The sequence below is a fragment of the Ambystoma mexicanum genome, chromosome 1q, assembly GCF_040938575.1.
Source record: "Ambystoma mexicanum isolate Mex_15411 chromosome 1q, UKY_AmexF1_1, whole genome shotgun sequence".
Taxonomy (NCBI): domain Eukaryota; kingdom Metazoa; phylum Chordata; class Amphibia; order Caudata; family Ambystomatidae; genus Ambystoma; species Ambystoma mexicanum.
Genome location: NC_090922.1, coordinates 1,425,641,663 through 1,425,713,751, shown reverse-complemented (window position 1 = coordinate 1,425,713,751; position 72,089 = coordinate 1,425,641,663).

The window sequence follows — 72,089 nt, the reverse complement described above, 5'->3', positions numbered from 1 at the left end:
CCTGACCCTGGGGATCAGTGCATGCCTTGCTTGGGCTCTCCTCCTCCCTCAACCTGAACTCCCTGTGCCCTGTCCTGGTTGTACTGCATCTCTACTTTCAGGAGCTGCATGAGCAGCTGCATATCCCAGCTCACAGTGGCTAGCGGAAGCATGGTGTTGGAAACAGTATTTGGGGTAGGGGTGTGCCTTATGTAGCCCTCTGGAGTGGATTGGGATCAGCTGTGGCTTCATTTCTGCCACGTGTGTTCATTTACCTCCACCTGGAGGCTGGGGCTAATTGCGCTGTTTTTTCAGTGGTATTAGCCCCGTTTTTTCAGCGCTAATACCGCTGTACATAGACTTGTGATGCAGCAGTGATTGCGCTTCATGTTATCAGCACAGATTCTGCTGGCTGTAATAGCTATGGCTGATTTTACAGTCGGCTGAATTTGCGCTGGCTCGTGATGCGGCAGAGAGGTATTGGCAGCGCTAATTCTGTTACCGCCACTTTTAGGGCTTATCGCCCAACTCGTGATGAGGCCCTAAGCCTTTAACTAGATTTGCCTGTATAGAATTGTGGATAGTCCCCATAAACACTGATATGATATGATATTTTATTTATATTGCGCTTGTACACAGGTGTTTCAGAGCGCGACCAGGCAAAGGGAGGGGAACAGGGGAGAAAACAAAAACAACGATGTTACTAGGCCCAGTGACATTGAGGACGCGCAAGTGCATGGGGAAGGAAAAAGGGGGAAAGTGCATGAGAGGGGTAGAAATTGAAAAATGCAGAGCATAGGAGAGAACAAGATAAATAATAAGTAAATAAATAAGGTGATCAAAAAACAGTGGTAGGGCAGCCTGTGAGTGGCAAAGTGAAGGTTTCTCAGATAGGGTGTATCTGATAAGTGCAGAAGAAGAGTGGGGGGGCTGTATGGGTACAGATACAGGCCCCAGTGCAAGGGCTGGCCAGGAGGCAGTGCAGGAGGATGGTAGGGTGAGCAAGTATCTGGGCCCGAAGGACAGAGAGTGGCCAGTTACAACAGTGCAGAGAGAGAAAGCAGATCAGCAGGGGAGAAGAGGGGCAAAGGCAGAGGTGAAGAGGAATCTCTTGAAGAGCTTCCGGAACCGTAGATGTTTCTCCTCAAGTTTCAAGGTGGCAGGGAGGCAGTTCCAAAGGGAGGCCTCAGCCAGCCGAGGACAGAGATCTACTCCCAGCTTGTTTCTTTGAAAAACGACTGACCCTGAGGGAGTTAGAGGTAGAGGAGCGAAGGGCTCGAGAGGGGAGGTATTTACGGTGGGATAGTTAAAGGTATTTTGGACTGGTTTTCAAATGTCTCTCCTGCCTTTCTCCTCTTCTTTCCTGTTGGTTCTTACTGGTTGCTGGTCTCTCATCCTCCCCTGTGATCTCCAACCTCTGAACCTTGTGTCACTCTGCCTCTGTAGAAGCCTCTGCATCTCAGGTGCAGGGAATGAGGGCCCTGGGGGGCATGTGTGCTAGGTCCCATAGTCCTGGACATGGACCCAGACAGCATGGTGGGACAGCAGGGTGGATAACTACTCTAGTTCTTCCTACTAAGGTTCCCTGACATCTTGCTCACTTTGCTCCAACTCCTCTGAACCTACACCAGGTTCTCCCAACCAGAACTGACTTAGCTCTTCTTATAACTGTATCCAGGCTCTCCACTCCTGCATTTTGTGTCTTAAGTTTCCAGCCCTAAATTCCCCTGCTGTTCTACTCATCCTGTTCTCCTCATCATCCTCTGCTCTCAACAATTCCATTCCCTTTATCAACTCCAGTACCAACTCCTCGTCCCTTTCCACCAGTTACTTCTCACTTCGTAATCACATCTCATCGATTTATACTCCTTTATATTTTTGACTCTCTTATTTGCGTTCTTCGCCCCCTTGGCACTTTCCCTTTCCCGGGCCCATATTCCTAAATGGCTACTATCTTTCCCAGCTTCTTCATCTCTTCAGGCACATTCCTCTTTGCAATCATTGTTCTCCAGGTCTTTGCTGTCTCTCCCGCCTTCTTTGCCCCTCTGAACACAACCTCTCCACTCAAAGCACGACTGCATCTCCTTCATCCATGCCCTCATCAGTATTTTCCTGCTCAACACTGTCACTCACATATTGTTCCTCACATCTATCTTTTGCACCTCTTCACCCCTGCGGGCACCACTCCTATCCTAAAAGACCTTCTCTAATTCAAAACAATTTCTTGTCACCATTACCTCACTCCTTACTCACAGCCCCAGTTCTTCTGGCTCTTCAATTTGGTCTCCTCCATCTCTCCTCTATTATTCAATATCTACTTACGTCCATTAATGGACACACTGCGGAAACATATGGTTTTCTTCCAGTCATATGCAGACGACCCACAGGTGTTCATTAGGTTGGATAAGGTGGAGGACTCATCTACGAGGGTAAGTCTTTGTCTAAACGAAATCAGTAGCTGGATGTCTGCCAATTCTCTCCAACCTAATTCAAATAATATGGAGGTTGCCCTATTTGGACTAAAACATCTCCTTAAAAGAGATAGAAGCGCTCCGCCACCAGTTTGGTTGGGTACTGCATTAAAGCATGCATCTAGGTTAAGAAACCTTGACTGTATATGGCAGAACAATCTCAGCTGTGAAGACCAAATTGGCGCTGAAGTGCAGACTGTGTTCTATTCTTTTCGCCTGCTAAAGGCATGCTCTACTTTTCGTGCCTCCAACCGGCCATGCAGCAGTGGTGGAAGCACTGATAAACACACAACTGGACTACTGTAACAACCATTTAGCTGGGGTTCCGGCTAAACAAGTTCAGCCACTCCAAAAAGCACTGAATGCTGGCGTTAGATTAGTGTTTGGAGTAAGGAAGTCTACACCCATTTCAGGTTACGCCGCACTCTACATTGGCTGTCAGTGGAGGAAAGGATCACATTTAGGATCCTTTGTTTGGTATACAAGTGCCTTAAAAAGCTGGCACCTGTGTATCTGATAGAAAAATTGAACTTGTATCAGTCAACACAGCACTCTGATCACAGGATAAACTCCTGTTGGCTGTTCCCGCATCTTCTTGTGTATATAGGGGTGACCGCAGATTCTCTGTGTTCGGACTCAACTATGAAATAGTTTTCTATGGGAGATCAGGAAGTTGGAGTCCTTCCCTCAGTTTCGGAAAGTGGTTAAAATGTATCTGTTTAGATCTCAGACTCATCCCTTGGCTTTTTTATAGGGCTTTAGTCTTGCCTCCTGGCCTCTCTCTGGTGAAGAGAGACTCAGGTGTGGTAGATCCTATGGGGAGTTTTGCAGTCCTGCTGTGGGACTTGGCTGGACTCAAGTCCAATAGAGGCCCGGGGGAATCCTTCTGCTTTGCATACCCTGGCCCTGCATTTCTAGCCTTTCTATGTGTTAATGGAACTCAAGGGTGGATCCTTCGTATAGGAAATGTGGCAGTCATAGTCCTCTGAGCCTTGGTTGGTATGATATAAAATGATATGATATGATATCATATCATATGGCATTTATAACGCGCCTATACACAAGTGTTTCAAGGTGCGACGAGGCAAGGGGGGAACAAAGGGAGGACGGACAACAATCCTACTAGGTCAGGTATCATTCAGATCACGCAAATGCGTGGGAAAGGGGCAGGGACAGTTCAGTACATGGCAAAAGATGATAACACTAAGTAAGTAGCGGCCAGCATGTGGCAAGTGCATGGGTAAGTACAGACATCAGGTGTCAAGGGCTGGGTGGGGGACTGTAGGGATACAGAAACAGTCCCCAAGTGCGGGGGTTGCCAGGTGGGCAGTGCAGGTGTGAGAGTCTGGCGGGGGAGGGACCTGGTCCCGAGATCAGTGGGTGTCCAGGTAGCCAGTGGTCTCTGGTGTCTTCTGGATCACACCTTCAATAAACCCACCCGCCATCTAAGAGGTTCTAAATCACGTTTCCTTCTTAAATTACATGTATATGGGCTGGCTGGTGGCTCTCCCATGTGAGGATGGTTTCCAGTTCTAAGGTGTGCCCTAGACCTTCCTAGTCCCTCCAATTAGGCCATCAACTCTCTGGCTGTCAACTTTAGGCTTTAGGCCTTAGCCCCAGGATGGACTCAACCCCCTAGCTTTCCTCAATGGTATGATTGAAGAGACCTTTTGTGAGGAATGGCTGACTGCCTCTGGAATTCCATTGCCTTTCTCAGGTCCCCCCTTTTTTTCTGGGTAGATTTAGGCGTGGTTTCCACACTGGTGGTAATGGCTCAGCCTGACCGTAGCACCTCGATTTCATAAAGGAGCAGGAGTAGCTATGGGAGCTAGAGTAAAAACCCTATACTTTGGTCTTCGGGATAGCCTAATTTCCTGGATCCCATAAGCTCTCTGCTTCTCAGTTAAGTGTGTGTACCTCTAAAAGGAACCCGGCTAGACTCTGTTGGCACCATGTGACTGTCTCCTCTCCTGAGATGGGCATCAAGTGAAGGTGACCTGTAGGTCAGCCCCATACTGCCTCAGACCCATTATTCACTACCTAGGGGAGGCATCCGATCAACATAGGCTCTCCAATGAAAGTCCCCAATGCGAGGCAGTGGACAATGCACACTTATCGAACCCTTTCACGATTGGATCTAGCAAGAACTGCCTACAAGTTCCAGCATGCATCATTTCTCTTTTATTCCCCTTCTCAATTGGCTCTAGGAACTTTGTTTCCAAGTAGTAGCTGTAGATGAATACACAGTTTCCGGAAGCTTACTTAATAGGGACCACAGCAGCACGCCATCTAGTTCTGGTCCTCAATAGAATGTTCATGGAATATGGGATCTCCAAAGTGGCCAAGTCAGACAACGGACCACCATTTACCAGCCAAGATTTCAGAACATTTGCGGAATACATGGTGTTCAAGCAAAGTTACCCCCCCCTCCTGTATCCACAGGCCAACGAAACTGTAGAGAGATTCATGGGCAGCATGAAGAGAGCGCTCCAAGTTGCACATGATATGATATGATATGATAGGATATGGCATTTGTAACGCGCCTATACACAAGTGGTTCAAGGCGCGACGAGGCAGGGAGGGGGGAACAAGGGGAAGACAGACAACGATCCTACAAAGCCAGGTGTCATTAAGACCACGCAAGTGCAGGGGTAGGGGGAAGGGAAAAAGTGCAAGGGGAAGGGGGAGGGGGGAGGAGTGCAGTACAAATAAGTAGAATAGAAATAAAATAATAAATAAATAGAGCCAGCTGGTGGCAAGTGCAAGGTAAGTGCAGACAAGTGCTGGGGGGGGGGCTGTAGGGATACAGAGACAGTCCCGCAGTGCAGGGGGTTGCCAGGGAGGCAGTGCGAGTGAAGAGTGACTGGGCCCAGGACCGAGGTCGGTGAGAGTGGCCCAGTTGCAGAATCAGTGCAGTTTAGGTGAAGAATTTAGCAGGGGAGAGGGAGAGAGAAAGCAGAAGTGAAGAGGAAGGTTTTGAGGTGCTTCCGGAACCGGAGATGGTTCTCCTCAAGCTTCAGGGAGGCAGGAAGGCTGTTCCAGAGGGAGGCCCCTGCCGCGGAGAGAGATCTACCCCCAGCTCGTTGCTTCGAGAAGCGGCTGACCCTGAGGCAGTTGGAGACGGATGAGCATAGGGCTCGGGAAGGAAGATATTAAGGAAGAGAGAGTTGAAGGTATTTAGGCCCCAGGCCCCAGAAGGCCTTGTGGACAATGCAGAGGGTTTTGAACTTAATCCTCGCAGCCACTGGGAGCCAGCGTAGAGATTTCAGTCCTGGAGAGATACGGTCCCTGGGCTTGAGGCCAAGGACAAGTCTCGCAGTTCTGTTCTGGATGAGTTGCAGAGGGCGGAGAGTGGAGGCAGGCAGATTAAGATAGAGGCTGTTACAGTAGTCCAGCTTCGAGAGAACCAGGGCTCGGGAGACAGTGAGCTTCTGGGGGAAGGAGAGGAAGGGAAGAATACCTCTGAGGAGGTGCAGCTGGTAATGTGACTTCTTAGAGACGTCAGATATATGAGGAGAGAAGGAGAGTGTGGAGTCAAAGATGACCCCGAGGTTTTTTGCCTTGCAGGTAGGAGCAGGAAGAGGGCCAAGAGAGGCCGGCCATAGAGCTGCAGGGAAGGAGGGAGTGGGTGTGCTGATGAGTAGGATCTCAGTCTTACTAGCATTAAGGCAGAGGTCATTGGCAGCACACCATTCCTGGATAGCAGACAGACAGTCAGAGATGAGGGAGGGAGAGGAGGAGGCCGAGGGTAGCCTGAAAATGAGCTGGGTATCGTCCGCATAGCACTGAAAGTTGGGGCAGAGGGCGGCGATGCGGTGGGCCAGGAGTGCCAGATACTGGTTGAACAGCCAGGGAGAGAGATTAGATCCCTGGGGAACGCCACAGGTGGAGAAAAAGATGTCAGAGAGGAAGGACCCAAGTTGGACCTGGGAGGGTCGATTGGAAAGGAAAGAGGTCAGCCACGCCAGAGCCTGACCAGTGATACCCAGGTTATCACAGAGACGGTTGAGCAGGATGGCATGGTTGACAGTGTCAAAGGCAGAAGAGAGATTGAGCAGACATCTGAAAGGGAAGACTTTTGAACAGTTACTGGACCAGTTACCGAGAGATAACAGGAACACACCCCATAGCACGACCGGGAAGACCCTGTCTGAGGTCATGTTTGGGCAAAAGGTAAGGACAAGAATAGAGCCTCATCTTCCCAAACCAGAGAACTACCATGATGATGCACGGATGAAGGATCAAGATGAGAAGGCTAAGGAGAAGATGAAGATATATGCTGACACGAAACAAGAAGCCCGGAAATGAAGGCTATCTGTCAAAGATGTGGTGATTGTGCAACAACCCAGGACCCATAAACACTCTCCTGTATTTCGATTTGAGCTCATGTGGATTGTTCAGAAGAAGGGCTCAATGATAACAGCTGAAGATGGACACCGTCCGGTCACGTGGAACTCCTTGCACTTTAAGAGAATGGAAGGGAGGTTGATGAGAGGATCCGGAGACAGCGGCATGGATCCAAAGAGTCAGACATGTCATATCTCAGAGATAGAGAGGAGTCACTGAGTGATATGTGAGAAATAGATGAAGAAGGTACACCGACAAGAGCTGGAGATGAGCAAACTGGGAGGCCACGGCGAGTAAGAACTCGCCCTTGCGGACTAATTGAATCAATGGGCGAAGAAGGGATCTGCTGTTTAAAAAGATGGGAGGTTGTGATGTCGGGGGCACAGGGACATCGTCGCACACAAAGGGCGGGTACAAGCAGGAAAGGGAAGTGATGGGCGGAAAGGAAGGCAGTAGTTAGATTGTACTAGAGGAGAGATAAAGGACATCTCTCTTGATGGTTGTACGCGTCCTTACTGAGGGAGGGAGCCGTGTGGGCGATTGACGTCGGAGACCGTCTGAATCTTCTTCTTCTTCTTCTTAATTACTGAATGCGTGGGCGGACCCACGCAGGCGCTTCCCCATCCAATAGGATGATGTGCACCAACCCACCAATCAGCACACAGCCCACATAAACTCACAGCTCCTCCCACCGCCCCGTCTGTCTCACAAAATCCAACAACACACTGCTCCTCCTCCTGCCTCTCACCCCGTCACCTCCCAGCAAAGCCTTCCCACTCATCTCAGCCACACCCAGTGCAGACAACCGAACCCTCATCAATTCTCTCTCCACAACATGTCTCTCACACCTAAGCAAAAAATGTCCCACAGTCTCAGGCACCCCACACACTGCACAGTCCCTCGACTCACGCTTCCCCACTCGATACAGACAGTCATTCAGCCCCACATGCCCTATCCTCAACCGATTCAGCATCACCTCCTCCCCCCTCCTCCATTCCAGACTTCCCGAGTCCACCTTCACCGACACTTTCCCACGGACACCAAACATCCACCTGCCCTTCACCCCACTCACCCACTTCTCCTGCCACTCATCCATGACCCGTCTCACCACCACAGCCTTCACCTCATCCACACTCAAAGGCAACCTCACATCAACCGTTCCCCTCCTCATACCTTCACCCGCCGCCAGATCCACCAACTCATTACCCAAAATGTCACTGTGACTGAGGATCCACGCCAACTCCAAATCCATTCCCCCACGCACACACCGATCAATCTTCCTCCTGATGTCCAAAATCACATCCTTCCTATCACCATCCCCTGCCACAATCGCCTGCAACCCACTTAATGAATCCGAGAACACCACCACCTTCTCATACCCCAACTCGCACACCCTATCAATCGCCAATGCAATCACCACCAACTCGGCCGTACAAATAGACACATCATTCGTCAGACGCCCCACTTTATACTCCCCAGTGCTTTCCAAATAATACGCCATACCCACTCTCCCAGACACAGGATCTTTCGAACCATCCGTGAACACCTTACATCCTTCCTTCCCTGCCACATACGCCTGACCCAAAGCCTTGATCTCACCCCGCAAACCCCGCTTCTTCGACACCACACTCGCCAACTCTAAACACACCTTTGGAGACCCCATCATCCACATCAGCTATCTCACCAAATCCGTACCCGTCACAGCCAACAACTCGCCTACACCCCACTTCACCCCCTTCTCCCACATATGAATCCTCGGGGCCTCCGACATAACACCTCATCATCAAGGGGGCGTGGCCTAACAACGGGGGTCTTCATGGCCTGTTAGGCCACGCCCCCTTGACGAGCCCCGGCTCAATGGGCTACTGGCACCCCTGCCAGGCAGCCTTTTGTAGAGATTAGCACCCTCTCCCCTATTGGGGAGAGGGTGCTGATCTCTGCATTTATTTTGTATAGGCTTGCCTGGCAGGGGACAGCGCCTCGCCTATTCAGCCTTAATGGTGATGCTGCCCCTCGCCAGCTGGGGAGTGGCAGCGTCACCATTAAGGCTGAAAGGGTGAGTCCACTGGAAGCAGAGGCCTTTTTCCTAAAGACTGAAACTCCAGCGAATCCGCGGGAGCTTCAGTATTTAGAAAGTAAGGCCTCTGCTTCCAGCGGCCTCACGTTTTCTCCATAATGGTGGCGCCAGCCCACGTGCATCACTTGATTAAAGGGATGCCTCGCAGGTGCGGCGCCACCATTATGGCTAAAAGGCATGTTTTTCTGAAGAAAAAAATGCCTTTTCGTGTAGTGGCCGGGGCTGCCAGGGGAGATTAGTGGGCCCGGCAGGGCCCCGCCTGAAAACGAAATTTCAGAGCCTGCAGGCCCCAGCCCACTTAAAGCCCTGCACCTGCCCTTTCATCTCAGACAGCTGGTTTGTTTGGATGTTCTTAAATAGGTTTTTCAAATGTCGAAAGGGCAAAATTGTTAATGTATAAATATAAACAATGTATTTGCATTGTTCTATTTTGATTATTTGACTGTACAGCACTGCAATCGCCAATTTGCTCTCAATACAAAATGATAATGAATGCATTTCTCACTTATCGATGATATGTTAGAACAAGCAGTGACAAAGCCAATTCTCTTGATTTCGGTCGGAGGGACCTGGGTGGAGAGGCAGCAGAAGACAGTTGTGAGACAGAGGCTGGAGGACTCAGCAGCTGGGGGGAATGGCAGAAGGAGGCGGCAGCACAACGGGGGGAATACTAATGCACTTCCCAGGTGGCCTTGTGACAGCTGCTACAGCACTACCCCGGATGAAACTCAGGACTTCCAAGATAGCAACAGAAATCACTGCACTGCAAGGACTGTGAGAGGTTTGGAGTCTGTTGTCTGTGTCCATGCTGCTTTGCAATCATGGGAAGGAAGGAATTCCGGTCCTTTGCCCTAATGTTTGGATAGTGACAAGGTGAGGAAAGCAACGAAAACAAAGCGTTTTCAGACTTTGACCAGACAAAGCCAAGTTCCACCGTTCCTGTTGAATACATTAACATCAATCAGTGCCAATGGAACCAAAAACTCCATACTGCGATGACCCATTGTGTCATGCCAAGCTGTAGCAAATTCTTTTTCACTTGGACTGCACCTCATCAGCACTAGCATATGCTGTATGAGACAGGTCACGTTTCACCTTTTTAGCGCCTGTTCCCATTCAGAAAATCATTAACACTATTAATATAGGAATTCTCCTTCCCAATAGAAGACTTGGGCCTCATCATGGGTTTGGTGGTATCTCGGTAGTAAATCTGCGGAGAGACCACCAAACGGAATTACCATTACCACCACTTGGTCCTGTGGGTTTACCACAGGATTACAAGGGGTAATAGGCAGTGTAGATCCCCATTTTCTGGTGTCCACGGGACTCCATTGGGTATTTTTGGCAGAATTACCATCGGCAGAATTAACTACTGATAGTTGAGAATCTACCTCCAGCATCAAGCTGGAGGTAGACTGTCCACTTTTCCTCCAAAGATTGGTGGAATTACCACTCGGTAATTCCGCCAGTGCTAATTCCACCAAACGTGAGTGAAATGGAGGTCACAGAATTACCTCCACTTTCGTCCTGCACCGCCAAATTCGGAATGAGGCCAAAATTAACCTTTATTTCTACCAGGAGTCTGATTCCGGATTTTGGCATAGCAAAAATGGTTATATCTGGAAAGTGGACACTGTCTAAAGTAATGGGAAGCCTATAATAGCTATGTTGTGAACACTGACCAGATGCACCAGGTAGGCTGCAAACAACTGCCATAGTGAACAGTTTGTGCACACTCTTCTAAAACACATCCAAGCTACACACATTGCTCCCTCAATAAACCACTAAGGTCCTGAAGGCCTAACCAAACATCCCGTAGACCAGTGTAAACAAGACCTCCTATCAGACTTGATGCATAACAGTCCCATCAAGGCCAGTCGACACCCACCAGCTCCAGGACACCACATAGCACAACACAGTGTACAATATAAAGCAAAACTAACAAACATGTATGTTTCTGTTGAAGATTTGGAAGTCTGTGTTTTATCTGTCCCTGTGTTGTAGAATCTAAGACAGTACTAGCTGAATAACCTTTAGTGGACAAACCCACATTCATTGATTACCCTCCCCCATAGGAGCTAAGTCATCGAAATGGTAGAACGATAATTGTGATGTATCTAGTTCGCACCTTCACATGGAGGGCCTCCAATCCAACTGGGTGTGGCCAGTTGTGTGAAAGGCACACTGAACACATTGCTCAAAAGCAATGCCTTTCTCCTTTAATTGGCCTACACAAGAAGACAGCAGGAGACAGCGCCAGGCTCACCAACTTTCACCAGCTCTGCAATCAAGAACGGAAAGGTATCCTTGCAGGCAAAAATGTAGTCAGTGAAAAAAGCTCTGCCTTGAAAAAGTAGTAAACAGATCCAGCTGAAAGGTAGCCAAAATATTGGGGTTTAGTTAGTCATTAGGTACATTAAGTGTCTGGTTAAGTGTTAGGTTAGGCATTATGGTAAGGCTAGGGCTAATAGAGTAATGGTTTGGGTGTTAAAGAAAGGGATAGGGAAGTTGGGGGAGGGGGGCTGCTGATGTAGAATAAGGGTTAGGATAAACCTAGTGGTTCGAGCAAAGTAAGCATTGTACATAATTGGCGATTTATAAGACCCGGGATTCAAACCTGTGTTGCCCCGCATCGTCTTGCTTCCAAGACGAGCGCGTTGCCACTGAGCTATACTACCCGATGCATTAGGGTACGTGTTAGAGTTGTGTTTAGGGTAAGGGTAAGGTTAGGATCAGAGCAAGGGTTTGGGTTAGGGCAGGGGCTATATCATTTGTGGCAGCTGGTGATGGGGTAGGTTCACTGTTAATTATTCATTGATTTTGTATTGAGTAACATGCAAATGAAATGCTCTGGTGCACTGGAGAGGGGGCTTTGCAGGTTGGAAAATGTTTGTAAATCAGGGATAAGTGTTCTGTAAGAGTTCAGGGTAGTTAAAGTTAGGGGAAGTTTTAGGAATGGAGTTAGAGTGATTGTGGAGGTTTTATTAAAAGTATGGGTCATTGTTAGGGTTACAGTCTTGTCCCTTTGTGTATTTAAAAATATTTTGTGGGTGACCTTTTTATGGCAACATTTCCACACTCTGCATTTCTTGTATTAATTGACTAGATATTTGAAAACGACTTTTTGCTGGCTACGTTTTTACATGACTACATTTTCCAGGGGACATTTTCACGTAGACCCCAACGGAATAGTGTAAACACCCACGAATGGGAAACGGTTCTGTCACTGCCCGTAGAAAGAAGGTATTGCTCACCCTGAAGACTCATTGATCACACGTTGGTGAAATATGTGAATATTGAGTGAAAGCCAATGGTTTGGGGTTTTGTATCGTGACATTTTCGACGTTGCATTGTGTTGCCATCATATGACTCGATACATGCACCATCTACAGGGTATTGACATCACATGACCAGCCACACTCTTCTGTCCACTCCGTAGGTCCTGTTTTTCTCTCCGCCAGAGCTCACTGGCTATGTCCCGGCGCACAGGCTCCGGTCTGCTTGTCAAAACCTCTTAGTTGCTCTGCGCTTCTGCAGGTCAAGGTCTGGAGGATGGTCTTTTTCCGTTCTCGCACCAATCTTATGGAACTCTATCCCGCAGGGTTTGCGAGATATCCCTGATCACTTGCACTTTTTTAAAGGTTTTTAAAAAAAATCTGTCCTAAGGGTGCTGATCCTGTTGGTGTCCTGGTCTACTACTAGCACCACGTGACTTCGGGCCTTGGTTTTTTGCGCTCTACAAATATGAATACATACATACATACATAAATACATACATACATGCAGCATTTGCAAAATACAGGAGTCCTACACAAATGTACTCTCATGCTAACATAATTTCGCTAGTGGCATGCAGCCAACATGATATATGATGAGGTCATCAGGTCCTGTGCTGCGGGAAAGAATAGGTTTGCCAGGTGCAACCATTGTGCAACCGCCAATAAGAAATCCAAGCTGTAAAATGTTTTACAAACACAAGCCAAGTTGAATGTTGCAAGTCACACTCTGGGTTCCGATTGTCATTGCTTGAGCCCGATGTACCAAAATGCAGACCTAATTTATTTTTTTGTTAATTCCTTTTTATGAAGTATTTACAATGAATGAATTCAGAATTTAAAATTCAGGAATTAACAACAATAATATGACGTATTTATTATCATTGTCCACATGTATTGCAGGAAGTGTGTAGGCAATTACGGAGAGGGACTACGAGGGTTGCATTAATCCACTTTTCTACTGCACGACGAAAAGTATTCAGTCCCATTTACAGGCATGGGAGGGCGGTTTCATTTCCTTGCCATGTGGGACTTGGATCATTCCTGGCGGGGACAGAATGTTCTAGCTCATGGATTCCTCTTTGAATCGTTGCTATTTGAACTGTGCTTCAACCAGTTGTAGGGAGAATATCAGGAGAGGGTGACTCTGACGCTCTCGCTCTGCAGTTGTAATGCGTTTTGAAGACACCCTTGGTGGGCCTTTTTATCTGTAACCCCCCCAGGCTGTGCCTTGAGTTTAGGACAGTCGGACTTCCTCTGGGGCCTAACAATAAAGTAAGACACTCTCGCGCATCTTCCCGCATGCGCAAACCAGCTGATCCAGCGATCAGAGACAGCCGGGATGGGAGTCCCCTAAAGGGACTGCCATTTGGGGTTCTCCCAAGCAAGAGGATAGTTGTGGTACTGTGGAACCATAGAGAGACCCCTGAGCACATACGCTTGCCGGCTCAAAGATCAAAGGAGAAACAAAGCCAAAATTCAAACAATGAAATGCACTTGTTTTTTTTTTCCTGCCGATTCTTTATTGCAATTCACTTTTCGTGTGTTTTTGCATCTACAACTCTTCCTTTATTGCTTGGAGCCAATGCTTCTTTTCTCCCTTCTGTTGAAGGACATGGAACTGAAGGAATGTGGGACTTGTATTTTGGGGGAATGGTGGGGAGTGTGTTGGGCTCACAGTGACTGTTGACGCTTTGCTCCCTCGGTGCGTGAGCAGGTTACGTAAAGAATATCCTAACCAATCAATTGACCCGAATGGCTTATTTCACTTCCATTAATGGCTGCTCATTCATATTAACTCCCATTTATTCATTGTTCATTTATAACGCGCCTAACACCAGCGAGCGGTGGATAACCTGCGTTCCGCTGCATTGTCTTGCTTTCAAGACAAATGCGTTGCCCCTGAGCTATCCTTCCTCCCTTGCCTTTGGAAAGGGAGTAAATGATCCTTGACTCAAAGGGTTTCTCCTAACCTTGGTACCCAATAATCAAGCTGGCTGGAGGCCTTTCATTCTTTTCCTTTTAAATCTTCTGCTCCAGAGTCTCAGGCAGTATAACCCTAGCAGACCGTTCAGCCTCCACTTGTGCTACTATCAGGTCTAGTGCCCAGACATGATCCCACGACGAATCCCAGGGAAAGACATGTGTTGCTCACAGAACCCCATAGGCCGCTATTACCAGCTTAGACATGGTGTTGTCACGGTGCCTATGAAATCCCATCACTGTTGGGCATTGCAAACCCGTCACTGTTGGGCCTTGCAATCCCATCACTGTTGGGCATTGCAATCCCATCACTGTTGGGCATTGCAAACCCGTCACTGTTGGGCATTGCAATCCCATCACTGTTGGGCATTGCAATCCCATCGCTGTTGGGCATTGCTTAGGTACTTAGTTCATTTGCCACTTATTATTCTGGTGTTCCCACGATAGGAACCCTTGAGAGCATATTGGGCTGCGGAGCAGAGGCGTTGTTACGGGAGGGCAAAAGGGTCTCGTGCCATGGACCCCCCCTCCTTGGGGTTTGGGCCCCACGTGACTGCCTGATACAAAGAAGACAGGGTCCATTGTTCACAAAATGTAAGTAACAAACGTCATGAAATTGTATGGTGTGCTGCTGAGGCTCTCAACTGTTGTTGGCAAACACATTGTTTGTTGACCAATAATGCTTTGTGTGTTCATTGTGGTATAAATAGTTTGTGTGGTCACCGAGGCGTTCTCACCTTTCTGCGGTTAATGCATTGATAATGTGCAATAACCAAAGTTGAAATACATATTGATGAATTTGAGTGTCGCAACGGCTCAGAAGGTAGCCCAGTGTGTTAGGCACACGTTACTGAGGTGTGTGCTCAGATGCCAGATCACAGTATCAAATTCCAGCAACGCCAACTCATACTTTCCTATGTCTGAAGTTGATAAACCTGCATTGTTTATATTCACTCTGGTGATAGTAACACCTATTGTGCTACAAAAAAAACATGACTAGGTTCTAAAAGTCGGTTCCTCCATAAGGGGGCAGCGACTCCAAATGATGAGCATAAAGTGTTAGTTGGGATAGGTGATTAGCTAGCCACATTGCCACAAGTGTCCAGGCTTGTATCCTGGCTTTGCCAGCAGACAATATTGTAATCCTAGGCAAATTATCTTATATAAATATATAGTACTATGCATATTTTCATGAAAAGGTGTTCTTTCTCACATGCTGGTGGCATTGTTTGCCATTGCACAATCTTTATTTTTATGTAGGTCATTTGATTGGAAGGGGTTCTAGACCAAAGAGAGCAGATCAAATGTCACAGGCCTCTGGCGGCCATGTTTTACGGTCTGCTTATTCGACACACATAACATTTTGCTTTTTTGTACAATTTCAAAGGTTTTTCTGCACATCATAAATAACAATCCACAAGCCTGTGAATTGGGTGTATTTGAAGCTTAAAAATAAAAATCCTGGTGAAATCTTTTATGCTCATATCCATAAGTATTCTGGCACTTGTATACTTCCCTTGATGATGGAGACAAATAAGCTAGAATCATTCCCATTATACTGGGGAGTCACCCGGCTGCACCCATAGAGTCGAGGTTTGCTCCGAAGTACTTTAAGATGAGATACCTGCTCCTTTGAGATGTATGGAGGTGCAGATTTATTACTCCAACACCAATCAATAACGACAACTCAATGGTTTGACAAAGGGAGTCCGTTTAATGACAAGTACAAAAAATGGGGAGTCATGGAAATCAGCAGTGATGCGATCGTCCGTCTCCCTTCAACTCCAACGAACTTCATAAAATCAACATCATTTATACTAAAAACTCATCACAGCTGACGTATAACACTCCGAAGTTAATAAGCATTTCTATTGGTTCAGAAAATGTATCTTTAATATAGATGCTATATCTGTATATGGTAATGGAGTAAGGTGATTGGGAAAAACACTGTCAGGTGGGCATCTAAGCCCTTCCTTCAAAATGACTACTGTGGACATCACTAATAGTACGACATCCCATTGGTTCTACTAACTATAGGACCCTAGATTATTTGGTCCACTGTGATTGGGTTGGCACCAACCCCATGCATATTCTTCCTCTTTGCTTAGCAGCACTCAGAAGGGTCAGCCAGGTGCAGGGTGCTCCCCCCATCCACCCAGCCTTCCTCCAATTAAGGTTATAATCAATCATCGCTTTTACAACAATGTGTCAATTATGTTACTGTGGTTGGCCTCGAAACTACATCTTCTGACGGAGAAAGTTCCGCTATCTTCTCCTGGGCGGATGCCACATGTAGGTGTGAACTCGTGCTTCTCCTCGCTCGGATGGTCACGTGATGCAGACACTGTAAATTTACCTAGTTTCTCTCGATTTGTGCATTTAATTCTTATTCGGCTTCCCACCTGCCTACGCTTCCTTATCTTGAACTTTCAGAGGCAGGATATTCTTTTCTTAAGTTTCAATTAGATGTAGCTACTGTTTGCTTCTTCTATTGGTATGACCTTGGCTCCTTTGGCATGAGTTGCTTCTGCTGAGTTTCGATTCAGCCATTTTTCATCGTTTTGCTAGAATATGAAGTATGTCGTGCTTGGCCTATAGTAACCTTAGTTGATTCTGATTTTAATGCAAAGTGGACTCGCACTTATAACACTGTGCTTTGTTTTGAGGTACATTATGTAAACATGGCACTTGCCACTTTATTCTTCTACTAAGCATAGCAAGCCATACTGTTTTCTTAGCTTTCTTGCGTTTCAAGCATATGTACAGGCGTTAACTAGTTGGATATCTTTATTCTTGCTTACAGCTTAAGCTCCTTCATGTTTAAACATCGTTCTCTTTTAGGTTCACGATATCTTTATTTGTGGCATTTTGTCTCTTTGCATCATTCTCTGGTCGTCATTTCTTCTATCTTCAAGTCAGTCCGGGCCTTCGTGACGTCACCATTCGTCTTCCATTAAGGCCTTTTTGGTTTTCTTCCGGGACTGTACTTAAGCAATCTTCATTTCGTCTTATTTGCTGGTAGGGTTTTCTTAATGGATACCTTACTGCACATGGTGTTCTTGAAATAGCTACGTCAATAGGTGCTGTTCTTCTAGTGGTTACTGGGCAGAGCCCTACTGCGGCTCTTTACTGGTTTATTTGCTCATCGTATGTCACATATCTCGGTGCATATGTACCTGGTACTTCAAAATGGATGACTGGAGTGCGGGCTTTCTTTGGGACCTCCTCTACACCATCATAACATGCTCATATAACATTTTATTCTTTCAAACATGGTCATGCTGGGTGATGTCATTAGCATACTTTATAAATCAGTTCAACAAAATGTGATTATTTTAAATAATAAAAGTCAAACATTCACAGATAACTGCACCTTGATTATGATAAGAACTAAAAAACAAAGAGGTAAAGTGTGAAATTGCATATTGGCTCAAATCTCAGCTTCACTTCTTAACCAATGTGTGTGTGTGATCCTGGGCAACGCGTTTAATCTCATATGGTCTAACCTGTCAATATTGCCCTTCCTCAAACATTTTACAAATGTCAGGCCTTGAGAGTGAATTCGTTCTCAAGGTATGCTCTTCAAAATAGCCTCATGGTTTAGCTGGCTATATTGTTGCTTCATATAGGATAGTGACTATTTATAGATTGTACACCACCACCACCTTTTGTTTCTTTGCTCGCTAATGGCAACACCACTTGAACCCCTTGCCCTTTTCTTCATCTCTGTCTAATTCCAGAAATGTGCATTATCTTGGTAGCTTCCAATCTGCATCCACTATCTATGCTATGGTGTGTGTATCTTTCTTGTTGCTTCAAATTGGTCTCCTGCTTGAGCACTTTCACATTCCACGAGGCTGCTAATCTAAGTACCCTATCTATTCTGAGATGTGTGAATCTTTTTCATATGGCTACAGATCCTGTATTTATCTACAGTCTGTATGCGTTGCTTGTGGCTGATATTGCAAACAGGTGACTTGTCCCTAGGCAAGAGCCCAAGTACCCTGGTCCTGGATGGCTAATGTTGCCCTTGAAATTCCACTGTCTTTTTATTCGGATTCGTACAAGGATGAAGAAGGTAAGGAACTGGGAGCGAGTACCTATGCTTATTTTAATCACTGAGGGGCAGTATACCAACTTTTTAGTTGCAATTGTGACGTGGGGACTGCGACAAATCGGATTCTGCCTCTTAGGAGTACAAGGTTGAGCAGGGACAAAATAGCTTGCTCAGCCCTCACATTTCTACAAAACTAAAACACAACGCAATCATAAAGGTACCACAGGGGCACTTAAGAGATATACAAACTTTGCCTTTTGTGGTAACGTGGGCCGATGGAAGACTATACTCTAAGAGGGGTGTGAAGGCGAACCACTAGTGATGCAAACAACACAGTATCACAGTCCAAAATAAACAGAATGTCGAATCAAGGTTCTGCAAAAATATCAACTTTTTAATAAAAACACACCATCTGCAAGTAGAACAAAAAGAGATTACTGTGGCAATATGCCCCAAGGCGGTGGGCTGACCCTGTAAGTATCATTCCGCTGCCCAAGTTAAGAGCCTTGAGGCATATTACCACTAGCACCCATGTAGTTTTCTACATGGGTGCTAATTAATGTTTTTTTAAAAACAGTGTATCGAAGACATGCCCCATCTATTCAGAACCGGAATGCATCATCAACTGTATTAGGGGGTGCGGACAGGGGGAGCACTAGGGTTCTTCATGGACATGTTGTGTATTCTTATGTTGAGAGGGCACGTTCTTCATTATGTTTTTTATGATTTCTGAGACAATCTATGTTCTTATAAAATTCTAACCAGGCTGCACAGTGATACTGAAAGCCACAGTCCTTTTTCATTGTTGATGACTGTAATGTACTGTAGGAATCTACTCAGGTACTAAGGTGAGTGGGAAGGGAGAGCGAGGAAGGGAAGGGGGCTTTGGCTGCTCAGGCAGCTCAGAATGTGAACATACAGTATAGCCCGTGCTCTGAGGCTCCTGATTGGCTGGCACCCCCCCTGAAGGGTGATAATGTACAAAAACCCATCCCAGAGGAAAGACAGAGAAGAAGCAACATACTAGAGAAAGTAGCACTTTGAGCTTAGTTATAGGGGTGGTAGGTAACATACTACCAAAATGGATATCTTGGTGAAGACAGTGATTATCGTGACCTAACTAGTCTATAGGGCTCAAGTGGACTGGGGGACAGGTCAGTGTCTTTGTACCTGGATTCTGTTCTTGGTGGGTCGATGCATAAGACCTGGGTTGAACGTTGATGCAAGCTGATCAGGCTCAGTTGGGCATATAGTGAAGCGATTGCAGGAGCTCAGTGCCATCAAAAAGCAGAGGTTCAAGTGCTGCAGGACCGGGCAGTCCCAAGAACGCTTCAACAATGGCCCAGCCAAGTCGGGCTTTAGCTGCTGGCAGAGGCTGGTGAGTGACGCTCCAACGGGTTAAGTAGGCAGTCATGAAGTGGTGATCAAGAGGGTATCAAGGTGCAAGCAATGAGGCGGCGGTTCTTGGGCTAGGTGGGCCGAGCCATGTGGTAACCTCTGGGTAGAATCAGTGAGTGACTCTCCAGAGATTCAGTTTGGTTTCCGGTGTTGAGCACACGCTTTTGGCCTGGCATTTGACAGGCTCTGCTAGGACATTATTTTGTGTGAGCTGATGGAAATGCAGTGCAATCTTTCAGCTGGTTGGAAGAAAGCAGATACCAGCACCTGTGCATTCCTGCTCGGTCAGGATACGGGGAACACAGAGCGACCGGTTCTGTGCAGGTGCACAGGGATCTTCGGTTGGTCTGGCCCTCCAGGTCGCTGTGATGTCTCCTTAAAAGGGCTCAAGGACAGGATACTCCACTTCAGGGTCTTCTCTTTGGCACAGAAGATCCATTGGAGATTGGTTGATCGGGTCCTGGTCCACGGCAGTGGTCATTCCTGATAGTCCTTGGGAGTGCTGAGGGGACAGATCTTCCTTCTGTCTTGGAAGGCTCCTTCTTCAACTCGGTGGAATGCTTTGAATAATCCAACTGTCCCAAATCAAGTCCAGTTGAGTCCACAGAACGTCTCTACAGCATTAAAGTATCCTCGAGGAACTGAAGGTATTCTGTGGAAGGGGCGCAAGACTCCCTCTTTTAAGGGCATCGGTCCTGAGGTAATTGGTGTAAGGCTAGCCTGCTGTATGTGATTAATCCCTGCTCCTGGCAGGAGTGGACTTTCCCTCTTGATCTTGCACCCAAAGTGCTTTGCTCCAGGGGAAGTGGAGGAGACAGGAAAGGGAAAAAGAGACAGTAGGAAACAACATGGTGGAAGGCTTCTTCCTTTGTCCAGAGCACTCCTGTTTCTACTACTCCCGCCTCCATAACCTCCTACTGACAACCAAAGACCTGTAGACTTGCAGCACCCTGGTGTGAGGATAATCCTCCTGAGTGGGTGTGCGCCTTTGATACATGCCTGCTGTGTGGCTGTCTCTGGGAGAGGTGGTTACTGGCCCTCACAAAGAGAATCAAAGAGAGGCTTGGTCCTCTGAGTTTCTGTTCTGCTGGGTGGCAGTATCAGCCCGTCTGACCCTAATCACATATCCTTCCACAGCAGAGCTGACTCACAGGAGCTGACACATGTGCAACATGAATAGGTTTGTGGCGGCCACGATCATAAGTATCACCATGCACTATGCCTAAACTCAGGCATACCTTATTCTTAGAGATTGCCCTGCCACCAGCATGTGGTACTCATGATCATCGTAGTTTGGTAATCGGGGGCATATATTAAACGTCACCCCTGTGCTGCAGTGACTTTGCTGTTAGTGCAGTGGTCGAGTGGGCATCTTCTGACCTTTTAACTTGCTCTGTGCCATGAGCAGAGCGGGTGCTGCGCATCAAGCTACTTATGCAGCAGGGCATAAGTTCACTATACTTTTGGCATGGAGTTGCGAAAAAGGGGATCTGCTTTTTAGCTTAGCCTTTGGTGAAGGAATCAGCTGCATCATTTTTGGTACTAAAAAACAAGAAAGTCAGGGCTATGTACCTCACAGGGACACAACCAAATATCCTAGATTCCATAATGTCTTTGATTCTGTGGAAGGGGTCCCCAAAGGTGTCTGTGCCGCAGGCCCCAAAATTGCTTACAGTGGTCCTGCTACTGAGTTTCTGTGTGAGGTTAGTCAGAGCAGAGGGACATAAAAAATAGCCCTGGTATTGCCCATTGCTTCCCATAGCCCTCTTATTTAAGCAATAAACCCCTCTGTGCAAGGTCATTACTGGGTCAACTAATGCCCGAGGATAGAGTTACAGGCCCATGCGAAGCAAGAGCCTTAACTTTAGCCACGGGCCATTACCAGACCTGGTAATCTTTCCGCCTGGAGGGGATTATTGCTACTAGGAATGCTAATAGTTCTTTTTTAAGTTGAGAAACAGTGTGATTGCCATTTCTCAACTTAAAAGGGAAGCACTGGGAAGACAGAGTTTCCTGGCTCTGTTGAGAGACGAGGAAACTGTAAGTAAATGGGGTGGAAGGTGGGTGATGGTAGGGTCGAGGGAAGTGAAAAGTGCAGGTGGGGGCAAACAGCGCTTGGGGCAGTTACCTGCTGTCCCAGAAGGCAAGATGGCAGCCTCCCGCCTCTGAGGAGGCTTGGAACGCTGGCTTTACCATGAGTTGCTGTTTTCTGATGGCAAAAGTCGGCAATTTGTGTCAATACCTGGCAATGGTGTAAGTACCTTACTATATGACAAAACATTTAATATGCTGTGAGTATGTGAACCCTGGCAAAACCTACAAAATTATGTTAACTTGGACACACAATTGTAACATCTCAATGCGTATAAAAGCAACAAAGAAAGCATTTTCACTACACATAAGTCAATGCTTATTTTAGTCCATTGCGCATGCAATTCCTTCCACAGGAAATAAAACACACACACCATTAAACTAAACGTACGCTCTAAACCATTACCCTCCCAATTTCCAACCTCTGGCCCCTTTGCTTAAAACCTAAAGGTTTGGCGGCACCAATATAATGGGTAATAATATTGCTTTTTCTTCCTACTTACGCAAACAGCATATTTTGGCATTGTGATCCCATGTTATCAGAGCATGTGCTCGGCAGTCCTGTATTTCAATTTAAGAGCAGTGCATTCTGGGAGTTGTAGTGTTTGTTGGTTTCACCTGGATTAACATATACAAAAATGCTTATGTTAAAAGACCAGTGATTTCAAGATATCATGGAATCCCTTATTTGATAGCCCTAAAACGTCCCACAACCAAAAACATGCACTGGCAATGCCAACAGTCTGGGCTTTTGTTTCGGAGTAGGAAAGGCACATGCCAGGCACTGCCATAGTGGTGTTAACTGGCCATTACTGGAAGCAGGTGCTAAAGGGTGCGAGTACCTGGCCATCTTATATCAGTGCTGGTAAATGCCTAAAACGTATACACAAGCCAAAATGTTTGGCTTTGCCAGTGCTTGTTTTTAACAGGACTTCAGTGAAGGAGATGCATGGTGCTTATAAATTTAGTGGCTGAAGGCAGACCTGGTTAAGCCATTTTTATCAGGCCTGCAGCACCTGTACAATTCCAGTTAAGGCATTAACTCTCAGAAGACTGCTTTGAAAGAACACGAGCAGGCACTTTGACTGCAAAGTTTGATAGTAAAACATGATTAAAGCGAACTCAAAGACTTCACATGAGGAGGTGTTTTGGACGGATAGGGGCAGAAAATGGGTGGGAATGGTCATAAGTTTAGCATGGCCAGCGGTAGTTAATGGGTGGGAAAATAATCAAAACAAAACCTACAAAGATTTGTGTCCCTTCTCATATGCCATTTCTCTCTATCTTTAATCTAATACAATAGTTTCTGCTTATAGGTAGCGCGTTAGTGCCACCTAATAGCCCAAACTAAAAATCAGCCTAGAGACAGGCTACACGAGCAGAAACGAATGCCACTTCCTCCCTTCCACTTATATAATTCCTTCCTTTGGGCATTTGCGTCTGCCTTCTACCCCTGCCCCAAAAACCTCAAGGTTGTGGGGAAGTTTAAGGATATTTAATTTCACAAAGAAATGCTAATACGGGAGGTGCAAGCCTTCTTAAAAAATCATCTGAGTATTAAGCCTTTGGTTGCATTATAAGGACAGGGTGTAGATTTTAATGTAAATAGCACAGCGAGTAGAGGGCTTACGTTCACATATGTGCAGATCCTGCTGACACAGGTTCAAATCCTGGCAGCGCTAAACTCAGTCTTTCATCCTTCCGAGGTCGATAAATGAGCACCACACCCCATGGGTAATAATAGTCAGCGCACAGATACCTGAGGGTTCGTAGCGCTATATCAATGCGAAATTATTATTATTATTATTTATTGGCCATTTGTATGGTGCCTATACACAAGTGTTTCCAGGTGCCACAAGACAAAAAAGGAGGAGAGGGTTTGGGGGACATAGGATAAAAACTAGCCAGTAACGGTATTACTAGGCTAGTGACATTCTTACCACACAAGTGCAGAGACAGAAAGTGCAGGGTGGGGTGGAAATAGGGTGCAGGGCTGGGGAGGGGGCAACGAGTTGGCATGATGGGGTAAAGTGTAGGAGTGGGGGTCCCAAGGGGGATGAACATATTGGCATGGCAGGCTATTGACCCCTATCTCTGTCAGTGTATTGCTGCTCTGTCTTAATAATGTTTAAGTGCAAAGCCTCGCTGCTCTCCGAGGTGGGAGCTTTACAGGCCGCCCATGTTGCCTCTCTGCTCCCATCTGTAACCCGGGCCACTGCCCAGTTCCCCGATCTTAGAAACGGCCCTGATCATAGAACACTTAAAAAGCGGCAAAGGAAATGTATGGTGTGTGCCCCCACCCAGTGAGTTTGAGGTAAGGTTGAGCGTTTCCACCAATGTAGGCCAATATTTCCGCTCTGGCGGCTGCCGTTCCACGTGGCCGCCGCTGCCTGCCCAGATGGGCCCATGGAACTGGCATGCCGGGATGAGTCAGCGTCTGGAGACTCCATGGTGCCTGAGTGCGTCACAGCCAGGGCTGCACAGCGCGGGGGACGGGCCTTTCTGCCAGCCTCATGTTCCCTTATTTATTCATGGACACGGGAGCTTTGATGCGGTTATATAACCCGGCCTGCGGACAGCACAGCAAGGGATTAGGCCTGCTCAACAATGGCGCAATTCACTTGTCCCCTAGCACAGGCCTTGTGTCTGGGGCTGTGATGTAACCGGCGACAGCAGGGCCTTGTGCGGGCTCGAGGTGCCGTCTGCTTCATGACTGACACGGAGGCTAATTGAGGCCTTTTCAACGGCCCTTTGTCGTCTTTTTTTTTGGGTCACTGTCCTTTAACTAGGAGAAAACGCGCATTTGTTTTCAAAACATCAGCTTATGGCGCTCGTCTCACAAAGAGGTGCTCGCAGGGGTGTTGCTAGGTCTGGAAAAGATCTGGGGCTATGCTAATTTTGGGACTCTCAAGACTGGGGGTTAGCTAGCCTTTTTGGTTGTAGCCCCTCAGCTTCTATCCGGGGCTACAACCAAAAGACCCGGGGCTATAGTCCTCTGTGCCCATCCCCCACCCCCAGCAATGCCTGTGTGCTAAGGGATACGTTGCAAATTATTTTCGTGACTTTACTAATGCGGGGTAAAGAAGAGTGGGCAATAGGTGCAATTTGTGGCTCGTTAGTGCTAGCAAACACTTTTTACAGCAGGGGTGGCGAGATGCAATATAGGGGGACGCGATTGCTACTTTGTTGCTACATCTATGTGCAGGGATGCAACAGACACACCTGCAGCCGCTGCAGGTGGGGGTGGCGGGATAGGTGACTAACAAGATGCAGACAGATTACATGTATGTGTAGGTTGCTGGGTGGCAGAAGCCGCAGTCTCTGACTTCCCTATAATGAAATAGGGCCAGGCCCGATTGCAGGCAGAGCTTTCCTAGTGTGTGCTAGTTTTGTTTGGTCCAAATAGGCAATTCTCTTGGCCAAAGTGGGACAGTTTTGATGAGTTGCTTCACTTTGCAACTAGTAGATTTGACCAGTGTTACTGAACAAATATTATTTCAAATCAAAATTTGCAACGCATTTCCCCCCCAAAAGCTCACTCATATTCAAGTAGTCTGTTAGACAAGGAATGAATTGCAATTTCGACTGTGGGCTACTTTTCTATCGGTGCCCGAGCCAATTTTATGCCCCAGGCCGACCCTGGCAGCAAGTGTCTTAACAGCCACTCCTCACATTTGTCCGGGAACCCTATTTGTGCAGCATTACTGCTCCTATGCTGCTTCTTTGAACCCCAGTCATTTAACCAGCCCTGCTCCCGATACACTGGCAGTATGTTCTTGGATTTTGCTAGTTAACTTCGTATGTTAGGTGTTCCAGTAATCACTGCCAACAAGCAGGAAAAACTATTGGCATACGAAGAGAAAATAGTAGAGAAGTGAGGTGTAAGGTGGCACACAATCAATGGATGTTGTTTGTCTTTTTACCCACTCAATCACAAAGTCAAGTCACACGTGTCCTGCCCTCTCCCCAACTCAATGTTATGTTCTGTTATTGGGTGTTGTGGAGTGTTAGTAAAGTGTTTGCAGTTTCTGGTGTTTTTTTGTTTTTTTCAGAAGTGGTATGTGTCTGGTTTCTTCAGTGTTGGGGGTGGGTTTGCTGAGTATAGGAGAGTTTCTTAGTATGGTTAGTCGGCAGTTGTCTGAGTATTTTTCTGCAGGTTGGGTTGGTCCATTGGGTTAATATTATTCTATGGTGTTTGGGGTCGGATGCTTTATTTCTTTCAGTGGTCCTGTTTTGGGGTTTCTATTGTGTTATGTTGGCGGTTTCCTTTGCTGGTGTGTCCTCTTTAGCTTTGTGAGTTAAAAAAACAAGTTTTTAAACGTTTCCTGAATCATAGGTGGTCTTAGCGAATTGCAAACTCTCACCGCTATTCAGGACAATGCTATTCCCCGAAATTGTGCTTTGCGTATTGTTTCGGTTCAAGGCGAATGTCGTTGCAGGATCTTAGTGTCGTGTTGGTTTGTAGATGGAGATTTTTCCATATATGAAGTCTGTTCCTTGGCCGTGGATTGCTCTGTGTGTTATGCAGAGTTTTTTGAAGAAAATTAGTTTTTAGAGTTTATCCAATGTAGTATTCTCAGTGCTGGTGTGATGTGCTCTCTCTTAGTGAGACTGAGGAGCAATCTTGCTGCTGCGTTCTGTATTTGTGTTGGTTTTTTCAGAAGATATTCTGGCATTCCAAGATAGATGCTGTTGGCATAGTCTATTCTTGAAATGACGAGAGAGATGACGCTGAGTGTTCTGTGTGGGAAGGTGAAGATGGGGAGTATCCACTTGAATGTGTGTAACTGGAAGAAGTATTTCTTAATGTTAACTTGCGGTTATAATGTTAGTTTGTTGGCCAGTAATAGTCAGAGGTTTTTCACCACTTCGGATGTTTCTGGTGGGTTTCCCAGTTCGGAGGCCATGGAATCAGGTGATGGTTCCATGGGTCGTTGAAGCGCAATCATGATTGTCCAGATTAAGTTTTTGGCTGTTGGTGCTGATCCAATGGTTTATTTCTGTGACGAAGTTGGTAAGGGTTCTTCCCTTGCATTGATTTTGAGATGGTTTGAGTGTCATCTGCATAGTTGTAACAAGTGAGGCCATGGTTTTTGATGCGGTTAATCAGGGGGGTCATGTAGATGTTGGAATGCAGTGGTGAAAGTGATGAGCCTTGTGGGACTCTACATTATGTTTTACAAGGTGCTGATTTGAATGGTGCTAGCCAACTTGTTTCTGTTGATTCGGTCATGAAGGTTTTTAGTCAGCGGAGGGCTGTCCTGCTAATTCCAATACCTTCTAGTCTTTTCACGAGCATTTCATTGTGGACTGTGATGAAGGCTGCTGATAGGTAGAGTAGTATTAGCGGTGAGTTGATGTTGGAGTCTGCATTGGTTTTTAGAAAGTCCCATTGATGGTAATGTTGTTTCCATTTCTCTGATTGGTCTGAAAACCTCCTTGTGCCTGGTCTAGTATTCAATTGTTTTCTACATGTTTCAGGATTTTTTCGTAGACCTTGTTTTCTAGTAGCTTTTCCGGGTACGGGATGTTTGAGATTGGTTGGTAATTGGTTAGGTCTTCCGTGTTTCGCGATGGGTCTTTAAGGATCGGCTTGATGTCGTCCAATTTGAAGGCTCCTGGCATGGTTCCTGTTGCTAGTGAATGGTTGAAGAGCTTGAGAAAATATTCTATGTGTTCTGGGTGAGGATAGTCTTATGTATGCCTGCTTATGTTATGTTATACAAATTTATAACGCGCACGTTCACCGGAAGGCATCATGGCACTCACCCAACAGATATAGACCCAGGACAAGCAGCATACATTTAAAATAAAAGAGTCTTCAGAGCACGACGAAAAGACAAATGATTGACAATTTCCCACAGGGGCAGAAGAAGAGACTTCCATGCCTTTGCTGCTGCCACAGAGAAAGCAAGTCCACCGATATGACAGTACTTCATACAAGGGACTTGAATAATCAAGCAATATTGAGAATGAAGGACTCTGGAACGGACGTAGAGGCAGAACTTGGTCTGAATATATTCAGCCACTAGTTTATAGAAGGCTTTGTGGACAACGTACAAGGACTTAAATAGCACAGGGAGCCAGTGAAGCTGACATAGAATGTGAATGTCATGCGTGTGCCAAAAGGAGGGTGCAACACAACTCTATTTGCTGCATTCTGCAGCAACTGGAGATGGCCGATGAGATATGCAGGCTGGGCTAGATAGAGTGCGTTACAATAATCAATACCACTCATCACCAGTGAAGCTACCACAGGGGCATGACAATTGGGAGGAATATAAGGTAAGACCTTACGCAGGGTTCTTGGCTTGAAATGACCAGTTTGACAGATAGAGGTCACCTGATCACACATCAAGAGTGAAGCTGATATTTTTATTTCACTAATGTAACAGGAACGGGAAAGGGACCAAGAATAGAAGGCTAGAAATCAGGAGTCCAAAAGAATAAGGGGTGAGAGGAGCCAACAAAAAGTGCCTCTGTCTTTTCAACGTTCAGCTTTAGCCAGTTCTCGGCCATCCATCCACCCTCAGCCTTAAGGCAACCCCTAAACCAAACAGCTGTGTACGGCCGAGAAAGATCCAGGCGAAGAATGATCTGTTTATCGTCGGAGTAGCTTATGAAGCCATGGCAGTGGATAAGGCAGAAAGTGTCTGTATATAAGGTGGGAGATAAAGCAGAGCCTTGAGGGACTCCGCAAGTCACAGGCACTGGTGTACAGCGAAAAGGAGAAAGATAAACAGACTGCAAATGATCGGACAGAAAGGAAGAAAACCAGGTAATAACCTGGCCAGACAGACCTGCTGAGGACAGACTCAGTGGAGAAACTTTGCTGAAAATTTTGGGGGGGACATGACCTCAGAAGAAAAGGTGACCCATTCAAATGAATGGGGACAAAATAGTATGCCATGAAAGTTGGGGGGGACAAACGCCCCAGTCCCCCCTAAAATTACACCCATAGACAGATTGGTGACCAGGGTGGGTGATCTACGGTGGTGCATGTGCCCGATAAGGCTAATAAAATCAGCACCCACACACCACCCTGGTGTACCAGATGAGAAAGGCTGTCAACCACTGAGACAAGAACCGATTCTGTCCCCATGCTAGGTCAAAAACCAGACTGGTATTTTGATGATTCAAGAAAAGCACCAAGCAGGGGAGAAATTAGAGATTCAAGAAATTTCATAAGCAATAAGAGAAGTGAAATAGGACGGAAAATAGATAGAATAGAGCAATCCAATGAGGGTTTTTTAAAAGAGGAATTAGAAGTGCATGTTACAGATTAATAGGAATTTGTCCTGAGGAAAGAGAGCTATTGGTTGCCGCCGTAAACCATGGTATAATCTCAGCCGAAATATCTTTAAGCAAAGAAAGGGGAATAGGATCGAGAGGTGAAGCAGATTTAAGTTTGTTAAATGCAGTCAGTACATCGTGATCAGTAAAAATAGGAAAAGTAGACCAATCGGCATTGAACCTCATGTCGAAAGAAGAATAGATAGGTATAACTGGAAGATGACATGCGCTAGTGATTTTATGGTGAATAATGTCAATTTTATCAACAACTAAAAACAGACAGAGATTCACAGAAAGTCTGACACGGTACAATCCCAGAAATGACCTTGGCTAGCAAGGGCAGGGACTGTACAAGATCAAATAGTGTTTTAGGCTGATTGAGGGCACCCTCAACTTTAGCACTAAGAAGGGTTGTTTAGCAAGAGGAATAGAATTCTGGTAGTTTACTGTGGCTTGGAAAAGAAGGATTTTATCCACTGCACAGTATCCCGCTCTACACTTCCTTTCCGCCGGCCTGCATAAAAGCTTACAAGATTTCAGCTCATTGGAATACCATGGTTGTGATGAGCGGTCTTTCTTTTTACAAAGCTTAAGAGGAGCAGCGAAATTAGCCACATGTACTAAATGCTTGAGTCAAGGAACAGGAATCAGCTGGCGCACAGTGTGTCACAATACAGGTCCCCAGATCCTGCAGAGAGACACATTGCCAGCTGCATTTCCATACATCCTCTCTCTGACGAGGAAAAACAGTGGCTTGAAGAAGGATCGAAAAAGGTACAACATAGTGTACAACATAGTGGTCGGGCCAGATAAAAGGAAATGTGGGAAAAACTGACATTGAGGCTTCAGGGGCAAATATAAAATCAAGAATATGTGTAGTCAGTAACCTGCTGCGGGAGACCTAGATCTATCATGGTTACCTGAAAAAGAGGAACCAACTGCTCACTGATCTTGTTAACCGGGAGATGGAAGTCACCGACAATTTCCGAGTTAGAATATTTTAGCTGCAATTCAGACACAAATGCTGGAAATTCAGTACAGAAGGTACAATCATAACCAGGAGGGCAATAGATCACTACAACAAACAAATTATAGCAGAAACAGAGATACAAACGAATACACTTTCCACCTTGAGTTTGTAATCAATCACTATACAAGTCGTTTTTAGAATGGATCAAAAAAATCACAGCGGTCCCCCACACCCCCCGGATGTGTAGACAAACTATCACAGAGACACGTTTCCGTAAAGCACAGCAAATCAGGTTGGAGATCATCTAACAAATGATAGCAATCCTGGGCATCTGCAACCAGCGAGCAAGCATTCAGTAAAAGGTAGTCAAGAGAATCATTGAGCTTTTTTTTACTCCATGATATGTTTGAAGCAGATGTGCTAAACCCCACTGGCTAGATAGTATTAGTGGGTGCTAGGCACAGCAGGTCATTACAAGAAATATGTCTCACCTGCATAAGTGAAGGGGTGATTTCTATTTGCTTGCCCCATGGCCCGGTCTGCACATAGACAAGCACAGATGGGCTGGTTGGGCTCTTGCCCGCTGCGCCCGGTGCTGTGCCTACGGCCATGGCCTGCATTGTGTATATACATGATTTCGAACTAGCCAGACCCCTCCCACTCGGGAAAGTAGAAAGCAACAACAGACCGCAAGTGTGTCTGAAAAGGAAGCGAGACACCGTCCTGCCAAAGACAGCGTATACAAGGAACGAATAAAACACATTAAGTGTATTAAAACAATGGCAGTATCAAAGTCTGCAATATGGCATACAATCACCCACCTTGCACGCAAGACATGCTAAAAGGAAACCAAATACAATAGAATACAGGAAACAGAGCAGCAGAGCCGGCCGTACCTTTTAGGTGTATCTGGGTGAGGCAGAAGAGTCTGCTTAAAAACAGCAGATGCCAGGCCCCTCCCACTCTGGGCAGTAGAAAGCAACAAGAGACTGCAAACGTGTCTGAAATGGAAGCCAGGCACCTTCCACCCGAAGACGGGATTTACAAGTAACAAATAAAGCACATTAAGTGTATTAAAACAATGGCAGTATCAATGTCTGCAATACGACGTACAGTCACCCGCGTTGCATGTGCTAAAAGAAATAAAATACAATAGAATACAGGGAACAGAACAGTTGAGGCAGGGGTCTTCTCGAAAGCTGGCTCTGTTGCTTTTGCTCACCAGGCTGTTCAATATTTCTGTTGAGATTGGTGGGAGGTGTTCCGGCGTTGGCTGGTTAAGAGGGTTGTTGGAGATTTTCAGCAAGCTCTTAATGATTTGCTGGATGTTTGTGAATTTGTTTTCGAAGTGGTCTGCAAGGTAATTGCATAGTGTTTGTGATGGGGTTGGTGTGTTTTCACATGTTGTATTTCTTAGCTCGTTTATGATGTTGAACATCTCTTTCTGGGTGTTGCTTGCGTTTGTGATCCGTTCGTTGTAGAATATCTTTTTTGCTATGAGTATTTCAGCTTTGTATAGTTGTATCTGTCTTTGGAATGCAGTTTTTTTTCAATTGGTCATAGTTTTTCCTCCATTCTTGTTACAGTTTCCTAATAGTTGTTTTTCAGTGCTCGGAGGTGGGTTGTTAAACTACCTTTCCATTGTTTTCGTTGGAGAATGGGTGAGTGGTTTTTCTGGTGCAATGTCATCCAATGTTTTCGATGATCCATTTTTGAAATATGTCAGTTCTTCTAAGCAGGCTGAGTATAGAATGTTATTGACGGTTTTGTTCATTCCAGTCTCGTGTTTAGGTCCACGCTGTTAATAGATTGTCAGTTTCCTTTCAGAATTGGAGGTTTTTTAGGAGGTTAGCAAGTATCCGTGATGACGAGTGGATCACAAAGGGTATAATATGGTGGTCGCTCCAGAGTATTTGCACTGGTGGTGCAGTTGTGACTAGATTTTTGTTGCAGAAAATTGCATCTTGGGTGTGGCATTCTGTGTGTGTCTTTCCTTTCACCATTGTTGCTAGTTGATTTGTTAAAGCTTTGGTTGAGTCAATGTTTTCTTCTTCCAACCAGATGTTTATGTTTCACAGTATGATCAGGTGATCTTGTTTAATGGTGATGATGTTGGTAATGAAGTCCACAAATGTGTCCGTGACAGTAGGGTTGTATGTTGGTGGCCTGTAGACAAGTAGGAATGATAGGTTGGTTTGGCTATTCAAGGCTCGTGCAGAAGGAGGGATTCTCAGTTTGGGATTTTAAGTGGTGGTGCTGCTGTTATTTTTAGCTGGTCCTTGTATGCCACAGCGAGACCTCCTCCTCTTTTTCCTTCTTGAATGGCTTGTTTAAGTTTGAAGCTGTTGGGTAGGGAATCGTGTGCTGTTACTTTGGAGTTTGGAGTTAGCCAGGTTTTAGTGAGGAATAGCATGTCTGTACCTCCATCGTTTAGAAGTTCGTATTTTCTGTTATGTGTTTTGACATTGATCTGGCATTGACTAGGATGCAGTGTATCTTTTTGTTTTCTTCTGTTTGTTTGATCTTTGGCTGTGGAAATGGGTGTGCATTGATATTGATCCATCTGGTGCATTCAGTTCTGTTGTTTCAGTTTCTTTGTTGAGTAGTTTAATAAGGTTGTATCTTGGATTGATGTTTTCTTCAGGGCCCTCTGTCTGCTCACATTGATGATTCATTGTGTCATGCCACTTTTCTAGTGACAAATGGCCTGTTGAGGTTGCTTCTTTCGGTTTGGTTTCTGTGGGATTCCCGTCCATTGACTTTTCCGGTTATCCTCCTTAATTGCTAAGTACAGTGATGTTGGTATTGTTCCGGGAAAGGAGCTCATTTGCGGTAGACAGTTAGGTGTGTTATCTCTCAGTATAGGCTGGATCCCCGGTGTGGTGTTTTGGAATTATTCCAATTGGTGTATTATGTTTTGGTTATTCCCTGTGCATCAGTATTTCCTGGTGGTGGCATTTTGTGGTTGTGGTCTCTCCCAGGGTTCGGGATCCATCCCAGGGAATAGGAGCTATGTCAGGGGTAAGGGCAATACCAGGGGTCAGAGGCTATTCCAGGGGTCAGAGGCTATCCCAGGAGTCAGAGGTTATCCTAGTGGTCGGAGGCTATCCCAGGGATTAGGAGCTATCCCAAGGGTTGGGAACTGTCCCAGGGGCATCAGTTGTCCAAGGGGCATGAGCTGTCCGAGGGGCGTGAGCTGTCCCAGGATCTGAGCTTTCCTAGGGTCTGACCTGTCCTACAGTCTGAGCTGTCCCAGAGTCTGAGCTGTCCTGTGGCCTTAGCTGTTTCAGGGCAGAGTCATCTCAGGAGTAAGGCTGTTCCTGGGGCATAGCTATTCAGGGTAGAACTACCCCTGCCTGGATTATTTGCCAGAGCTGGATTTCTGAGTGAAACGTTCTTAGTGTTTTTTGGTTCCTGGTCGTGATTTCACGTAGTGGTGGTTCATTGTTTGATTTTAGTCTCCCGATAGTTTGTGCTTCCCTTAATGGGGTCCGGTATGGTTATCTTCTTCACAGTGGCAAGGGCCTCTCCGAAGGGGTTGTATTTCAGTCTCAGAGTCATGTGCACGCGCTACAGAAATCACTCTTCTCCATCTAACTCTCTTAGTTCTGCACGCCATAATAAATCATCTTCTATTCTCCTTCTTCTTGATCTATCAGCGGCCTTTGATACATTTGATTATCCCACCCTACTCTGCTCTTTCCTCAGTCGGGTTCTCTACTTCTAGCACCTCTTGGTTCCACGCCTATGTGTCTAACCGCTCTTCCTCTGTATCATGGCAGACAGCACCTCTCTTCCCCAACCTTTCCAACATGGTATTCCCAAAGCTTCAGTATTGGGTCCATTACTTTTTTCTATACTATACCTCCAATTTCTATCATTGAATCATTCAATCTCTCCTCTAATTTCTACGCAGACGATTCACAAATGATTCTCTCTTTCTCTGACTCCCTCCATACTTCTATATCACCATGCCTTTCTGCTTCCAGAGCTGGATGCATTCCCACGTCCTGCACTTTCACCCTTCAAAAACTGAGATTCTCTACTTCCCACCTGCTTCCCCATACCGCCTTTCTCACCTACTGGTCTCCTCCTCCCCCCATTGCTCCACTTGCCTTCTTTTGCGGGAAAGCTTGGCTTCATCTTTGACCCTTCACTATCCTTTACCTCACATATTTCTAGAACTGCTTGCACCGGTCACTTTCTAATTTTGAATATTCGTAAAGTACGCCCTTACCTATACTTTCATGCTGCAAAACTGCTGATCACCTCTGCTATTTCCTCTCGATTTCACACATTTTCTGCACTTCTCATTGGACGTCCATCTTCCACTCATAATCATACCCACATGCGTTCATCTTTCCTCTCTGCTTCCTCGCTCTCCTATTAAGCCGCTTCTTCTGTCCGTTTCACTCCTTCCTTAAGACTCCCATCTTCTTTTTCATTTTCTCTGTATTGTCTTCTACCGTTACCGTGGCCTTCCTCCCCCTTATTTTGCTTCCCTCAATTCGCTCTATTCCTCTTCATGTTTTCTTCATCTTCATCTCCTTACGACCCCCAAACCTCCTTGTGCTTTTTCACGTTTGGCTGATGTATGAACCATTTTGTTCATTATGAATCTATCAAATACAAAATGCAAATACAATGTGCGAATCCTCGCAAAGAAGGCTCAGCCCTTCGTCCTGCCACGGACCATAAAAAGAAAATATATAAAATGGGTATTTGAGACATCTAGCATCAAGGCACTTGGGAATGTGCGAATTCCAACATGAAGCGCTTTATACAAATGCCATGACATTATTATTGTCACAGGTGGGCACAGAGCCGCATAGACTTCTTAAGATTCCACGTTATTCCTTCATTGAAAAAATGCATGTAGAGCGTTTTCATAATATCCGCCTTATTTAGGGAACTCTGGGTCAGCCCCCTTTAGACAAGAACAGAGTTAAGGGTCATGCAAGATCTAAACACTTTTGTATGGTGCTAAACATTCGTACGAACAAGGGATGTCTGAGCATGTGGGGAAATAATTAAATAATCAGTGTTCCCATTTCACTAAAATCAGAGTTTACGTGGAAGTGACGTCATCCGGCCTTTGATCGCCAATGATTACATGTCTGCATGCCTGTATGGGATTTATAAAGAGCTAGCCTAGCTAGAAAGCGATGGAGCGCTCTACATAGAGGGTGTACACAGGAAGTTCCAAGTAAGACATGTATTGTCCCTAGGTTTTTTGAGTCTGGTCTGGGGCAAGGGTGGCCCTTCCTTAACCCAGATCAGGTATGAAGCACACTATAACCACGGCCACCACCTCCCAGACCAGCAGGAAAGTAAGGGACGCCACACAACCTGCAATTAAAGGATGATTAGAACATGGGATTGGCTGCTCCATGGGTTCTTCCCTTATTCTTCCCAATGTAACACAAGCACTAAGGTATAAACATTACCAGCTAAAACCGTAATGTCTTTCCTATCCTCTGTTTCCCTGGCATGCTTTCCTTCTGAGGGTTGATGCCCATCATACCACCCTCTTTAAGAGGGGTCAACCATAGACCCCGAGGGTGGTACTGGTGGATCAAACCCTCACTCTCTGCCTAGCACCACCCTCTCTGGAGGAGGGACAGGAGAGGTCCCCAGTGGGTGGTTCCTTCCTCTAAGCAGCTTTTAGCACGTCTCCACTTCCCAATACCCCTTCTTGTCCAACCCATATACTTTGCCAAATCCACAATCGCATCTACCCACTTTCATAACTAAAATAGACATAATCCTAAAATACCCGCATGCATAACCATACATTTACCTATATTATAACAATACCCAACACATATGCACATTATCTACCTGGGTGTGACTGCTTCAGTCAGTCACACCCTGGGGTCCATATCAGTACCTTTTGTTCCTTGCATTGATGGATGGCAGAATGGATGGGATCAGCCCCTATCTGATGGCTCCCAATACTAGTCCACCTCAGGCACTGTTCTTTTCATGCTGGGTGTTGTGATGCAGTGCTTGCAGCTCATGTAGCGGCTACCCATGCCCTAAACAGGCCTCCACATCATCTCTGCATTCCCTGTACCAGATACTTGACCTTTAAGTGTCCCCATGCTCTGAGGGACCACCATCATCACAACTATGCTCAATGGATTTTAATCTCCTCAGGTGGTCACGTTGGTCCACCTCTATCAACACCATGCCCTGGGGGGCTGCTGCACTCACCGGTGCACCAAGTGGCACAATATTTCTTCCAGCAGTGTAACTGTTGCTATGGGGACACTGCCACCATTCACTGATGCTCCGGCGCGCCTCCTTCATGGCCTGGTCTCTTTCTTCTCTACTCTTATGTTTGAGGAGGGCACCTGCCTTCTTAGAGCTCTTGCCGGCGTGTCAGAGCTCCATTTTTCAGCCAGGCTACAAGCACGTGGCTGCCTTCACCTTTGCTTCACCATACCACCCAATGTGGCAGTGCAGGCTTCAGGCAGCCCATCCGTCTCTTCACAAGTACCAACATGGAGGCCTGATATTCTGGGCCTTCCCAGTATGGCCCCAGGGTGGACCATGTGATAAACCTGGAGGTGTCTCCCTAGCTGGTCCCCGGGGATCTGTCATCCAGGTGGCCAAGACAGGGCCATCGCTATTGGATCCAGTTCCCGGGGGTGGACCAGTGAGGAAGGATCACCTGGATGGGGGTCCTTGGAGAGTGGGAGTGGGACACCGAGTGGTGAGACGTGGTACCCCCCTTTCTTTGACACCTTTTCTCCCTCCTCTCACCTAGGACATTCTAAAACACTGCCCCCTCCCTTTCCAACACGGACACTTTCGATCAACACAAAGGACAACGGACTAACACCTGAGCCGTTTACCTGATATGACCCAATACAACGTTCAGGCAATTGATCAGAATCGCACACACCTGACAGCCCTTTCCCTTCCACACAGGGATAAAAGGTGGCACCAGAGAGCACAGTACAAGCATGGCGAGCACGGCAGGAAGCACTACGGCACAGCTAATGAGGCACAGCAATTCAAAAGAAGGAGAAAGACAGCAGGAATCGAGCGGGAGGCGAGGAGAGAAGTGACCTTGCCCTTTTCATCCCAGACCCGCAGAACCTTTGTGGAAGAGAGCCTAAGACCACGAACAATAGAACAATTGTCTTGCAGCAGATGTCAATGGTACATGGGGCAAGCCCATGCTGATAAGCAGGAGCGAGGGAAGCTCCCGCGACCGTGGTACCAGCCTTGACTCCAATGAAGAAGCAAAGCCAAGCCAGTGAGTCAAAAGGGAAAATGATAAGAACCAGGCTGTGTTGAGTGAGAATCGCAGAGTGGCAAATTTGAACCAAGTTCTATGAACTGTGAAAGAATTGTAACAAGTGTAAAAGGGGGGAAACCGGCACCACGTGGGTGCTAAATCAAGATACTTTGGTCAAGCTCCATATGAGAGAAACTACCAGCAGGCCGTGGGAGAGCCAGCTGAATAGATCAAAGTGGTCATACTGATTGTCAAGCAAAATCCCAGTACAATCGAAAGACTTTGATCTACAAACTAAGTGAAAGAAAGGGAAATGAATCCCGCAATAAGAAAAAAACTAGGGAAGCAAATTCCAATGAGGGGCCAAGCCTAAAGTCCCAAGAAACAGAGTGTTTGGAACTGTTTAACAAAAAATTCAGATTTTGTGGAATACGGTACGAGAAAGTTCAGCGCTGAGAAGAGGGGGGACACAGGGGGTGAAGCCATCACCCTACATGAAACTGTAATAAACAATTGAGAAGGGTCAGCACCCAGCAGAGGGGGACCCAAGGTTGAACCCATCACCCAGCGAACATTGGAAACAAACTTTTCATTTGTTAAAGGAACCTTTGGTTTGGTATTTGAACACGTCAGGACCTCGAAGGCAAGAGACTTTCAAGTGAAACAAGACTTGTCCATCGACAGCCCTCATAGCTGAAAGCTCGAGTGTGTCAACTGAGATCTGCCATTAGAACTGTCGTCTTGTGTTGAATAAACCCGAGACTGTACTGTGCTCCAAGCTCCCACCTGACCGCGTGTCCAAAACTTGGGGAAGGGAGACCCAGGCTACCGCATCCTGACATATTATTTGAGAACACTTCTTTCTTTTCTTGAGAACTATCCCACACCACATTTTTGTATTAGTTGTGAGGTTTGGCAATAGGTTTCTTAGTATAGGCACTTTTATTTTGACACAGCGCCACTAGGACTGCCTTATTTTTCATTTGATGGTTGACGCTTGCTGCCAACTTAGATTTCGGTTTAGATTAGGCGTTTTTCCAAGCGGCATACAATATTCATTGTTCAATAAACAACCTTGAACTGTGATCACTTGTGTCTGTCTTACTTGTTGTCAACATAAGTTCCTCACAACCATCACAGGGACACGGCTGTATAACTTGGTTTGGGCTGCCTCACACTTGCTGAATGGGCTGGGAAGCTCCACTGTTCACCCGGACCGACCTGCACACGTGGTCCTGACTTTGACGGCTTGGTTAGTACCTCGGTTGCAGCAGGCATGTAGTCCGGACACATAGAACATGCTGGGCCACACCTGGAATACCTGGACATGTTTAGGAAGTTGTTAGGCACTGGCGGGCCACTCAGGGCCACAGGCCACGAGAGAGCTGTTGATCACTGCCTCTTTCCTCCTTTCCCTTCTTCAACCTTTATCTCAACGGTTTCATATTATTAACATTCTCTTCCCAGCTTACTCCTGGGCAGGAGATGCATTTTTCTCTTTCTTTTCCTTCTCTACATTACATCCAGCCTCATGATTGGCTGCATGGTATAGTCCAGGTAAGTCCATCATCTAAACACACATATGCCACGGTAAATAATCTATTAGCCAACCTAGTGTCTACCTGTTTATTTTTTGTGTATTTCCATCAGGGGACAAGCATTTAGCGCTACACAGCTTGGCCCAGTTTGGGTCAGGGGCTACATATCCAGCAGCAGAGGATATGTGATGACTAGGTGGACAGGTAGGGCAGTAGCTTCAGAGGGGGAGATGTAGGATTCAGTGGCGTGATTAGCAATTGGCAAGGTGCTCTTTGAAGGGTAGGGTCTTCCGGGTCCTTCCAGAAGTGTAAGATTGAGGGGTACAATCTGACCTCCGTTGGTATCCTTCCAAAGTGAGGGTGCATAGAAGGAAAACACTGTTTCCTAGTTGTATCCCACTTTCATTCCTTTGTTTCCAGTCTGGATTTTGGTGGTGCATTGACCTCCAAAGACGATGAGGTTCTCTGACAGGAACAGTGTTGTTTTTTGTAAGACTGTTGGGAATCCGATTCCAACATGGTCTATCTGTCAGCGTTGGAGAAGAAGGCATCCGAACGGAATATTTTCCAACCCAAGATAGTGGTCGGATCAGGACGCTCAGGCATGACAAGCGCAACATTCTAGTTAAATCCAAGATCATGATCTTTGTTGTCTGCGTCTTTGCCGTTCACTACAAAGAAGGAAAGAATCTGGGCTTGGTACGTTGCTTCACTCTGGTAAGCAGTGACGCTGTTCTTATTCTCCTAATATCCCTCTCTCCTGTGCCCCTATGTGCTCCTTCTCGCTGCTTCCATCCAGTTTCCTTCCTGATCTGTTGCTTCTGCCTTTCCTCTCCTCTGGCTGCACTTTGCACCAGTAATTCTTTTCATCCAGGTTCCTGCTTACTTCTTGACAATAAGACTCCACCTATCTTCGTTTGGAATCATCCAATTGCACCACAAAGGGTTTTCTTGACCACAGGTTTTCCGTGGGCTCAGCCCATCGAGTACACGGGTCCCTGTTACATCAGATCCGTGGATGTTCTTTGGGCTGTTCCCCTTTTACTGCAACTGCACAGACATTACTGGGCTGTCATTCTGCTGATACTTCTGCACAGGTTTCATAAGGTCAGTGCTTGTGACAGTGATTGCTTGGAGATGCAAGCAGTCTAAAACATGATGTGTACTTGAAGGTGTATTCATTGCAGCTCTATGAGGATGAGGGTGATGTGGTTCAATTTTGTGAGTACTGTGTAGAGGCACTCTGCAGCTTGTCAGATGTCTTCCAGAGGGGCCAAGTTGGCATCTGAGGCTCCTGCGAGTAGGGCATTGCCACTGCCAGTGTTGCAGGTGGTCAGGATGTGGATAACTGTTCTTAAACTCATAGCAGGGATGACAGGCTTGATTTTGTAGAGCAGTACCAGCTGGGACCATGCAGCATGGATCTTCTTGTAGATGTGTGTTGTGAATGAGAGGTCACAGTCAGTGTTGAAGCCAAGAAACTTTGTAAAAGCACTAATGACATCCATTGACTCAAACACCACCTTGCCCTCATCCAAGTCTGGATCTCGCTGGATGTGAAGCTCAAACCGACAAAGACCAAATTCAACCTTCTTGGAATCCCCACCAAGCCTGCCAAAGTCTAGAATTGGGTTAGTGAAAAAAAGCTCATCGGGTTCATTCCACAACTCTCATTGAGTAGAACATCTCTTGGCTACAACACTGACTGTGACCTGTGTCCAAAGTGACTCAAAACCCTAGATGGCAGGGGGAAAAACCTCCCATTGTCACACGGCAAAAACATTCAGCAATCAAAATAAAGGTGAGGAAAATTGGGAGTGTTAGTATCTGAAACAAACCAATGATAGGTCACGTCTAATGAAAAATGTCATATGAAATTACGCTGCATGGGTGAAGTTTATCAGTTAAGTAAGGCCAAACACAAAGAAAGTCTGCAGCGGGGCAAGGGCATGTTTGGCACCGTCCTGGGACATTCTGGCCTTCGTGGTTCCTGCAGCCTGCTGTTGCCATCCCCCCATGGATGTAAAGCGGCACCAGTAGGCCCGCAGCGGTAAAGCCTGTTGCATGGCAAGGGCACAGTATTTGGCGCTCTCCTGGGACTTTCTGGCCTTCCTGGTCTCCACCTCCTGCTCTCACCACGCCATCCTGGAAATAAAGCGTCACCAGTAGCCTTGCAGCGGTGAAGCCCGCAGCGGGGCAAGGGCGCAGTGTTTGGCACCATCCTGGGACTTTCTGGCTTTCCTGGTTCCCGCATCCTGCTCTTGCCACGCCCTTCTGGACGTAAAGCGGCACTGGTAGCCCTGCAGTAATGAAGCCCACGGTGTGGCAAGGGCACAGTGTTTGGGGCCACAGGTGTTCGAGGTAGCAGGCTGTACTGGAGTCACTTCCTGAAGCGCTCGACTTGAAGATTCTCTAATAGTTGCCACCGGTGACCCACCTGGTATACCTGCGTATATCCCCTGTTGCGTGGTAACCTGTGGCAAACTGTGACAGCTGTGATAGCTGGGGGTCTTTTATGGAAAAAGGGCGCAGGGTGCGTGGTGGAATACTATGCCTATAGATCCATTTGTTGAATAACCTTCAGGATGGTGAAATCATCAACAGCAGTGGCGGTCGTTACCACAACCGCCCCCTCCACCCCCTGTTGGCTGCTCCTGCCATATAACCCAGGGGGGAGGCTGTCACCCAAGATCTCTACTATGAATTCCTGTTTGGCCCCTGATTGTTTGCCTGTGCTGGGTCCTACTGAGGTCCATCCTCTATCTACTCCTGCACAACATTTTTTTAACCCATAGTTACTGAGACTGATGAGATAACTACCGCTAAATCCTCCCACAGCCTCACATATAACACCTGGAAAGAGAACACGTTGTCAATGCATTCAGGTTCCAGTTCATACCTCCGATTGACTCCATTCAGGGCTCCTACGCCACCTATCCACGGTATACAACCCATCTCTGACCCATTTGTCAAGGGGAACCATACTGTGAGGGGGTGTAACTGTGAATGGGTGCTTTTGGAACTAACAGTTATAAAAGAAAACAGCTTCTAGTCCTGCTGGAGCCTCATGGGAAGGGAGGAGGAGGTCCTCAGGGGGAGTCTTGCTGTGTTCAACCTGTTGACATGGAGCCCCAAAATCTATCACTGGAAAGCTCCACCAACCAGAGACACTACCGACCTGTTGACCCTTGAAGAAAATGCCAAAATCCACAATTGCGACCATGTGAGACCCCTCCTGGCCACCGCCCTTGTGTGCCTAATGCTTATACCTATTCCCAGACGATGCAGTCCCAGCCAGAGAACCCATCTTAGCACTATATGCCTGGCAAAGCACTGGAGGGCGTAGCAAGGCACATGAATTCAATACCCTAGCATGAAGGAACCCAGAACACGCAGCCATTGTCTTAGGAGGAGTATGTATAATCGTCATGAACTTGGGGGGCCAAGAGGCGCTACAGTATTCCTCCACCGGGTACCTAAATTGCCCTCCTACAAGCGATGACCAACGGATGCTCTATTTAACAAATGTCTATACTGGCTTCACCTGACCAGGGGTTGTGATTTTGTATCTAGGGAAACCCTGGTGGGTGTCATAGAATGTCTAGCAAGTGGGATAACTCCCATGACTCAGTAAAATTGTTTTTTCGTGATCAGAGAGTGGCCAGAGGTGTACTTGGCAGTTTGGGGAGTTACGCTCGGTTTGTTAATAGTGGGATTGCAATACACTTTTTCCCTTACCCCGGAAACCTTGGCCTACTTAGAAGTATGCTAACTAACCATGCTCAACTGGTGCAGACCTTACACCCTTGGGGACAAGACCAATTGGGAAGCATTGTGGGTCTTGATTTGTGGAGCCTTGAACCGTGTTTAGATTAAATAAGCGTTCCTCCTTATTTTTCAATTATTGCGCCCTCACATGCTTTCTCTTTTTCTGTTATTTTCTTTTCCTTTACAGTGGATTTTTCTCTTTCTCTTTTTCCTTTGATATGATGATAAGATGCATTATGGAAACTTAAGTGAATGATTTGTGTTAGCATGTACTTTGATGGCCCCTCAGCCGATTAAAGTTATTTTGATGACAAAGAAAATAGGGACATTCTTGGGAAATCTGCAGCCAAAGGGAGTTGCCCAACAGAGGTGCCGATTGCCATTCTTCCTTGGATGTAGCTGATTGGAATCCCCCTTCAAAAGGCTTTTTTCCAGAAGAGCCCTGATGTAGAACCATTTCCCAAGAGAGAACCAGGTTGCCTGATAGGTATTTCTGAAAGCAAGGAACAGTGTGGGAGCAGTGTTTACCTGGAGGAGATTGACTGGACTTGTAGATGTCTCTACCTTTCCAGTGCCTTTAAAAGACAAACCAAAAGTGAGAATAACAATCACTGTGCATTTAGATATATGTCCCAGTAATGAGGTAACATCGTGGATAGCAATAGAAAGTCTTGTAGGGGAATCCTTTACCAGCTGCGCCACTGAGTGGGCTATGGGCTATAAAGGAAACATTGTGCAAGTGTATATGAAATAATGTGCCCCTTAATTGATTGCGCAGGGCACATCATTTTCATTGAAAGTAACCAAATAAATGAATTCCTGGGTTTACACAGGGATAATTTATGCATAGATTTGTGAGATGGTGTACAAAATTTCACAGATTTTAAGGAATTGTTCAAATTCCTGACCTGTGGAAACCATAGCTCATATAAAAAGAGAAATGCTATATAGAGATAGCCCTCTTAAACCTGGATAAGATAGGAAAGAGTTCAGTTTGTCTACAGTATTATCCAGAAAATAATGTCAATTTAAATGCTCAGTTTCATTTCTCCAAATAATATTGTGCAGAAAAGAAAGGACACTGCATGAAGTGGAACTTTAATGCTCATTAGCAATGAAGTCCTGATCCCAAAGGTTTCTTTTTATGAGTTCATGAACCCGGATGTTGTGCCTGTTCCAAGGGCAAATTTTCCAAGCATTATGGGGACCACCTTTGGGTTTTATTTGTTTTGAATATTTAGATTTCGTGGTAGGGGGAGTTAAGTCAGGTGACGTTTCTCTGTAAAACAAATCTTCAAAAGTAAGATATATTCTATAGATCAAATCACCTTACAGAGGACTGTGTAACACCTTTAATGTCAGGAGGTTCTCATGGTTTTTTGTGTTTTGCACCAGCGCTTTTCTTGTGTTCGGATAGTGCACTTATTGTCAGTCAGTGCTTAGGTATACCAGGGGGCACAGGGATGATCCCTGGTGCAATGCCATTTCTGCGCAGCATGTATATCTACCATTTCCTTTCTGGGTTGGTTGAAATTGACAATAAGGCTTCGACGTTGGTGTTGGTTGGACTGGCTAGTGCTGCCAAGGGACATTTCGACGTTGGTGTTGGTTGGACTGGCTAGTGCTGCCAAGGGACATTTCGACGTTGGTGTTGGTTGGACTGGCTAGAGCTGCCAAGGGACATTTCGACGTTGGTGTTGGTTGGACTGGCTAGAGCTGCCAAGGGACATTTCGACGTTGGTGTTGGTTGGACTGGCTAGAGCTGCCAAGGGACATTTCGACGTTGGTGTTGGTTGGACTGGCTAGAGCTGCCAAGGGACATTTCGACGTTGGTGTTGGTTGGACTGGCTAGTGCTGCCAAGGGACATTTCGACGTTGGTGTTGGTTGGACTGGCTAGTGCTGCCAAGGGACATTTCGACGTTGGTGTTGGTTGGACTGGCTAGAGCTGCCAAGGGACATTTCGACGTTGGTGTTGGTTGGACTGGCTAGAGCTGCCAAGGGACATTTCGACGTTGGTGTTGGTTGGACTGGCTAGAGCTGCCAAGGGACATTTCGACGTTGGTGTTGGTTGGACTGGCTAGTGCTGCCAAGGGACATTTCGACGTTGGTGTTGGTTGGACTGGCTAGTGCTGCCAAGGGACATTTCGACGTTGGTGTTGGTTGGACTGGCTAGTGCTGCCAAGGGACATTTCGACGTTGGTGTTGGTTGGACTGGCTAGAGCTGCCAAGGGACATTTCGACGTTGGTGTTGGTTGGACTGGCTAGAGCTGCCAAGGGACATTTCGACGTTGGTGTTGGTTGGACTGGCTAGAGCTGCCAAGGGACATTTCGACGTTGGTGTTGGTTGGACTGGCTAGTGCTGCCAAGGGACATTTCGACGTTGGTGTTGGTTGGACTGGCTAGAGCTGCCAAGGGACATTTCGACGTTGGTGTTGGTTGGACTGGCTAGTGCTGCCAAGGGACATTTCGACGTTGGTGTTGGTTGGACTGGCTAGTGCTGCCAAGGGACATTTCGACGTTGGTGTTGTTTGGACTGGCTAGTGCTGCCAAGGGACATTTCGACGTTGGTGTTGGTTGGACTGGCTAGTGCTGCCAAGGGACATTTATTAAAGGAGCGATGGGAAGACATAATGAGTATCCGGTTTTATAGCGAGTATTTCGAATGACATTTTTTCTAATGCAAATCTGTCGAAAACATTTTGAATGTTTCTTTTTTAACGGGGGGTTCCCCCTAAACCCCTGTTTTTTTTTTAACACTTTTCTTTACTCACAAAACTCCCAAAAAAACGTATTAAATAAAAAAATAATGCATTCGAAATTATTTTTTCGACAAAATGTTTTTGACATATTTGCATTTCGAAAAATGCATTCGACATACTGGCTGGATACCTGAGTATCCCATGCCCCTTACTAGTCACTAGGGTGTGCGTAAGTAGGCTAAGGATGGCAGTGTAGACTGTCCAGTCAAGTGGGGCCAGGGTGACTCATTTTACCAGGGGAGATGTGGAGAAAGTGAGGCCCAGCATGTTTCCCCTTTTGTGGGTGGGGTTTCAGACCTGCTGTTTTATGTTCCTGGATACTGTGAGATAACAGAGAGAAAGAATCTTTGGTGCTTTTGGTGGCTTGGGTTCCTAGTTAGTTGACATCACCAAGGAAACTGTTTGTTGAGTGCGTGATAGACACAGATATGATGCATTCCTCAAGGAATGAAGCACACCTGTGAGGGGGTGATAGATGAGATGGAAGGTGGCAGTCTGTTTGTGTGATAGTGAGTAATGGCATGTGAGGAGCTCCACAGAGTTCATAGGCACCCAGTTGAGCACTGTGCTGTGCCAGTTGGATTTGTGGTTGACTACCAACCCTCACTCAGACTTTACCGTGCAGTTGGTATATTGGATGGAGGATATGGTGGGATGCGGATATCAAAGATGTGGAAGAAGGTGTCGGGAAGCCATCTTTCAGTGATAACGAGGGAATCGAGCTTCTGTGAGCAAATGAGGTCATCGGTGTTGGATGGCTGAATGAGCATTGCATCAGACACCACGAGAACATTAGGGGTGAGGGTGAGGAGGCAATGAGAGGGGTGTGGATGAGGTAACAAGGATTTGGAGGGATTGGGCTTTCTGATTGTTGCAGGGCCCTGGCGTTGAGAGTCTGTGAATGATATGTGACTGTAGCAGACATGTTGCAAAATCTCCCTGATGTTGATGTTGAAAAACAGAAGGGCTCCGGGCGTGGCCCTGTCTAGGCAGTAGCCGGCACAAACAGGCAATGCCCTTGTTTTCATTAGCACCTGGGGTGGGGGGCAGCAGCCAATTAGGGCTAAAATTGTTTGACCTCAGCCCGCGTTCCATGAGCCTGCAGGCTGCCTCTCCCTCTGCGGGCCGCCATCTCCAACCAATCCTTTCCCTTTATTTGTTTTCACCTTATCCCAGCGCCTCTCCCCAGCCCACTTACCTGACTGTAGCGGCGGCTCCTACCGCTGCCGCATCAGCTTCCACCCTTTTCGGTTTTCAGCCACCGTGGAAATGGAAGAGGGGATCCATATGTAGCCCCGCTTCCATAACCATGGCGACCATCTTGGAACAGTATTTTCATTCAATGTACGGGAAGCCGTGCGCGTTCCGTTCTTGGAATTAAAATACGTTTTTCTAACACCCTGGGTTACGGCTTTGGTAACCAGGGGTGGTAATAAAGTTAGCACCCTGTTCCAAGAGCTGGAACGAGGTAACGTCCCAGTGTCCTTGTTATAGGCCCTTGCTTTGCTCTGGCCTATAACCCGGGCTGCTGGGCCGTTACCCCCCGTTCCAGTCCTTGGTATGGAGTGATAACGCAAAATTCTTAGCTGAGAATACTCGTGAAGAAGATGCCTACAGAAGGCTGGAAATAATGAAGAGCTGGTTGGCTGGGGTAGACAGAGCTCGGGCACTCTCATGAGAATGATCCTAGAGCCCTGCAACGGAGGGAAAACATCCAAGCCCTTAAGTAGTCACCACTTGGTGGGACTCGGTGGTGGAGGCAGTGCTGGTCACATGCCCTGAGGCACTCCACGAAGCACTTTGAGGAGCACTTGAATGGAGTAAAAAACAAAGTGATTAAATACCACCATTTTGCGAGAAATACCAACAGAGGTGGTGCAGTTCACGCGACTAGGGATACTCCACTAAGCCTGCTCAAAGAGCATGACAAGGGAAGGATAGAAAAGCCCTTAAGTAGTCACCATTTGGTGGGGAAAGCTGGAGGAGGCGGATCAAGGGATCCGGCACGCTGCTCTGAGCCTGGTTGAAGAGCACTGACACATCTTGTCTTTCTTGTCGGCAAAGACGTTGTTAAAGGTATTGCTTTCGCCGCCAGCCGGTTGCAGTATTACAGGGACTGGCTGGGGGTTAATACAGCACTCCACAGCTTGGAAGATCATTCTGCTCTTGTTGGATTCTTCCCTGAGGGTTGTTACGCAATGGGTTGCTTTGGCTGTGGCGATGGCTGTCCGGAATTTTGGGAGGGTGAACCCTTTTTTCTTAATTAGAAGTGTGCAATCCCGGAGAGATAACCAGAATAAATAACAGCAGCCTTGCTTTTCTAAAGCTCATGGTATGACGGCGAGAAGAATTTGGAACGAGTAGCTTAATGATTTGAATCCTTTGGGCAGGGGAGTTGCTAGGTCTGGAAAAGATCAGGGGCTAAGCTAATGTCGGGGCTAGCTAGCATTTTGGTTGTAGCATCTGAGCTTCTAACCGGGTCTAAAACCAAAAGACCCGGGGCTATAGCCCCCTTGTCCCCCCACTAGCAACGCCTCTGCCTTTGGGGCTTCTCGGGACCGGTGGATTAATTTGAGCTTTGTGGATTCAGAGCCAGGGACTTATTCGGGGTCCTTCCGAGTTTGGAGGCAGCCATGGTGCTATTAGTGCCATGGCTGCCTCCAAACCCGGGTCCGGGTCCAGTCTGGCTGAATGGGGTCTTTCCGGGTCATTCCGACCTTGGAGGATCCGGTAAGTCCCCATTCAGTAAACCATTCCCCATTCCCATTTGAGCTCAATGAAAATGTGCTAATTACAGGCCCGCAAATAGCGGGCCTGTTATTAGCGCCCTGGTCCCTTAGCGGGACCCGCTAAGGACGTGTGGTCAGACCACACATCCTTTACGGGTCCCGCTAAGGGACCTCGGAATAGGGCGGTAAGGGTTTATCGGCACCGGCATCCTTACCGGTGTCAGTAAACCCTTACCGCCCAACTCGGAATGAGGCCCATTGACTTTGTGTAACCCCTCCCTCCTTATCTTTCTAACTGTATCCTTAGTATTGTTTCCATCTTGTCTCTGGAGCATAGCTTAGGGGAAACGTGCTCCTCTTGGAAGCAAGACGACATGAAACACCACAGGTTCGATCACCGGAAGCGCGTTATACATAACCTATCATATCATCGCGTTCATATTTTTGCATACTAGTACCAAATCCCACTTCTTGTGCAGTGCTGCTCTGCCTCGCTGATAGATTTCCGCCATATGAAACCCAATAGGTACAGACAGTGAGATCGGAGGAAGCGAGTGCACACACACGTTGACCCTAATCAGAAGCCATTGAACCTTCCATGCAAAACAATCTTTCCTGAAAAGTCCATTCTGCAGCCTGTTAAACAGGGATTCATGGCAGCCCACCAGGACAGCTGCTACACCAAACTAAAAGAATACTTAATTGGGAAAGATCAGTGGTCAGATTGGTTAAATCACAAGGGTTGCAAACGTGGGACAAGCGTAGACATGATCTGTGCAGTCATAAAGCAGCCCATGACAATATGCACAGCATGTCCTGACCTAGAAATGCACTTCGCATAATGGCGGAGAGACCTAGGGACGTATTCACTAGTGAGAAGGCTCAGGGGGGATTTTAATGCCTGTTTTTCTACTTGAAAACGTGACTGAGTCCTGCAGGAATTCTTCCAGGCATGCGCACAGCTGCCTGGCACCAGCGCAGTCCCTCTCCTTTTACCTTTGGGGTGCAAAGCTTCTCGCTCAAGGGTGGTACCCTGGGAACGGTGAATTCCTCTGCCTAAGTGTGCATCCCCTGGGGCTGGGCTCTCGCTGTGCTCTGAATGCACAACTGTTAAGGAGCAGGTTGTACCAAAAGTAACTCTTTGGGCCTCGGCATGGGTCTAATATTAGGGGAGGGAGGGGCAAGGGTGTTTGTCTCCCCAACTTTTGTGGCACATCATTTTGGCCCACTCATTTGGCAGAAGCCCCTTTCTGTCATGCCCTACCCTCAACATTTTCAGCAACCTTACTCCACTGGGCCTCATTACGAGTTTGGTGGCAATGGTGAAACAGCCAGTGATTAAGAATACCAGATGTTTCCCCCCTCTGGCAAAGTCTGAGTTTCTGGCGTGAAACTCATCTTTTCCTATTTGTGGAGCAAAATACCTCAACGCAAAAGCTGTACCGGATGCAATATCACCCCATGAGGAAATACAGAATGGGGGAATACTGCATGTCACCAATGGAATCTGATGGGGCTCCTACAAGTGGAATATTGGCAGAGGTCTGTATAGCTCTGAATCAAGCGACCCTCCCTCTTACCGCATGCTTACCGCATGCGGTAACATAAAATGAGTTTGGTGTATTTCCAAAGGAAATGTACAAACAAGGAAGCAGGAGAACGCCCCGCTAACGTTTGCGGCATCAACAAGTACCACAGCTTTCTAATCTATTCAGGTTATCATAATTGCCAATCAGCGTACAATCAGCACAATAAATAGCATTGTGGCTAAACAAAGAGCAAAACTCAACAAGAGAAATCCAAATCACCAAAACTAAAAGCACGCATAAATTTAGATGAGATGTGAGACAGAGAACAAAAAAAAACGGTGTGATGTGGAAGGAGGGAATAGAGGGAGGACTGGAAGGAGGGAATAGAGGGAGGACGCACAACTATAGCTCATGCCTGTCACTAAATGTCATTCGGTCCACATTATGCAAATGTGCTCACATCTCAAAAGAGTAGAATTCATTCGGGTCAGGGTATCTTCTCTTAAGCTCCTGAGCACCTAGCTCTTGACTCCAGCTGTTTCATTCGGCTCTGATTTCGTTTTACCTGCTAGGTGGCACTTTTTCATCATGTATAAAGCCAAGCCTATTGGCATAGGCGTGCCAATAGGCTGGATATGGGATGCGAAGAGGGGCACAAAGCCTGTGGTTGCTGCTTGGCTTTTTACCCACCGATGCTCCTCCTAGTTCCTACAGCAAGTACCATCCGTTAGCCAATGCATCACATCCCAGAGCATACCCTCCTGGGACCTCCTTTGAGCCATACCACGCAATAACATCAAACTACGCCCTTTTATTGGGCTGCACTTGTTATTCCTAAGCAGGCTTATTTGCAACTGTAAATCAGCTCCTGGTGTGATAAAAATGTCTTAACCAAGTGTGCCTTCAGCCACTTGATTTTTAAGCAATGTGTCTGTTTCCTCGCATCTGTTCCGTGCATTGAATTCCTGTTAATACACGTATTGGCAAGGCCAACAGTTTTGTCACTTGTATAGGCATTAGATAGACATTTACCACTCCTTGCCATTATAAGGCAGAGATCATTGGCGGCACGCCATTCCTGAATCGCGGTCAGATAGTCTGGTATGAGGGAAGAAGCAGAGGTGGCTTAGGAGTCCTCCCTTTGTTTCCCCCTCCTTGTCTTGTTGCGCCAAGAAACACTTGTGTGCAGGCGCGTTATAAATGCCACACACATCATATCATTTGCCCAGGTTCTCACACATTTGCCAGCTTTTGCCATTGTAGTGGCAGGTAGTAGTGCCATTATGACAATGCTTTTCAAATGCCTATCCTATGCCTACACAACAGCCAAAACGGTGTGCTTTGATCAGATATTCCAGTCCATAGTTCTTTATTACGTAAAGTCTTCTTGACTATTAGACTGGTCAGTGCCTCTTACCAACATCTAGAGAACACGAGCAACAGGCCACACGCTTAAGCCTATCACAAAGGCATGTGATGTGTGGCTACTCTCATCACACCCCTGCCAGCCATCTTTCTAATACATTTTTCTTCCTCATGACCGTGCACCACACCCTCCAGTCTAACCATCTCCTCACGAATCTACCCACCACCTGCGAGAGTGGCACAACAAAAGTTCTCGCCTCCCGATAACTAACTATTCTGCTCACACCTCAACCCACCCTCCATTTTTATGGGATAAAGTACCCCTACGTACGTTCTAAAGGCACTGCAAGTTACTGAGGAGTTTCATGACCAAACAGAGGACTGAAGCTGAGGGCCTGTCGCCAGCTCTCTGCCATGGATGTCAACAGAAGAGAGGCAGGGGCGGGCAAAGAAGCTCTGAAGGGGGCCGTGCAGTGAGTCTAAAGGGTGGACGGGGCGAAGGGGCCCATTGCTGGGGTCTGTTGAGGGCCAAGAGGCACTCCAGGGGGTCCGGTTGGAGTTGTTTGTGGGTGTGGCCGGAGCCAGGGTTGTTCTGGGTGTTTCCCCTGGATTGCGCTCTTAGACATCCGCCTTGAAACCCAATTTTGCTGTATAGGCGCATTGTAAATACCCAACAAATAAATAAATAAAAGAAATAGAACTGGAGTGACTGGGGCGTGTCGGGGTCTTGCTTTTTGCAGAGGTCAGTTTGAGAGAACTGGATGAGGTGGGAGAGGCAGGGAAAGGGTGATTGCAGAGGTCGCCACTCGCATTACTTCGTCAGGAGGATTTTCAAAGTAAAAGCATGAACAGGATTTCATGCGATAACAGAATATCTTGTACAGCATATTTCAAATAGAGCACTCCTCAGTGAGAGTTTTGCAATGCAATCATTGTAGGAATGCCACACAGGGCCCAGGCCACATTCTGTGATGTTATCTTGCATTGGTACACCGCTGACTGCCATAGGTTATGGCATTGAAATCCTTTTTGCCTGTCATTGCAAAGGAGGAGTATGATAGAGCATTCAGTAGTGTTTGGAGCAAAGTCGGGTAGATAGTTGGGATGAGGGCGAGGGATAGAGAAGATGCACAGGAAGGCATGAGAAGGAAAGATGGTGTACAATTGGACTGACTTTATTGTGCCACTCAACTGGATTCTATGGGGTGCAGTGCCGAAAGGAGAGATAGCTGGAGAGGGGATGTTTGCTGCATCAGGGGGGTATGTCTGGAATGTTGAAGCCATGCCAAAGAAAACCAATGGCAAAGCCCTGCTGCTTAATACCCTATGATCCCAACAACATTTGCGATGGGTTGTATGTCAGAAATATGAATTGGCCAAGTTTGCAAAAGCTCCCTGGAAACTGAGCAACAAACTCTCAAATGTTGGGGATTTCCTCGTTTATGTCATGGTGACCAGAACCCTATGATTGTGTGCAACGTGGTTAAGGATACAGAGCCTGTCTATGGCCAGACCTTTGAGCCAAGGCATGTAGAAACCATGCCCAAGAAAACAGTGTGCGCAGCCACTCTACTTACTGACCCTAAGCCACGAATGGCCAGGTTCTAAATATGGGAAAGTTGAAGGAAATATGGCCACAATTAACTGAGGGTTGGGTTTCGACCACGGCTTCCTTGGAGCATAAGCCCAGACCGACCTTCCTAGAGGTTCCTGAGTCATGCTAGGTCCTTTAAGGTAAGGGTTATATTTGTATGTGAGGCACGACTCCTCTTAGGCTGAGGCTGGGTGCTTATGGGAGTTAATTTACATAATTCAGCCTCTGACTAGCCTTCTCACCCTGGGCTGCAGTTACTGTGTACTGTTAATAGAGGGCATCATTCGAATGTTAGGTTAAATCAGTGGTGTATGATCTAGTGAACAGATTAGATGGCCAGGTCTAGATTCTGTGTTCTTTCCATTCTTCTTTTTCATTTTTAGGAGGTTTATTATTTTATTTATTCTATTTATTGCATTTATGTAACGCCCATACCCAGGGGTATCACAGCGTTGGTACAGTAGGTTGGCAAGCAAAAGAGTCAGAAAGTTCTATTCGTATCTGTTAAACAGCCACGTTTGTAGCCATTTGTTTAAGGTTGTGTAGGACTGTTCATTTCTGATAGTCGGCGCGAGAGAGTTCCAGAGAGTGGGCGCTGTGACCACAGAAGCTGACGTCACCTGCTCTCTTCTTTCTGTTGCGAGGAATGAAACGCGCCATCCTGGATGCTGATCTTAGAGAGCCCAAATGTTGTTTCGTGGTGATAGTGTGGTTGAGGGATCTGCATAGATCCAGTGCAGCGCGCAGCGCTTTGTTTTGTAGCAGTTGTAGTTTCGCCAAGTTAATTGCAGTAGCACCCATAAGATGTGCATTGCAATAGTTCAGTTTGCTGATGATCAGAGCGAGTGTGGGCAGTTGTTGGAGGAATTCAATTTGCTCAGGGAGATGAGTTTGGAGTTGTGGGCCGTGGCTGACTCTAGCACACTGATATGTTTAGACGTGGAAATCTCTGCATCAAGGTGAACACATAATGTTGTGACCTGTTTAAGGACTGTTATGTCAAAGCCATCAATGCAGAAGGTGGAGAAGGCAGAATTAAGGTTATTTAGTTGGTGGGGTGAGCCTGCAATGAGCAGCTCTCTTTTATCATCATTAAGACAGAGGTTGTGAAAGGCCATCAGGTTTGAATGAAGCCGTATATTTTCTTTATGGTGAAAGCAACTTGTTTGATGGCCTGAGATAGGAATGAGGATTTGCGTATCGTCTGCTAGGTTTGTGTAGTTGACAGCATGAGAGTTTAGCAAAGCGAAGAGTGGCTTAGTATAGTTATTGTAGAGGCTGGGTGAGAGATACCTGCTATGATATGACTGCTTCAAAGGTGCTTGAAAATTAGACATATAATTCTAAAAATGATAATGAAATCACAACATAATCTAACATCACCTAACCAGCTAGTATAAAAGGAACATGACATCATATTCCCCCCTCCCTCAGAGGAGTGAAGGAGTACATACAGTAGTACTCAGGAAGGTTCTTGCTAGCGTGCATTTTGCTTTGGAAAACAAACACATTGATCCCAGCAGAGCAAGTGATTACACAACATGTTTCTACATGAAAACGGCGTGGCATAACATAGCTCAGTGTCGCATACCAAGCCTAACTCAGTGCACTTCAAAACAGGGCAGTGCATATTTCACAAGCACGAATAAATGAAACCTTTAGCCGAGCACCAAGACAAGGACTAACCAGGATAAATGTATTTTATTCATCTATTACCTTTATGCAACAACCAGACCCGGAGGTATCACAGCATTTGTACAGAGGATACAGAGAATGAGGCATTCATCGTATTTGTTGTACAGCTATGTTTTCACAGGCTTTCTAAGGATTGTGTAGGAGCGCTCGTTTCTGATGTTGGGTGGCAGGGAGTTCCATAGAGTGGGCACTGTGACACAGAAGCTTGTCCCTCCTGCTCTTTTGCTTCGTATCGAGGGGTGAGCAGAGTGAGGTTGCCGGTTGAACACTACATTGCCTGGTGTTGCTGCAGTGATTCCGCCAAGCTGTATTGTATGTGTTACACGACCAGCATGGACATCTCGGCAGCTATAGAATCTGCAAATTGACCTGCTTCTAGTTCTTCTGGCCACAATTATCTGCTGACATAAAGCAATATTGAGAGCACTGCATCAGTTGAGTGACCAGGAAGATGGCAACTCATCCTGCACCCTATCTCCATTACCTGCAAAGCTCTTGGCCATTGGACCATGACTGCATTGACTTTCTCAGTTCAGAGACAGATCATTGTGGGGTGTAGAACATTCAGGTGGTGGCAGGACTATTTCACTTGATCCATGCAGGTGTTTTGCTTCAAGTATCATCATGCCACCACCGTTGCCTGTCTGCTGTGGAATAAGTATTGTGTGCACTGCGGTTGGTCTGCCACAATATAGTTGGATCAAAGAGCACATTTCGAGGTGGCTGGCATCAAGAAGACACTTACAACTCCTCATCGCGCCCAATGACAAACCAGGTAGACAGATTCAATAGCACTCGCATGGCAATGTGGGACTACCTGGTACTAAAGAACGAGGATAGTGGGTGGCAACCAGTGGCTGTTGCCACCCACTATCAACTCTAGTAGGTGACAACCAGAGGCTGCAAAATCCAAATCAAGATTTGGCGCCTTCATTAATTAGGCGACGCCTATGCTCAGGAGCGAGAACAGTTCAAAGGGGGATGTGTAACTCCTCCTACTCTTGGAACAGCCTAGGCTACTTTCGGCTGTATCCGCACAGTTTGCACTTGCATTGTGTGTGCTATGGAAGAATCTCTTCAATTAGTGTTATTATTATAATTTAATTCTTATTAAGCTCTGCATGCCCATATGCCTCAGAACGCACATAAAACAGATAACGACTCACAAATGTACAGTTATATAGCAGGGAGAAGAAAAAGAAAAGTAAAAAGCAGTGATGTAGTTCTATTTAGCCTGGCATCAAATTAAACAGGTGCGTTTTAATGGATTTCTTCAATACGGGAAGAGAGGAGGACAGCCTCAAAGAAAGAGGAAGGGCGTTCCATTCTTTGGGAGCTTGCACATCGAAGATTGTCCCCCGAAATGTCACAAGCTTGAGGCCTGGTTGTAAAAGCGTGTGATTGACAGTGGAGTGCAGCTGCTGCATGGGTTGATCAACTACTAAGCGACTCATGAGATATTGAGGGGCCAGGGAATTTTGACATTTCTAGGTCAAGGGCAGCAGTTGGTGGGTAATCCTGTGCTCAAAGGGAGCCAATGCAAGGCCCGTCTAAAGGATGTAACATGATCACGTTTTGGCAAACCATGGGTGGCCCTAACAGCTCCATTCTGCACATTCTGAAGAGAGTGTAAACTGTCTCGAGATGTTCCATTCAGAAGACTATTGCATTAATCAAGTCTTGTGTTAACAAGAGCGGATGAAAAAGAGATATATTTTCAATAGACAAATAGGGCCTTATCTGATGCAGGAGCTTTGTAACATATTCACAAGAAGAGTGCAGATGAGGAACATGAGGTTTCATAGACAGCTCCGCATCCAAGAAAACTCCTAATGTTTTGACCTGCATTACTACAGGTATCTCACAACCCAAAATTGAAAAGTGATTGTACAGAGGGTCTAGTGTCTTTAGGGTCTTTAAGTGGGAGCCTGAGGTAATAATGAGACGCTATGCCATCTTGTCATTTAGGGCATGAGAGCTTATAGCCATCCAAGATTGAATAGCAAGATAAACTCTATTCACGGCCTCAGTATCTTGAAGATGATTACCAGATAGCTCAAGGAGAACTTGGGTGCCACCAGCATAGTTGGTATACTCTGCATCCAGACTATCTAAAAGATTGAGTAGGGTGCCTGATGTAGATGGTAAGTAGGGTGTGAGACAGACATGAGCATTGTGGTACTACACAGGTGCTTGATTATTCTCAATCGCTACTCTAGATGTTCTAGGGCCCAGGAAAGATGGAATTCACAGGGCAGCCAATTTAGAACATTGTGCAGTGCCCTTGAGCCTGTTCATCAAAAGTGTATGATCCACGAGGTCGAACGCTGCAGAGAGGTCCAATAACATCAACAGCGCAGGATGACCCCTCTCTGCAATACTGGTGATATTGGACTTTTTTAAAATGTATTTATTTTTGTTGGCATTTTCCAACACAGCCGGCAACACAACATTAACTCTTCCCCAACATTCCCCAGATCTCACATTGGTGTCAGCATTTCAAGCAGGGCTTTGCATTTTGGCTACAGTTTCTTGGGTATCACATGTAAGGAGTTCATAACATACTCATTCTGGAGCAATTAATGTCTTTCTCCACTGTCTTGCAGTAAGGCTTGGGATTGTCCACCTTCGTTGTGTTCTATTGGCTCTGTACCACACTACGTTTAATTCTTTAGTCTCCAGGGGTAGTGGTGGCGGTCATTCACCCCACATGATTGTGATAACAGGTAGTGTATATATGGGCCCCACATGTCTCTTGTGTCAGTTTGATGAATCGATAACACATTGCATTCCAACTCCATATCGTTAAAATACAAAATATCAGCCTGCCACTTCCCCATTTTTGGGCATTTCGTTCCACCCCACACCATCGCCACCCGCCTCCTACCAGAAGCAGAAGTAATCCAATCAGTCTCCCCGTGCCTCTGGGATCGATTTGGTGTATCCCAGCAGTGCTATCATAGGGTTGGGTTCCATTCTCTCCCCTATTATTTCACCAAAGTTACAAACACCCACTCCCAGAATGAAATAACCAGGGGGCATTCCCACGCAATATGTAGGAAGTCGGCTGCTATAGTACCACATCTGGCACACCCGATGGAAGTTTCTAGAAAATAGCTGTGTAATTGAACATGTGTGTAATAGAATTGATGCAGGTACTTCCAGTGAATTAGTTTAAATCTAGAACTGAGAGCCACCCTCGTCGTCCCCTCATAACAATATCTCCATTCGTCGCTAGATATCCTGTGTCCCAAAGAGAATTCCCATTTTTCCCTGGGGTAGGTTTCCCTTCCCTGGAGTTGGCATACATGGCTGAGACCACTCCATTATTGTATCCCCCTTGGACTACATTGTCCAGTATGAGGGCCACATGTGTTCAGGGAATGTGGGAAATATTTGCTGTAGGGAAGTTCTTAGCCTGTAAAACAGGAACACATCCAAGGCAGTTAGTTCTCCCCTGGTCTTCAACTCTTTCTGTGGTATGAACCGCCCACTAGGGAATAGATCACGGTAACAACCCACCTTCAGTCATTTCATGAGGTTAACAAAGCATATTTGACTAGTGAGGGGGATCCCAGGTGTGTATATGACCGACAGTACTGAGGAGTAAAGGACCTCTCCTCTAGCTTTATGTTCAATATGGGTCCTTGCCCTACATGTCAGGTCCACGATGTTGCCCGCTCTGGATACTCTGGCAGGTGCTGTAAGGATAACTGATCCCAAGAGGAATGGTGCTGCTGTGGCACGCTCCACCTCCACATGCATCCTGTCCCCCTGGTCTCCGAACCAATACATTATAAACCCTGCTTGGTCTACATTGTAATACGCTTCGATCTCAGGTAGCGCTAGGCCCACCTCATGTATCAGATCTACCAGTTTGTCCCACGATATCCTAGCTTGCTTCCCCGCCAAAATAAACTGCATTATCGTGGATCTCAGGTCTCAAAACTACTCTGCCGGTATTGCGATCGGGACTTTAAGAAATATGTATAGAAACCGGGGCAGGAACACCATTTTAATTAGGGAGATTCTGCCATAGAGGTTAAGGGGCAGGTTCCCCCATCTAGCCATAGCATCTCTAGCTTGTTCCAGTACCCTCTGATAGTTGTTCTTGTATAGGATGGTTGCATCTCCGGCAATGTTGACCCCTAGATATCGGATCTGAATAGTGTACCACTGAAACCCCCATCCATCTGGATACTGCTTCACGCTGTCCATCAGTGGGAACAGAACCGATTTGGCTGCATTAAGCCCAGAGAAGAACCCAAACTGCAAAACGTCACTCATAATGGGGTCCTGGTTACGTTTGAGGTCATTAATAAAGAGCACCATATCGTCCGCCTAGAGGGAAATCTCCACCTTATGCTTGTATAATTGAACCCCTCTATGTAGCTCAGTCTCCCTTATTCTTTCCGCAAGTGGCTCTATTGTCAGTGCAAATAATAATGGCGATAGGGGGCTTCCATGCCGGGTGCCCCTCCCCAACTGTATTTTTGGTGTAAGCTGAGTGTTCACCCGTATTCTGGCAACAGGCAGCGTGTAGAGCAGGGACATCATAGCTATGAATTACACCCCCATCCTGCGCATCACCTTAAACAGAAAGGACCATTCCATCGAATCGAATGCCTTGGTTTCACCCACCAGGGCAGCCACCATCGGGTCTTCTTGTCCCACTGCTGAGATCAGGTCGAACATCCTCTCTATGCCATAATAGGTGGAGCGCCCCGGTATGAACACTGACTGATCCGGCCTTACCATTGTATGCATCAGGGCTGCTAATCGGGAGGCAAGTATTTTGGCCAGGACTTTATTGTCTAAATTAATGAGGGAGCTTGGTCAGTATGATGAGCAGTCATTGGGGGGCTTATCCGGTTTAAGCAGTACCACCATCAAAGCCTCTCTCATGGAGTCCGGTAACTTGCCTTCTCGCAGACTTTGATGGTAGATCTGCAGTAAGTAGGGCACAAGCTTTGCGGCATAGTATTTGTAAAACTGCCATAAACCCATCTGGCCCGGGAGATTTCCCTGATGAGAGAGGCAAATAGCACCCAGCACCTCATCCAAAGACACCGGGTGACCCAACCTCTCTCTTTCCTCATCCGTGCACCAGTGTAGAGCTGCCTGATCCATGTATTTATTCATCTTGTCCTGGGAGATCTGCATATGGGGAAGTGTAGCTGACCATAGAACTGACAGAATTCTCATATAATTTCCAGGTCTGCAAATCTCTCCATGTGTATCTGTCACGAACAGGACCCATTCTCGGTGACTATCCAACTTTGTAGCTCTTGCCAGTAGTCTGCCTGGCTTTTATCCCTCCCCATGTTGTCATACCGCTGTTTTCCACCTAGTTGGTTAGCTTGCCTATGCGCTAGTATATTAAACTTTCGCAGGTGCATCATAATTTCCGCTTGTTCTATAGACGTTGGTGTGATTGCCTCCAATTGCTGTGCACATATGTGGGGATCTGTATTGGCTAGTTCCTTCCTAATTTGTTTCAGCATCTCAGATTCTTTTTAGATGCAATTCCCTCTCATTAGGCAATTTGAGCTCTCCCAGAGGACCCCGGCTGACCCCACCGACCTTTCATTGATATCGAAAAATGTATCCATCACATCTGTTAGCCCTTCTCTGAAAAGTGTGTCTGTCAGGCCTACACTCTTAAACACCCTGGGCATCCTCTATCTCTCCCGGCCCGTAAATTCCACATTCAGTAATACAGGAGCGTGCTCCGATAATGTATGTGCCAGGATAACTACCTATGTGACTGCTCCCAGCAGCACCTGAGAGACCAAGAAGAAGTCTCGTCGCAATGCTGAGTTGTGAACAGATGAGTGGAATGTGTATTGTAGCACCTCTGGATTTCTAAGTCTCCAAACATCATCAACCTCCCATTTATGACACATTCCCCCGCAGTTTGCCCATCCCCTGTGTGATGCAGGCTCAGGTCCATGACTGCATTGAAGTCCTCAGCCCAGATGGTATCCCAGGTGGGAGTCTCCCCAAGTGAAGGTCTATCCATTCAAGCGTTGGTAGAGTTTCTTGATCCGGGCCATAGTAATTGATTAACGTGTAGAGTCAGCCTTGTATAGTTCCCTGTACTATTAGGCCCCTTCCCTCCCAGTCTTTGTTTGTGGTGACCATACAAAATACAACAGAGCTGTGAATGAGAATGCATACCCCTCTTAGGTTCCACGTGATACTTCTAAGTGACCTGGTCATTACATGTCCATGGTGGCAATCTCGTCCTGGGTTTCATAATCTGTTCAGTACTGTCCCATGTGATTTGCCATTGCACACCCCAGTTGCGTGACCCTTGCCCTTTTTGATTTTCAGTGTTCCTCCCCCTCCCTTCTTCCATCCCTTCTCCTCCCGCCTCGCTCACCAACACACACCAACCTGTCAGTTATCTGAGCCCTCATTCCCAACCCCTGCTGACAACCCCAACAAATCAGCATCGCTCTTCCTCCCCCTTAACAACTTCAGCTTCCGCTTGAGGGGCAGCTAGATGCTCAGCCATCCTCAGCACCTCAGCTACATAAACATTAGTTCCCTGGCCATTATCGGGGATCTTCCCTTACTCGTGTCATCAAGTGACCACGAGCAGGGACAGGTTATGCCAGATGCAGTGTCACCCATTGTTTCCCCCATGTCTGGGGTTCAGTGGCAACTGTTCATGGAAAGTGTTGGCTTCATCCAGTGTTTAGAAGGTAAGTATGCGTTCCCTGTTTTCTGTTCGTAGTTTGGCCAGGAACATCATGCCATAGCGAATGCTTCTCTCCCGCAGTCATTTATTTTCTTCACCTCTATGTACGTTCTTCGAGATGCTTACACCTTGTCAGAGAATTCCGGAAAAAGTGTAATGGTGTCTCCCCTGTATGTCAAGGGTCACTTTTCCCTAGCTTTGTGAAGACCTAGATCTCTGTCCCGGTAGTTCAGCATTCGGGCTATGATCGGGCGTGGAGGGGCCCCAGTTATTGGCTTCTTCCTGCATAGTATCCGGTGCTCTCTTTCCACTATCAATACTGCAGAGAATTCTTCCACTCCCACTGCTTCCCTCAGAATCTCTACGACTACGGGTTCCATGAATCTTAGCTCCACCACTTCAGGCACTCCTATTATTCGCAGATTGTTCCTTCTGGATCGAGATTTGAGGTGATCCTGTTTTTCAGCCAGTTCTTTTATTGCCTGTTTCACTTGTGTCATTTCCCTAGATGTCAACGAAGATTCATCCTCATAGAGATTCGCCCCTCTGCTTTGTCCAATCACTCTCCGTGCTTGTGAAGGCGGACCTGCATATGGTCTACCTTACATGTTAGAGTGTCCATCTTCCCATCAAGAGATTTTGCAACTGATTGAACATGTCGTAACTGAGGTGTCATGGGTCATGGGTGGACGCACCCGTCAGGTAAATCGTCCATGGTCTTATTATTTTTCGCCTGGAGGGGGAGTCGAATTGAAGTTTGGATTGTTGTTTCCCCCTTTGCTCGCTTTTGACGTCTTGCCAGGCATCAATGATATGACCATTTTCCACTCTGCAGGCCCCTTTGATTCACCCTCTGAGCGCAATTTCCAAGTTTAGACTACAGTTGTCCAGCCCAATGTCCATTATTGCGGTCCAACCGCCTCATGGAGTTGTCGTATGCTCACCGTTCCTAGCTCCAACTGTTCAGCCCCCAAGCTACCGGTCAGCAGTGTTTGAGTGAGCACAGCGTGTGTAGTCCGGTGCCTTTCACTTCCTCTGCACTCTCAAGCACTATGATGTTTTTCTGCTCATTTGCTTTTATAATGGGCCTCAAGCCAGCAAACAGACCGCTGTTCATGTGGTTGTTCCAGTACGATACTAAGATATCACCACTGGAGGGGGGTGGATTTATGTCCATGGACAATGTCTCAGCCTCGAATCCCTGCTTGGTGAGGCGGGTTTCAGGTTTTTTTTAGCTTAAACAACGGTCAGTGGCCCACAGTTCCACTATTTGTTCCTCTATTTAGTGGGCAGAGGTGCTGCTCCTCCCAGCATCCTCCAATAGCCCCCCCCAGCGGCCCATGTCTAGACCCAGAGGGTGCAGAGGCAAGAAGGCCCCCGTACGGCAGCCCAGGTCCCGCCAGACTCGATTGCCGTCTTGTTGTTACGCAGGGTTGACACGTACCTTGTTGTGTGCCCCAAGTTTGCCTGCAGGCCGTGCGGGCCCCCACCCAGGGTTGCTAATTGTTTGCGGCTCCCGATCGCTCCATTTGGCCGCGCTGCTGCTTCCAGCTGGGCTGATAGCTGGCCCGACACCACTCTAAACAGCACCGTACCCCGCCTCATAGGTGTAACTCGCCCTCTTCTGCTGGTTGGCTGATTCTCCCTATTAGCCGCGTCACAACTCTCTCCGCCACAGTGGGCCCCTTCCATTCTTGTTTCTCCCCATTCGATGTGCTCACCACCACACGCCGGCTTGTGTCTCTCTCGGGACCGCATCCTTCTCAGGAAAGTCCTGCGGCACAGTGCTGAGGCCACGGTACGAGGGGGGTCTGGTGTTGCTGATTGTAACCCCGCTTCTTGGGGTCCGACATTCTCCAGATTTTTGCTTGAGTGTGGACAGGACCTTCACAATGCCCCACACTGCATTAAAATATTCAAATTGGCCGGGGGGGTCGACAGGATCTTGTCCAGATTTCGTGAAGTGCAGGGAGTTCACGAGCTCGCAGCCATCTTGGCTGGGCTCTCTAGCGCCCTCCAGTGATATTGGACTTTAAGTCCAATAAAGCTGTCTCTGGGCCATTTTTAGATTTAAAACCTGATTGACGATTACCTAAGATGTTATTAGTTTCTCCGAATTTATGGAGCTGCAAATATGCAACCCGGTCCAGGATTTGTATGGGACATTCATGATGTTATGATAGTTTTTTTGCCAGACAGGGATCCAGGCTGCTTTTCTTTAGAAGTGGAGTAATCCATACTTCCTTAAGGCATGAGGGAACTAGACCATCTCTAAAGGAAGTATTCACAATCTTAGCAATCCAAGGACCAGCAGACCCAGAGATGCTTTGAAGATATTAACTGGACAAGCATCTACTGTGCAAGAAGTTGGTTTCAGGTTGGAAACTATCTTTAAAAAGTCTGCCTCAGTATATTGTCTGAATTCAAACTCGGGCAAAATGGGCTTAATGGTAGGACCCTCCGTAGTCAGTGTAGACCCTATATCAGACGAGACGCCGTTCAGGCAGTGATAGGATGACCTGTTGAAGATCAGCGATGTTCCCTATAAACTCGTCCTGAATTTCCTGACACCAGGCTGCATTCCTGGCTCCAGGAAGAGCTACTGGAGGTAAACCCTCAATCTCTGTCAAGATTTTAAAGAGTTCACTAGAGCTGGAACTGGCGTTATTGATCCTCTTGTTAAAGTCAATATATTTGGCCTCAACAATAATGCCTTTAATATTTTGAGCAGATTCCGTATAGGTGGTCAGGGTACAGGGGCAGGGTTTTTTTCTCCACTCCCTTTCCACCACTCTTTTCTGTTTCCTGACCTGGATAATTTCATCACCGAACAATGGAGTTCTAAATGCTCTCAGGTTTAATCATTTTGATTTGTTCTGCCGCTAGGGAGTCAATTGCAGATGCAATACTTTGTAAATGATAGTGAGGCACAAAAGCTGCAGAACTGGGCATCACTGCAGTGGGTGACCTGGGCTTTCCTGCCTAGAGGATCATGCTGCTGGCGCGCAGCCCAGAAGGCTTCTAGTCTATTGAGGGCTACCAGCTTTCTCCCCACATGAATATCCGGTCTAGTGGTGATTTACCTACATATATAATACTTGATGTGGGATTTATGGGCAGTGTATCATTTTCATCTCTCTGTCCCACAGTTTACAATAATCCTTCTCTGGAAACCTCCATCTCTACAGCAATTATTTCATATTTCTCACTAATATTGCATATGTTACAAAAGAAATCCTTTTTATTCACTTAAAGTGACATTATACTATATCCCTCCCACAGAACATCAATCTCATTTATTACCATACATTTAAATAAAGTGCCTGACAGCTAAAGTGCTAAAAGTGCTACATAATCTAACTTACAATACACACACTAGAACAATGAATTGAACATACATGACATACCTGTTTAGAAACCTCAGAACTTTAACTGATGGATTAGTAACTCATCTGCATGCTCAGAATGCTATGCACTTAATATGTCCTCGGAACCAATCAGTAAATAAATCATATGTATATTTCTAACATACTAATCTAGCATACTCTACATTTCTAGGATGTTTGTACAGTTAGGTGACTTCCTATTCTAGGTGCCTTAAATGATGATAGGTTATTTACGTGCTTAATACCCAGAGGTTTCTAAACTCGAACCAGGGGATAAAACCTGTGGTGCTCCGTGTCGTCCTGCTTTCAAGGCCAGCACGTAGCCACGGAGCCGCAGAGCTATCTTCCCGACATGTTTCTGTCTGAATTACACTTCGGATGCTCAGACATTCGTCAGGGGTCCACTTTGCATTGTTTACATTCTGCTCTGGAGTTCTCAATTGTAGTATTACTCTCTTATTACCTGGAGCTTCTTGGGTGCCAGACTGCAGTGTTCACTGCTGTTGATCACCGGCTCATTCGCTGCTGGGTTGCTTGTTCCCCTCCTCTGCCGCAAGGACTACTGTGATCTGGGGCCCTGAAAAAGAAAACTGGCCAGAAGAGGGCAAGGCAGGTACATTTGTAGCCGCACAAATAGAAGGGATGGAGACTGGGGTCCTTCCAACTCCCACACTAGGTCTGGCAAACACCCTAGTAGGCCTCCTTCCACAGGTTGAGAGGGGTCTCCATCCCCTTTTGAGAGCGTCATCTTCCTGATCTGAAACTGTGTCTCCCAGAAAAAGCTCTGTGTCATCCCTGTTAAGAGAAGTGTGTGCACAGCACCTAAGAAACTCACTAGAGTTTTAAGGCACTTTACATAGTGCCCAACTGCAATGATATGTGTGTATGGGGTGCCTCCCTCACATAAGCCCAGTTGTCAGATTAAGAGAGCGCTGGCTGGTCTGAAGGTGTAGATGTCTTGACTGGTGCTCATCTAGCGCCCTGGTGGGCTCCCCACGGCTGTGTATTATGAGATTTTCCTTGAAGCCATGATCTAAAGCCCTACTTTCCGAAAAGGGATCCTCAGAGCCAGTAATTCATGGGAAATGGGTAGCGGGGAAAAGTTCATCTCCAAGAACACTGTCAAGTGCAAAATTCCGAAACCTCACAAAAAGTTGGGATTGAAAACTGGGATGTGCCACGTGTATTTTAAAGTGAAGTGCCCACCACAGATCAGAGTGCTTGATTAGCTAACTCGTGAAATGAATGGTTAACCATATACTTATAAAAAATATACAAAGCTGACTGCTTGTTTGACATGCAAAAACGTTTTACTGCACAAAGTATTCACATAATGCAAAACATGCTACAAGACAAAAAGTAAGTGAATTGGATTGATACTGCAAATCTACCCATCGCTGACTGTGCAGACATGTCAAGTTGACCCTGTGTCACATGTGAAAATCCCATCCAGCCCTGTGTCCTTTTCTGGAATTCTTTCACTTGCATCTCTGCATCTACCATGGAAAAGCACAAGTACCAGAACGCAGGGAAACGCACGGCGCACATTTATTTATTTATTTATGTATTTACTTATTTAATAACGCGCCTAATACCGTACCTGAGTTCGGGATTCGAACATCTGTTGCTCTGCATATGACAAGAGGCATAGTAACAGCTATGGGTTAGAGCTTCAGGCAAGGGTCTATTAAATCAAATAAAAAAATAAGCCTGCATACACTGTCATTTCAATTGTGCTCTGCACCGTAAAGTGAAAATATCAGAGACCACCTAAGTTGTCCCTTGTCACGTATGAGCATTCCATCATCCAGTCCAGATTTGATTTTCTTTCCTTTGCATTGTGGTACTTGTAGTTCTGGGCTTATAACAGAATTAGCATACATTACACGTAGAAGAATCCAAAGAAACCAGTAAGACAGGCACATGGAGTGATGGAACGCATCCCTGCATCACAACTACCATATTGCGTTAAGTGTGCTATGGGGGAGGGGGAGAAGGGGCAGGGGGAGTAGCTAACTAGTGGTTGATCCCAACTGCGCTTTAAATTGTCATTATTGATAGCTCTAGTTAGATTGTGGCTGATTATTGAAAAAGAGTTGAATGACTTCAGCCCTCATACTCACTCATACTCACTGTTAGTGTCGTCCTCATCTAATAATAACGCGCATAGGTTGGATCTTTATTTAACAACATGCATAATTAACAACTGATGGAGACTATTATATTTGTTTTACATTTTGTAGACATAACTAAGTTATTTTTATTGAACTAGTGATGAGGGACTTTTTGGTTGACACCTTTTGTAGTAATACCTTGCGACCTTGTTATGTGTTTCGTACTTAGAACTTGAGAGATCTTGATTGTGGGAGCTGCGTGATTAACTCTTGGTCGCACCACTGTAAGCGTCTGTGGAGACAATGAGACCCTCAACTCCGTTGTTCAAATTATCAATGATAGGGTGAGTTTACACTTAATAGTGCGCTGCGGGATTCTCATAAAAAGAGAGAAGTCTTGAAAAATTATTGAGATTACTGTATTTGAAAATGTCTATAGCCCTTAGTGGATGACACGTGTTTCGGCAAACATGACTTGCCTTTCTCAAATCCAGGCCTTGCTCACTTCCGTGAATAGAAGCATAATGCAGCTTAATAATAAGTCATGGGCTCAATCCCACCTCATGCGGATGAGTCCTCAGCAAGCTGCAAGCTGAGCAAGCATCAGCATTTTGGAGGGGCTGGATGGCAGTTTTGAACGCTGGTAGTTGGAGGGGACATTAAACCTATTGCACTATAGACCCCTCCGCCCCACTGCCTGAACCCGGATGGCTGAGTAGACATTACGCCTTTCTTTGGACTAACAGATGCTTCTTTCACCCCTAAATCACCAGAGGCATAGCCAGGATTGCGTAACAAGTGGGGCTCGCAGCTAATGTAGAAGGGGTCATCCTCTGCCTCCGGCCGAATGTGCAGGAGTGACCGAGCATAGAGAGGGAGCGCAAACCAATCAGGGGGTTCTCCCCCTGAGGATATGTTAGTAATAATGGGTTGAAATGGTGCATTTTACAGTGCACTTTCGGTGATAAATTAGGTAACAACTCACACAGTTTGCAATCGGTTTTGTAGGGACATGAAAAAAGTCCATTGGAGCCAAGTCACGAACAATGCACGGGAGCCTTTTCCAAGGCATGTTTACAATGTGTTTGCCCGCTATATGCCAGTACTCTGCCATTGTAAAAAAACATGTTCATAATGATTTCCCCCCACACATGTTCATTCTAGTGCACCTACATATGCCAGTATCCCCACGTAAGAACATACTCCTGCTGGCTTTGCCTTAATGCCAGTAAAATAAAAATCCATGCCACAGTAAGAAAGCAGGTCCTTGCTGGCTAGCCAGTAAAATAGCTCAGCAGGTCGAGAGCTCGCTGTTGTGATCTGTGTCTGATCTGCTGGTCACAGGTTCAAATCCTGGCAAGACCAACTCAGCCTTTCATCCTGTTGAGGTTGATAAATGAGTACCAATTTCGGTTCGGTGATAATTGCATGTACATATGTGCTCTGTACAGCGCTTTGGAAAAACGCTATACCATATAAGAACCATCATCATGTAGAATTTACCCTGTAAAGCCAGTAAAAATGTCAACGCCCTCCCTAAGTGAGGGCAGTTATGTTGTAATTTGTGTTTGACATTAACACCAGTAAATAAAATGCCATGCCACAACATGCCCTCCGCCATGTAAATACACTCAACATGTTGGCTTTGCTGTTAGTACAACTACAACATTTGCAGCCAGCCCCATCGTTGTACCCCTTCACACAATAATACTCAGGTTGCCTTTGATTTGGCCAAAACACACCAGCAAAACATACAACTGTCAAAAATGTTCATGCTCCAATGCCCTGCCCGGGCCCCATACACATATACACACACATGCAGATACACTCACACACATAAATATATATATATATATATATATATATATATATATATATATATATATATATATATATATATATAAAATCACCCACCAATCCCCACCTGTACAACTTATCTGCCATGCCATTCACACGAGCACCCAGAACCTTCACACTGCACAGTAGCACCCATGTACACTATTCCCACTGTATTCATTCATATGCGTGTACTTCCAGACATCCCCTCCATATAGACATATACGACCTCACACACACCCTCACATGCATACCAACGGTGCATGTACACAAACAAAACATTTTTTACTTTGGGCTATTAGGTGGCAGAGACGCCTATAACCCCAAACTATTGCATTAGTGTACAGATAGCAAGAAATGGCACATGAGATGGGGCACAAAGCTTGAAGGTGTTTGGTTGTTTACCCACCCATTGACTGTCAATGGCTATGCTAATCCCTATGGCCATTGCCACCCAGTTCCTGCCCCTCCCTGCCCAAAACAGCTCCTCGTGGTAACTCAATCCTTACCATCAAACTTTGCACTCAAAGTTCCTGCCAGTGTTTTATCAAAGCAGTCTTCTGATAGTTAATGACTTAATTGAAGCTGTAAGCACAATTCTGGTGTAATAAAAATGTCTTAAATGGCTGCACCATCAGCCACTCAATTGTTTAGCACTGCGCGTGTCCTTTACTGCAGACCTGTTAAAAACAAGCATTGGCAAAGCCAACAGTTTTGGCTTGTGTTCAAGTATTAGGCATTTAGCAGTCACTACTATTAGATGCCCAGGTACTCAGAATATGTTGCACTGGCTACCATCAATGCCCAATTAATACCACTACGTCAGTGCCTGGCAAGTGCCTTTCTCATGCCCAGACAAAAAGCCCAAACTGTTGGCATTGCCAATTCTTGTTTTCTTACCTGTTTCCCTCTGGACCGCTCAGGCCCTACCCTATCAATGTCTCTGCAACTCACAGGCTATTTAGTTCATGCTAATTATTGCAGGCGTGAGCCATCTAAAAGGTGAGCCCAGCAGGTAAGCCTTTCATTTAAAAATGTCAACATAGCGGGTCTACTGATATTGCCTTGGCAGTCTTCTGTCCTCTGCCTCTGTTCGTTTTCTGCTGCCACAGTCACGTTAATGACACGTTTCTCATCTCAGAGCGTAATGTATTTGCTTACTTTTAAAGTTTAAAAGTGAGGAAATTAACTGCTCTCCAAGGTGGGAAATTTGACAGGTTCTTGCTGTCTGGGCCCCACGCTGGGCGTGAAAGCAGGATGATGTCTACTGCTTCAAATCGGAGTAGCTTTAGCCCTCCCAAGCCCATAGCTGGCGCCGCCCATGTATGAGCGCATGAAGCAAGGGATGTTTAGTGTATATGGTGTATTCACACCTGGGGAAGGGTGGAGAAGGGTGCTCAGCCAATCAGGTGGCTGGCACAGCAGGGGAGAAGACACATTCTCTGCCTGCTGTTGAAGCCACCCTAGGCTTTCACCGGGTGGCGCCATCTTTTTTTTAAATGAATTTTGGCCGTCTACAGTGAGTATCTCCCTGTTGCCTCCTCAACCCCTAAAGCAAGCCCAACCCCTTCACCACCACCTCCCTCCCTCCCCACTTACCTGGTAGACCTGAGCTTTGCGCTCCGGACCAAGCGCTTCTCCCGTCTCCCGGCTGCCACCATAGAAATGAAAAAGGGACTTAGTCACCTCTTACCATACACCCGGTTAAACTCCATGGTACGAATGGCTTTCACCCTCGCTCTGGGGGGTGGCCATGGCCGGTAATGCCCCAGAGCCTGCGCCAAGCCCCTCGCTTCAGTCAGGCCTACTTTGGCTCAGGTTGGCAGGCTGGCAGGCTCCAACCAGCTAACTGCGGGGGTGAAAGCCATATTAATGCTACCAGTTGTGTAAATCTTTTTTGTATAGTGTGTAAAGTTTGTCTAAACTGTAACACACTTACATTTAATTAAAAAGAAATACATTCAATGATTCGGAGACCCAAGCTAAATAGGAAAAGCAAAACTACAAGCCCGAGAATGCAAACTGCTGATGACTGACTTGCCAGAGCTGGACTGAGGTGTCAGGCATGGTATTGGGCAGATACTTAAAACTTTGTTGGATCATAGGCCCCTCTCTGTGGATCTGACAGACTGTCCAATGTCAGGTGTTGGATACTCGGGCTCACATCACCCCGCAAAGCTGCTACTTTGGATCTGCAGTTATTTGGGAAAACAAATTTTTAGTGTAAGGGAGCAAAACAGCATGAGATTATTAAAAGGGACCGGAATAAAGATCACAATTGCCTACTAACTACAGTAGATAAGTTTTTTTCGAAAATGAGTGTAAATTAAGGAGTAAAGTAATATGGCAAGAGTGGTGAGCAATTTCAAAATGAACGTACTCAGAAGTTACTTTGCAGGCAGATTAGGCTAAATAATCCAATGAATACATAATCGCCACATTGCTATTTGTTAAATCTTTTCATAACTCCAGCCCTACAGACTCTGGCTGGATATGCCATTAGCGATAGTTTATAACCAAGGAGACCGCGATCTGCCCTTCTTGACTTCCCCATGAGCAAGGGGGCAGGGTGCAGTAGATAGAAGTCTGTGGTAACTAAGCCTTTTGCAGTGAGTACTGTGCCAGAATCTGTGCACATTAAAAACAGGGCTCAGTTTTTATTATTCTTGCATGATATTCATTAAGCCTTATAGACGGAGGGAGTGGTCGTTATTGTCTAATAATGACCGGACCCTAAGTTATTGCACCAACAGAGAACCGAAAACCATACATTAGAGTTCTTATACAAATAGATAATGACCCCCTTCAGAGGTTTAAAAGGCTATTAGCACATGGTGGGGTGACCAGAATTTCAAGACAGAAAACCGGGATAGTCAACAACATAAAAGAAGGACTTCCCGCCCCCCCTAACCGGACATCTCTCCAACCCCATTCCCACAGTATATGCATACAAATTTTGCACTTAGAGTATTGATAAAAGCATGTAAATACCAAGCATGATACTGATTGAAATATTTATTTTAATGTTATATTTGTACAATGAACTTGACTGTTATTGTTATTTAGTGGAAACTAAATTGGTAGTTAGCATCTCAACTATAACACACTAAAAAAACATGTAAATACTAATAACAAAGGTGCTTTTGCTCCGTTTGATTTTAAATATCTTGCTATGTACTTTCCCCTCTGCCTGTCACTGTGGTGCAAGCAGTTAATGCATAAGGCTTGTATCTAGAATGAAGCGGGTTCGAACCCATCCTAAAATGGCAACATCCTTAACCTCTAACACTGTTAACACAGTTGGTAATTGTTAGTGATAAAACAAAACAGGACTGTCACTCTCCCTTGACCGAAACCGGGACAGGGTTTTTTAAACATGAAACTCTCGGCACAGGTGGACAGAGGTCTCACTCCCGAGACAGTCTCGCAAAACGGGGACGTCTGGTCACCCTAGCAACATGGACCTGTGCAAGTACAAATGAACACAATGTGACTGTGGGAAAACACACCATACACAATAAACTTGCAAAGTTAATGTAAAGAAAATGGAATTAGCAACAATAAAATGTTCATATTTTGTTTTTCAATGCCGCGAATATTTGAACTGTTCATGCTGCTCTTTGACTTAACACAGCTGAAGACAAACTGGGCTAAATTCTCAAAACCTCTCTGTTACAAATGATGAGATGTGTTGGGTGTCCTGACCCACGTTTGAGCTATCATGCTGCAACATTTGGTGCTGTGGGCTTAGAAAATCCAAGATGGCCAAAAAGCCCACAAGTGCGCCAGAATCCAGGAGAACCACGCAGTTTGTGCGCACACCAAAATGGTTACCTCACTTGCCACCCACCAGTGTAAAGAAAGATCTTTGTTAACAAA